The sequence below is a fragment of the Equus przewalskii genome, chromosome 6 (assembly GCF_037783145.1).
Source record: "Equus przewalskii isolate Varuska chromosome 6, EquPr2, whole genome shotgun sequence".
Taxonomy (NCBI): Eukaryota; Metazoa; Chordata; class Mammalia; order Perissodactyla; family Equidae; genus Equus; species Equus przewalskii.
Genome location: NC_091836.1, coordinates 25,117 through 93,005, shown reverse-complemented (window position 1 = coordinate 93,005; position 67,889 = coordinate 25,117). Strand labels below are relative to the sequence as shown.

General features: G+C 59.0%; 2 protein-coding genes across 9 annotated transcripts; both read left to right on the top strand.

The window, feature by feature from the left end:
* Positions 1 to 7,985: 7,985 nt before the first annotated feature.
* On the top strand, positions 7,986 to 23,140 carry SPMAP2 (sperm microtubule associated protein 2). Of its 2 annotated transcripts, XM_070622187.1 has the most exons (8): positions 7,986 to 8,363; positions 9,183 to 9,299; positions 9,552 to 9,623; positions 10,007 to 10,068; positions 10,846 to 10,915; positions 11,803 to 11,920; positions 17,544 to 17,703; positions 18,797 to 23,140. In XM_070622187.1, exons 1-8 carry the CDS (start codon positions 7,999 to 8,001, stop codon positions 19,033 to 19,035), a joined length of 1,203 nt encoding a protein of 400 aa, XP_070478288.1. In that variant the 5' UTR covers positions 7,986 to 7,998; the 3' UTR covers positions 19,036 to 23,140. The 2 variants fall into 2 exon arrangements, with proteins under 2 accessions (XP_070478288.1, XP_070478289.1); XM_070622188.1 differs by lacking the exon at positions 9,552 to 9,623 and having other exon boundaries at positions 18,797 to 23,067.
* An 8,197-nt stretch (positions 23,141 to 31,337) lies between these two features.
* On the top strand, positions 31,338 to 63,162 carry MIER2 (MIER family member 2). Of its 7 annotated transcripts, none has more exons than XM_070622180.1 (14): positions 31,338 to 31,424; positions 40,174 to 40,264; positions 41,755 to 41,897; positions 45,676 to 45,796; positions 46,361 to 46,484; positions 47,020 to 47,111; positions 47,564 to 47,633; positions 55,244 to 55,395; positions 56,263 to 56,344; positions 56,427 to 56,521; positions 60,153 to 60,277; positions 60,381 to 60,508; positions 61,382 to 61,811; positions 62,205 to 63,162. In XM_070622180.1, the coding sequence occupies exons 1-14, from the start codon at positions 31,354 to 31,356 to the stop codon at positions 62,224 to 62,226; spliced, it is 1,746 nt and encodes a 581-aa protein (XP_070478281.1). In that variant the 5' UTR covers positions 31,338 to 31,353; the 3' UTR covers positions 62,227 to 63,162. The 7 variants fall into 7 exon arrangements, with proteins under 7 accessions (XP_070478281.1, XP_070478283.1, XP_070478282.1 ...); XM_070622182.1 differs by having other exon boundaries at positions 31,355 to 31,424; positions 45,671 to 45,796; XM_070622181.1 differs by lacking the exon at positions 31,338 to 31,424 and adding an exon at positions 31,879 to 32,042 and having other exon boundaries at positions 45,671 to 45,796.
* Positions 63,163 to 67,889: the final 4,727 nt, after the last annotated feature.

Sequence of the window (67,889 nt, the reverse complement as noted above, 5' to 3'; positions counted from 1 at the left end):
AGCAGCTGCAGCCATATTGGTGTGCATCTGAGGCAAGTACAAGGCAGGAGGAGGCAGAACTGAGAGAATCACACAGCAGACGGGAGTCCAGCAGGTTTTCTTTGGAGGAGAGAACTTGTCGCCTCGTTGCTGAGGCAGGATTTTCGGTTCTTACTGCTGAAGGCATCTCGAGGGAGAATGCCAGCTGCCGTCAGACACCCTGGAAGCAGAACCCCAGCCTTCATCTGAGTGCGTCTCAGAGGGGTTACGTTTCCCAGCCTTCCTTGCAGCCAAGTGTGGCGTGCGACTAAGTCCCCGCCAGCGGGAGGTGAGCAAGACCGGGCAGCTGCCCATGTCCATGGACAGTCGGATGGACAAGCGAATCCTGGTATGTCCGCTCAGGGGAACTCGCCCCAGCGATGAGAACGGACACGGATGAATCTCACAAACGTGGTTTGAGCTTCACAAGCCAGACGGGAAAGATCACAAATACCGAAAAATTCTGTTTACATAAAGTCTGAAACCAGCCAGAAGGAGCCTGTGCTGCTGGAAGCCAGGATGCTGGTTATTCTCGGAGGACGAGGGGAGTCGGAAACAGAGAGCAGATGGAGGGGCCGAGGGGGCTCGGGGGGCTGCGACGTGGGTGTGGTCCGTGCTGCACTAAAGATAGAAGCTATTTGACATGAAACGTCAAAAAAACATCGAGAGGGAGGGGCCCGGCCGCCTCTTCCCCGCTGTCTGGAGCTGGGCATGGACTGCAGGACCCGGACTCCTCCGAGGCGGAGAAAGACGTCCCCTTTCCTAAGCCCCGGCCTTCTGGGTCTTTGCGGAAGCCGGGAAGCCCAAGCTCAAGTGCCCAGCCCGTGGCGTCTGGCTCGTGCCTGCCGACTGCAGGCCCTTCCTGGATCGCAGGAAGCCCGTCTCCCCCAACGCTGCCGTGCGGGGGGTCTGGGCACCCTTTGAGCTTCCCGCCCCGACCTCGGCCGCACCTCTTTCTGGGGTCTCACTTCTCCTCCTGGGGTCGGAGAAACCAAACCCGCGGGGAGCATCCTGTTCAGGGTCGAAGTTTCTCGAATGTGAGTGGAGGACGTTGCTGTTTCAGACAAGAGCAGATGGCGCCGTTTCATCCCACCGACCCGCCACCTGGACGGCCCACCCCTGGCCCCACCGACACGTCCGCCTGCCCCTCGGGGGCCGTCTGCGCCAGGGACGCCAGCTGACTTGTGGGGACGTCCGTGGTGTCCCACGGGGGAGCTGTGCATTGAGTGGGTGGGGCTGGGGGTGCTGCTCGACCCCCAGCGCCCAGGACGGCCCCAGAGAGTGACCCGCCCCACAGGACAGTCCAGATGTCCACAGAGTCAGGACAGAGGGGCCCCCACACCGCCGCCTCTGAGCAGCAGGACGTCCGTCCCCCCCTCAGCCCCGCAGGCCGTGCCGAGTCTTTGCCCCGAGTGGGGCAGGTGGGCAGGCCCCTGTGGACTCACCCCATTTCGGAAGAACTTAACCAGATCTCGGAAGGGCGGCGTCCACTCCTTGCCTCGCCGGGGGCCTGGCTGGGCCCAGGGGTTCAGAGTCGGGGGTTTGGCCCCCAGAAGCCGGGTTTCCGCGTCCTCTGAACAGCCTTTCCCCGGGGGGACGGGCACTGTGGGCCGGCTGCCCAGGCCAGGAAAGGCCCCAGGTCCCCCAGCTTTGGGCACAAAACTGTGAGGCGGACGCCCCAGGTGCCACATCCGCCACAGGTGCCCACCGCTGGGGTGACTCCACGGTGGCCCCCGTGTCTGTCTCACCCTCTGGGGGGCTCGCTGGGTGTGTTTTCCTGGCGACAGGCGTAGAAACACACACGAGTCAAAACGGGCACAGCCGTCTCTTCTGCCTCAGTGGGTCGTCCGAGGCAGTCCCGGGTGGAGACAGATGCACTGCCCTAGAGAGAGGACGAGGGTGTGCAGATGGGGTCGAGGGACGGGGCCTCCCTGGCACGATGGGGATGAACTCAGTTACCAGAACGAAGGACAACCCAGCCGCGCACGAAGGGATTCAGACCTTTGTGAGGCTCGACGTCCGTTCCACACGAGGGCCTGTGGTCTGGGGGCTGCCGTGCTGGTCAGCTGCCACTGGGCTCCACTGGTTTTGCCCCCACCCGCCCAGCTCAGTTGCCTGGAACCACCTCCCAGGGCCCTTGGGTGCCGCCTCCTCCGGGAGGCCCTCTGAGAGCTGGGGGGGCCGTCATCTTGTTCAGACGGCGTCTCCTCTGTGGCCCCAGCTCCCGCCGTGGCCTCTGGTGACCCCACCCTGCTGGCCCGGGCTCCTCAGTGTGGAGTTGTCTCCTGTCTCCCGTCCATCTTCTTGGGCACGGGGACAGATCCTTCCCTGGCGCCTCTGGAAGGAAGCAGCCCAGCCCACACCCTGATGTCGTTGCCCAGCGATCAAGCCCGACCTCCGACCCCAGAGCTGTAGGGGATCGGAGCTGTGCTGTCAAACCTCGACGTTTGGGCGGTTTGTCAGCAGCCACAGGTGCCGGCTCTGCGGGAAGCCGGGCCCAGCAGACACCTCGTCATCCTAAAGTGACTCACAAACCTCTAAAACTGGAGAAGGCTGGGAATCGCCCCTGGAGGTCCATGGTTGGGGGAGACGCTTCCTCTGAGCCCTCGCGTCACCCCCACCCCGGGCCCCGTCACCACTCCGGCCACATGCGCCCATCCTCCAGGGCTGACATGTTTCTTCAAATTGGCCCGTCGACCCATTTCTTTGACCCGATGAACTGGTGCAGAAAGGGTTGCACCGTCGCTGTGAACGGAAAACTGGTGCAACTCGCCGTGAAAAGAAGGATGTAAAACAAGAAGAGAGAGGGGGAGGCAGAGGGAACCTGGAGCTTGACGGGGAGAAGCCGGGGCAGGCTGCGCAGCCAGGACGCAGGGGACGTCCGCAGACACGTGGCCCCACGGCCCCGGGGACGCCGCCGCCGCGCCGGCCGTAAAGGGCGCTATTGGGACGACCGTGAAGCCCGCGTGAGGATTCTCGATCAGATGGCATTTTGTGTCCAGGCTGTTTTTTCTGGTTTTGACGGTCACGCGGCGGCTTCCTGAGAACGTCCTCGTTCCTAGAAACCCACGCGAGCGGCCGGGGTGAATCGGGCTGGTGTCTGGAGTCGCCTTAAATGTGCAGGAAAATAGAGGAGATGCGGCCGTGTGGGGAGAGCTGGCGGCCGGCGAGCCCGTGGGGGCCCTCGGAGTCCTCGTGGCTCCCGCAGGTTTTCTGGAAAGTTTGCAGTTATTTCAAACAACCGCGAAACAAGCCAGAGGCAAGTGTGCGAGCAGAGGCGACGATGAAAGTCCAGCTCCATGGCCTCAAAGGGCCACCAGACCGGGGCCCGGGGGACGTCGTGAGCCCAGCGAGACCGTCCTCCTGAGACACCGGGACCGGGACAGAGACAGGGGGCAGGTTCTCGTCAGCTCGATGCTCACGCTGGGCTGTTTCCCTCCAGAGGCGCCTCAAAGACGCCTGTGTGCATCCTGCTCCAGGAAACCTCCCGTGGAAGCTGGGAGCCCCAGGAGGCTGCTGAGCGAGGGGAGGGTGTCGCGGGGCCGGCTCCAGGGAGGTCCCTGCAGACCCAGTGAGGCCCTGCGCCCCCGTCCTTGGTCCCAAGGTTTGCAGATGCCGCCCGGCTGGGGGCTGTGGGCTTGGCGGGAGCGGCCTGTGGGAGTCCGGTGCGATCTGGGCGATGGCTGCCCCTCTGAGCCTGCTCCCTCCTGGGTGGAGCAGGGGTGACGCCCCGAAGCTCAGCTCGTCTCGCAGGACGGACTGTGGGGCCGCAGGGGGACGAGGCCCTCGGTCGTGTAGACGCCCCATGGGGAGACCAGCGCGCCCGTGAGCGGGGCGGCACCTCGTGGCCACTGTGCGGTACTGCTGGCTTCCCCAGCGGCCGACAAGAGACCTTCACCCCGGCGTTTACTGAAACCCTGCGGCCCGGCCCTGTCCAGGTGGGACAAGACCCCAGCCCTGCGCTCGCGGGGCCCACAAGACCATCATAAGCGCCATGAAACGACCCTGAAGGCCCCTCTTATTTACGTACAAAAGGAGGCCCCGCCTTAGATGGGGGGTCACGGAAGGCCTCTCGGAGGAGGTGGCTTTTCCACATGAAAAGTGAGGGGTGGCCAGCGCTTGGGCCTGGGACAGCAGGGGCTTGGTGTGTGTGGCAGAAAGGAGGGCTGCAGGGTGACGAGAGGGCGGGGGAGAGGGTGCTGGGGCAGCGGCCGGCAGGAGCCAGTCGGGGACCCTGCAGACCCGCCGGGCGCTTTGACAGGATGGGGTGGGGCTCAGTCACGAGTCGTTGCGGGACAGGCAGCCCCCAGTTGGCGGCTTCACGCCGTGAGGATTTACCCCCTGCCGTGGCTCTGCACCCCGCGGGCTCGGTGGGGCTCTTGGGTCCAGGCGGCGTCTGCTGGGGCCGGGACGTCGAGCTGGCGTCCTCCTCCGGGCTGCTCTCCTCCTCCAGCCTGTCTCGTGCACACGTGGACTTCGTTTTCCCGGTTATTCGTGACACCAAGCATCCGCTCACGTCTCCACGTGGACTTCCCTCTGTGGTGTGGCCTCTTCATGGCTTTTCCCTGTTTTTCACTTGATTTATCTGTTTTCTCACGGATTCACAGACGTTCTCTGTCTGTGTGGTGCTAATGCGTCATGTCTGTGGCGCGTGTCTCTGTGTCTGGTGTCACGTCCTTCAGAGCCCTCGATGGTCGGAAATACTGAAGTTTTGATGGCTGAATTTCTTGGTCGTTTATGATCAGCGCTTTCTGTGTCTTGTTAAGAAAAAGTCCTTCTCTGGCTCGACGGCCGCCTTCTCCTCCTCTCGTGAGTTTACGGGTCTGTTTGGACTCTCTCGTCTGGAATTCATTCACAGCTGGTTTCTGTGTGTGGTGTGAGGTGGGCGTGGGAGGAAGAAGGACGACCCCAAAGTTCCACGTCCGAACCCTGGGCCTGGGAACCTGTCAGCTCTCGTGGCCGAGGGACGTGCCGGCGTGGTCATGGTCACGTCCTGGAGGATCCCGGCGGCCGGGCCTAATCGTGTGGGCCCTTCCCCAGCGGCGGTCGCGCAGAGGGAGACGGGAGGCTGGCCTCGCCCTGGAGATGCAGAGGGGCCGTGGGCCGGGGCGCGAGCACAGCCCTTGGGCGGCACCGGCGAGGACGCAGACCCATGCCGGCACCGCACGGACCTGAGTGCTGCCAGTGCCGAGCGAGCGCGGAACAGACCCTGTGGAGGAACCAGCCGGCCCCCGTCCCGATCGGAGCCCAGTGACGACCACCGCGGGCTGCCGACCCCCGAGCTGTCGGATGATGAATTCCTGCTGTTTAAGCCTCGAGGTTTGTGGCGGTTTCTTTAGGCAGCAGCAGAAAGACAGTCCAGTAGGGACTCAGTTTTATTTCCACCCTGAGTGAACCCCGGGGGCCAGCGCTACACGATGGACGTCCCTCCCCTCCCGCCACTGCCGTCCCCTCTCTGTCCCCTTCGAGGTGCCGTCCACCCCCAGCCTCTCCTGATGCCCCTTTACTTTCTGCTCAAAATGACGCCACACGTCCGGGAGTCGGCACCCGGCTTCGGCTCCTCGGCCACGGACGTTCCAGTTCTCCACGTGTCTGAGCAGGAGGAATGGACCCTCCGCTCCCCCTTCGATGGCTCCGGGGCCCCGACCCCTCAGCGCCTCCTCCTGGACCTCGGGTAGTGGCCTGGCGGGAGGGGCAACGCTCCGGAGACCGGGCCACACGCTGCTCCTCCCCTGGGACCCGGAGCCCAGTGCCCACCTCGGCGCGGCCGGCTGGGACCCTCCTCCCTCGTGGGGTCGTCACGGGAGCGGAGCCCAGAGCCAGGCCGAGTTGGCAAACGCTCTTGGCCGCTGGGTGTGGCCGATCCGGACTTGCCCTCGTTTGAGTCTCAACGAGCGTCTTCGAGCAAAGTGGACTCGTCTTTGAACAAAGATTTCTTTTTTTGTTTTTAAAGATCCGCCCTGAGCTAACATGTGTTGCCAATCTTCTTCTTTGTTTTTTTTTCTGCTTCTTCTCCCCAAAGACCCCCGGTACATAGTTGTGTATTTTAGTTGTGGGTCCTTCTAGTTGTGGCATGTGGGACGCTGCCTCAATGTGGCCTGACGAGCGGTGCCATGTCCGTGCCAAGATCTGAACTGGTGAAACCCTGGGCTGCCGAAGCGGAGCGCGAACTTAACCACTCGGCCGTGGGGCCAGCCCCCAGAACAAAGATTTCTTAATTTTTTTTTTTAGTGAGGAAGATTGGCCCTGAGCTAACATCTGTGCTCATCTTCCTCTATTTTCTATGTGGGACGCCACCACAGCGTGGCTTGATAAGCGGTGTGCGGGTCCACAACCGGGATCCAAACGCGTGAACCCCAGGCCGCTGAAGTGGAGCGTGGGCGCTTAACCACTGCACCCCCGGGCCCGGCCTTGAACCAAGATTTCTTATAGAACTTGCAGCAACGACAGAGCCCTCTGGTGGCAACAATGCGGCATTTCTCTCTCTGGGGAAGACGCCTGCAGATGAGTCAGTGCGTGTGGTGAGGGTCTAGGACCCTTCAGGCCAACGGGATTTTCCGGGGTCTCCCTGTTCGGACCAGATGCTCAGGGGCCTTTCTGCCTGGAGCCCTCCCAGGGCCCCTCCCCTCCCCCCGTTTCCTGACGGAGGGGGCGGCGAGGCCCCACCCAGAAGCGAAGCGTCAGAGGGACGGGCCGAGGAGCTGGAAGGGGCTTTGCCGAGTGTGGGGGATGGACTGGCTCCTTCACACAGCGAGGGTTCGCCCGGGCCCTGGGGTCGGCCAGCCTGTGCGGCGATGCTGTGTCAGGTAGGGGCAAGGCCCTGGGGAGCTGCTGTGCGGGCAGCGGAGCGGGACCTGGGGCAGGGCTGGGAGGAGGGTCGGGACGCTCCCTACGTCGGGGAACTTGAATCTTGACTGTGAGCAGGACACAGCCAGGCACAGAGGGCAGTCCTGCTGGGCAGGGGACGTGGCTCCTGGGACGTCCTGCAAGGGATCCGCCGAGGCTGGGGCCTGGCGCGTGGGCCCTGACGGTACTTGGTAACCGTCACTTTGCTTGGACGACGTAAGACAGCCAACTCCGAACACCAGCTGCAGCTGAAGATTTTTCTCATGAGACGTGGGGCTGGAAGGGTGAGTACCGGTTGGGGGGCTTTTGGCTGCAAGGAACAGAAAACCCGCTACAAGAGCTTAGTCCTAAGGGGTTAATTGTGTCGGGTAACAGGAAGCCTGGACACAGAGAAGCCTCCAGGGTTGCCAGGTTCAGAGGCTCAGCAGTGACACCGAAGATGTGTCCCTCAGCTCACTGTCCTCCAGCTGGCAGGCCTCACGGTCACAATATGGCTGCCTGAGCTCAGCCATCACAGACAGTCTCAGAAATAACCAAGAAGAAAGGACAGCGTCTCCTTCCTGTGTCTTCTTTCGAGAGAGAGGACGCCGCCCCAGAAGCCTCTGCAGGTGCCCCTCAGGCCTCATTCCTGAGCCATCCTGGTGAGCTGGGAGACCAGCACCAGCCCCTCCACCTGGGCACAGGTGGGGTCTCTTATAGGAAAACGTGGGTGGAGTCGGGTACGCTCCAGCACTGACTCTGCTCCAGGTCTACCGTTCATTCAACGATCTTCCCCAAGAGCCTGCTGTGGGCTGGGCACGGTTCTGGGCACCTGGACACACAAGGCGTGGATGCCCTCGGCCCCCGGTCTGGGAGGCGACTCTCACGAGGCAAAGACAGATGCTGAAGGGGAGAGCAAGTCAGTCAGTGTCGTCGCAGGTGGTGCCAGATGCACAGAGAAACCAAACGGGCCTGGGATGCAGAGGAACCGGGAGCGGGGCCGCCCTCCTGAGGACCCACAAGTGCAAAGGCCCCGAGGTGGGTCTGGGCTGGCAGGAGGTGGCAGAGTGAGCGCCCCGGGAGCAGCTTCTGCGTCGTCGGGTGAGGGGCAGCTGTGGATGTGGGGGAGTGGGGGTGGCGGAATGCGGCCCGAGAATGCGGACGGCCCTTCTCCTGTTGCCGGGCGACCACGGACACACTTGGTGTTGGGGAGCAAGGCTGCAGGGCCGGGAGGCCCAGTCCATGGGGGACCACTGGCTGAGTTCACTCAACAACCGCCACGGCTCAGAGGCCAAGGGCAGGTCAGAAAGGGGGCAGGACGATGACACCCCCAGCCCCCTCGGCGCCATGTACCAGCACCGAGGCTCCAAGCACATGGACGCCGGGGAGCTGGGGTCCCACGACCAAGAGGAGGAGACTCCCCCCGAGGAGGTGTCCGGAGAGGAGTTCCTGGACACCCGGGGCCCGGGAGAGGCGCTGCCCGGGCTGGAGAAGGATGAGGAGGCTGTGTCCGAGATGAGGTGGGTGGCGGAGTGGGCTGGGCCGGGCGGGGTGGTGGGCAGGGAGCCTAGTCCCCGCCGTGGCTCCAGGTGTGCGGGCTGAGATGGGGTGGGCAGCAGGCACGGCCCCATCTGGGTGGGGGCCACCCAGAAGCGCAGGTCTGGACTCGCACAGAGTTGAGAGGCCAAGCTGGAAACTCTCCCGGGTCAAAAGCCGAAACCACTCCGAGTGCCACAGGCTGCCAGACACTTCAGCGTGGCCGGGGTGGGGGTGGGGGGCGAGTGCCTGCTGGACTGAGCACCTTTGGGGCGTGACCTCTGGCAGTGGTGGCATCCCAGGGAGAGCCAGGCGCTCCCTCTTGGCTGCGTCCCTCTGTCTGTCCCTCCATCTGTCCTTCCGTCTGTCCCTCTGCCTGCCCGCGGGGCAGCTGCTCTGGCTGGACGCAGGAAGGAGCTCCATGCCTCTCCCTCGCTCCGTCTTGGCGTCTTGTGTCCTCTCCACACCCAGCGGGACGCCCGCCCTCTGTGCACAAGTGACGTCCTGCTCTTGTGAGCTTGTGCGCTGTGGTGGCCCTGGCAGGTGGCGCGGGCCGTGCAGGGACAGGCGGTGTCGGGTGGGCTTCCCGGGTGTGGCACACAGTCGGCACGTCACACACGCTTGTGATGAGAAGTGCCCCTGAGGTGGGAGCCGTTGGTCCCGTCTGAAGACAAGGGCACTGGGGGTGCCGGTTGGGTCCGAGTCGGGCTGGCCGTGGAGCCGGGGTCCGTCCAGGGGCCGGGCAGGGGCCGAGGAAGGAGGGGCAGCGAGCGGCTCTGACCTCATGGCCGACCCCCCCGCAGCCGGCTGTCGGTGTCCCAGAGGCTCCCGGGCGCGGCCGCCATGCGAGGCAGGAAGAAGAGAAGGCGGCTCCTGGAGCTGGCGAAACCCAAGACCAACTGGCAAGTGCTGAGGGACAGGTGAGGCTGCCGCGGCGTCGCGGGAGCCCGATGAGGGGGGGCGGGCGCCGCGAGGAGGTGCAGCCCCGGGTCCCCTCCGCCTTCTGCCCCGGGCCGCCCGCCCCTCCGAGCTCGGTCCCCCCTCCCGTCATCCCCGCACGGTACACTTGGGCAGGTGCAGAGGGAGGCGAGAAGCCAGGGGGCGCTGGTGGGCGGTGCGGGCGGTGCGGGCGGGCGGGCGCTGGAGCCAAGGCGCCGGCCTGTCTCACCCAGCACGGCCCGCCGCTGCCAGGGCTTTGCCTGGATCTCCCCGCGCTTGTGGAGCCTGCAGGTCTGTGTCTACTGGTGAGTCCAGGGCGCCGCCCCCACCTCGGCCCGGCAGGCGGCCAGGCGCCGGGCTCCCCTCGCTCCACAGCCTCTCGTGCCCTTGGGGCCAAGGATGGGGCGCCCACCCCAGGGCCTCTCCTGACCCACCGGGTGTGTGGGCCCTGTCGTCCCGCCACGCGGCCCGGGCTCCGCTCCTGGTGTTGCCTTTCTTTCCAGCTCCCCGTTCTCCGAATGTCAGCTGAGAATATTCTCCATCCCTCGTCATGGCTGCTCCTCCGCGTCCCCTCGCTCTCCCTCCCCCTCCTGCCGCCCGCCCTGCTGTCTCCCGTCGGTGTGGCCGGCGCCTGAGTTCTGTTTCAGGGCAGCCCCCTCACTCTGAGCCGCGCCGGGCTGTGTTCCAGGCCATCCACGTACTGGACGGAGAGGTTTCTCGAGGACACCACCCTCACCGTCACCGTGCCCGGTAGGTCGAGCCGCCGCCTCCCCCTCTCCCTCGGGGGCCGCTGGCTCAGGGGCTGTCCTGAGGGGCTCTTGTCCCGCCCTGGAGCCAGGCCACCCGTCTGACTCGCTGCCCCCAGTCTCCTGGGTGGGTCACCCCACCGCCCCCTGACCTGTGACTCGCTCCGACTGGGGGGACCTCCCCAGCCCCAACCTCCCAGGAGTCCCTGCGGCCCCCCAGCCCCCAGGCCATCGTCTCTGGCTCTGTCCCCTGAGGAGCTGCAGCCAGCTGGACGCTGTCGTGGGGGAGACGGGTGGGGCGGACGCTCTGGGGAAATCCCAATTTGTGCCCAAAAGGGGGTCAGTGTCAACGTCACAAAGGACCCTTTGCCCTCCTTTCCACGACGGTGTCTGTACTTTCTGAGGGCAGCGCGTCCCTTTAAACAAAAGACTGGAGGAGGCTGGAGGCTGGCGGGCAGCAGGGTGGGTCCCGGGGTTCGATCTCCCCGCAGTGGACACTCTGGGCCTCCACCAGCTCCAGCCCCAAGTCCACTTTCCCAACCGGCGGGTCTTCGGGGCCGCACTGAGCTCCGGTCCACCCCCCGCTCCCACCCCGTGTGCCCCGACCTCTGAGCCCTTGTCCCCAAGATGGGGACAGCAAGTCACCCTCTGCCAGGACGGCCGCCGAGCTTTTGGCCCGCAGCCCCTGGCTGAGCCTGGCGCCTGAGCCGTGCAAAGCCGCGATCAGGAGGAGGGGAGCCTGGGCGGCAGGCGTCGGCTGGAGCTGTGTCCCGTTGCGCAGTGGTGTCCCGCCGGGTGGAGGAGCTGGCCCGACCGAAGAGGTTCTACTCGGAGTATTACAACAGCAGCAGGTGAGGCCCGGCCACGGCCCACCGCTGGGGGGGGCGGCGGGGGAGGACACGTGACGTGGTCCGAGCTCCACGCATGGCGCTCATCACCGCGGTGGATCCAAAGAGCCAGCAGTTGTAGGACGTGGTCGTTTTATGTGCCACGTGGGACCCGGTTCTTTGTCACTTAGTTTCATGTTCATTGAAAGTGACCTTCAGAGGTAAGCAGACAGATTTCGATGGCCCGTCTTCAAGCGCACGAGAAAGAAAAAGACAACCGGACTGAATTACTCGTGTTTGGAGTCACCTTTCCGCTCAGAGAGGGTGACGTTCCACACGCGGCTTTGCTGCCCGTCTCTGTGACGACTTCTCGGTTAATGCCGAGTTGTGTGTGACCTGAAGACGGTTTAAGTGCGTTTAGACGTGGCTTCTGTAGAACCAGGGAGGCAGGGGGCTCGGCGGAGGTGATCTCAGCACACGAGGGGGCAGCGAGGCCGTTCTGGAGCTGCTTCCCGGCCCGAGTGGTGGAAGGTGCTGCATCACTGAGACCCGATGTTGGGGGCCCGGGCCCAGCGAGCTCAGGGGGAGCTCACTCCCCAGATTCTGTGGTGGCTGCAGGACCCACGTGGCGTCCAGCCCCGATGACCGGGTGGGGAGAAGGCCTGGGGTCTGTCACCACGGGGTGGGCGGAGAAGCACGGAGCCTGAAGACGCCATTGCAGGGTGAGGGGCGACCTCAGGACAAGGTCGCTCCGTCCTTGAGAACACTTGGGGCCTCTGTCGGGGGTCCTCTCATGAATCCCCCCCTGGGGGGCGTTTTCCGAGCCCCAGAATCAGAGGGGAGCTTCTGGAACGCACAGAAGCACAGCCGTGCCTGGGCTGAGCGGGGTCTCCGGCGTCGCTGTCCCCTAGGACCACCCCCATCTGGCCCATTTCCAAGGCCACCCTGGAGTGCCAGCCGTCCAGCCGCCTGCGGGAGCTGGCCACCCCGAAGGTCCGGAACAACATCTGGAGCCTCAACATGTCCGAGGTGGGTGCCGCGCCCTCGGGAGCCCCAGCAGACGAGAGGGAACACATGCAGCGCACGGCCGTGCAGCCACCCTGTTGAACCCTCGGGCTCACGGGGGTTTGCCCAGGAAAAGCTCCCTCTTCCTCTCGCCTGAGCTCTCTGCCACATGTGGGCGCCATGCGGCCCCGTCCGGCCGCCCTGCGCCAGCCTCCTCTCTCGCCCCGGGAGGGCCCCTCCTCCCGGCTCCCGTTCTGCCCCCGCGGCGGTGCGTCTGAGGCCCTGGCGGGGGTCGCAGCTCAGGCCCCCGAGGTGCCGAGTCCTGTCCTGTTGTCCGGATGGACCACACTCGCCCGCTCGATGGCGTTCCTGGTTTTCGCCCGTTGCAGACACAGCAGCTGCGGACATTCGCGCAGTTTTGGGGGTGTCTCCACGCTCCAGGGCGACGGCTGGGTCTAGGGTGCGACCCGCCCCCCAGAGTGGCCGTCCCGTGTGCTCCACACTGGCGTCTGTCCGCTTGTCTGTCTGCTCCCTCGTTTCTGTTGGGCGGTTCTCGCAGACGCGCCGTCCCGCTGTGGTTTGAAGCTGCGCTGAGTGACGCGCGGTGCGTCTCCCCGTGGGGTTATCTGCAGATGCCCACCGAAAAGATTCAAGCAAATCCAGACGTCAAGCTATTTCTCTGTTCAACACTTCAGTGCGTTTCTGACAGACAAGGACGTGTTGTGGTGGTTGTTTTGGGTTTTTTTGTAGTTGAAAGTAACACGTTTCTATAATGTGATACTTTTTTTTTTACTTTTATCCTCTTTTGCAATTTTGACAATTTATAGTGACTTCATAGTTTTGTACTTCTATCCTTTTTAAAAAAATTTCTTTTTCATTGCAGTAACATTGGTTTATAACATTATATAATTTCAGGTGTACATCATTATATTTCAATTTCTGTGTAGATCACGTCATGTTCGGCAGCCAGACTAATTCTAGCCCCTCCCCCACATGAGCCTAATCACTCCTTTCACCCCCCCGCCCCGACCCCATGGTGACCACCAGTCCAATCTCTGTTGCTGTGTGTTTGTCTGCTGTTGTTTTATCTTCTACTTATGAGTGAGATCATGTGGTATTTGACCTTCTCTCTCTGACTTATTTCACTCAGCATAATACCCTCAAGGTCCATCCACGTTGTCACAAATGGCCAGATTTCGTCATTTTTTATGGCTGAGTAGTATTCCATCCCGTATAAATACCACATCTTCTTTATCCATTCGTCCCTTGATGGGATTGTGTATAATGCTGCAGTGAACACAGGGGTGCAGGTATCTTTATGCCTTTGCGTTTTCAAGTTCTTTGGATAAATACCCAGCAGTGGGATACCTGGATCATATGGTAGATCTATTCTTAATTTTCTGAGGATACTCCAAACTGCTTTCCACAGTGGCTGCACCAGTTTGCACTGCCACCAGCAGTGAACAAGGATTCCCATCTCTCCACACTCTCTCCCCCATGTGTTGTTTCCTGTCTTGTTGATTATAGCCATCCTGACCGGAGTGAGGTGATACCTCATTGTAGTTTTGATTTGCATTTCCCTGATAGCTAATGACGTTGAGCATGTTTTCATACGCCTGTTGGCCATCTGTATATCTTCTTTGGAGAAATCTCGGTTCAGATCTTTTGCCCATTTTCTAATTGGGTTGTTGGCTTTTTTGGTGTTGAGCTGTGTGAATTCTTTGTATATTTTGGATATTAACCTCTTATCTGATATGTGGTTTGCAAATATCTTCTTCCAGTTGTTAGGTTGTCTTTTCGTTTTCTTGATGGCTTCCTTTGCTGTGCAGAAGCTTTTTAGTTCGCTGTAGTCCCATTTGTTCATTTTTTCTACTGTTTCTCTTGCCGGTCAGACACGGGACTTGAAAATATGCTGCTAAGACCGATGTCAAAGAGCGTACTGCTTATGTTTTCTTCTAGAAGTTTAACGGTTTCAGGTCTTACCTTCAAGTCTTTAATCCATTTTGAGTTGATTTTTGTGGTGGTGTAAGATAAGGGTCTATTCTCATTCTTTTGCATGTGGCTGACCAGTTTTCCTAACACCATGTGTTGAAGAGACTGTCCTTTCTCCATGTATGTTCTTGGCTCCTTTGTCGAAAATTAGCTGTTCATAAACGTGTGGGGGTGAGGACGTTTTAAAAACAGCCATAATAACAATGATCATCGTGAGGAAATTTAACAGTAACATCTTAATATCAAATACTCACTCCGAGTTCAGTTTTACCAGTTGAGTCAAAACAGGCTTTCTGTGGCCACTTTGGCGAATCAGGATCCGAAGGAGGGCGCTGGCCTTTTCACTGTCCCTCCAGCCGTCCCTCCTCCAGCCCGTCCCTCCTCCAACCCGTCCCTCCTCCAGCCCGTCCCTCCTCTAACCCGTCCCTCCTCTAACCCGTCCCTCCTCCAGCCCATCCCTCCTCCAGCCCGTCCCCCCTCTAACCCGTCCCTCCTCCAACCCGTCCCTCCTCCAGCCCGTCCCTCCTCCAGCCCGTCCCTCCTCTAACCCGTCCCTCCTCTAACCCGTCCCTCCTCCAGCCCATCCCTCCTCCAGCCCGTCCCTCCTCCAGCCCGTCCCCCCTCTAACCCGTCCCTCCTCCAACCCGTCCCTCCTCCAGCCCGTCCCTCCTCCAGCCCGTCCCTCCTCTAACCCGTCCCTCCTCTAACCCGTCCCTCCTCCAGCCCATCCCTCCTCCAGCCCGTCCCCCCTCTAACCCGTCCCTCCTCCGACCCGTCCCTCCTCCAGCCCGTCCCTCCTCCGACCCGTCCCTCCTCCAACCCGTCTCCTCCGACCCGTCCCTCCTCCAACCCGTCCCTCCTCCAGCCCGTCCCTCCTCCAGCCCGTCCCCCCTCTAACCCGTCCCTCCTCCAGCCCGTCCCTCCTCCAGCCCGTCCCCCCTCTAACCCGTCCCTCCTCCAGCCCGTCCCTCCTCCAACCCGTCCCTCCGACCCGTCCCTCCTCCAGCCCGTCCCTCCTCCAACCCGTCCCTCCGACCCGTCCCTCCTCCAACCCGTCCCTCCTCCGAGCCCGTCCCTCCTCCAACCCGTCCCTCCCGACCCGTCCCTCCTCCAACCCGTCCCTCCTCCAGCCCGTCCCTCCTCCAGCCCGTCCCCCCTCTAACCCGTCCCTCCTCCAGCCCGTCCCTCCTCCAACCCGTCCCGCCCGTCCCTCCTCCAACCCGTCCCTCCTCCAGCCCGTCCCTCCTCTAGCCCGTCCCTCCTCTAACCCGTCCCTCCTCCAGCCCGTCCCTCCTCCAACCCGTCCCTCCGACCCGTCCCTCCTCCAACCCGTCCCACCGGCCCATCCTCCTCCAGCCCGTCCCTCCTCCGACCCGTCCCTCCTCCAGCCCGTCCCTCCTCCGACCCGTCCCTCCTCCAGCCCGTCCCTCCTCCCAGCCGTCCCTCCTCCAACCCGTCCCTCCTCCAGCCCGTCCCTCCTCCACCCGTCCCCCCTCTAACCCGTCCCTCCTCCAACCCGTCCCTCCTCCAGCCCGTCCCTCCTCCAGCCCGTCCCCCCTCTAACCCGTCCTTCCTCCAACCCGTCCCTCCTCCAGCCCGTCCCTCCTCCAGCCCGTCCCCCCTCTAACCCGTCCCTCCTCCAACCCGTCCCTCCTCCAGCCCGTCCCTCCTCCAGCCCGTCCCCCCTCTAACCCGTCCCTCCTCCAGCCCGTCCCTCCTCCAGCCCGTCCCCCCTCTAACCCGTCCCTCCTCCAGCCCGTCCCTCCTCCAACCCGTCCCTCCGACCCGTCCCTCCTCCAACCCGTCCCACCGGCCCATCCTCCTCCAGCCCGTCCCTCCTCCGACCCGTCCCTCCTCCAGCCCGTCCCTCCTCCGACCCGTCCCTCCTCCAGCCCGTCCCTCCTCCCACCCGTCCCTCCTCCAACCCGTCCCTCCTCCGACCCGTCCCTCCGGCCCTTCCCTCCTCCAACCCGTCCCTCCGGCCCGTCCCTCCTCCAACCCGTCCCTCCTCCAACCCGTCCCTCCTCCGACCCGTCCCTCCGGCCCGTCCCTCCTCCGACCCGTCCCTCCGGCCCGTCCCTCCTCCGACCCGTCCCTCCTCCAACCCGTCCCTCCGACCCGTCCCTCCTCCAACCCGTCCCTCCTCCAGCCCGTCCCTCCTCCGGCCCGTCCCTCCTTCAGCCTGTCCCTCCTCCAGCCCGTCCCTCCTCCGGCCCGTCCCTCCTTCAGCCTGTCCCTCCTCCGGCCGTCCCCCAAGACTGGAGACGCACCGTGTGCGCATCAGACCCCAGGATGTCCTTGATTAGAGCAGTGACTGTCCTCTTTATGGAGGACAATTTCAACAGGAAAAGGACGCAGAAAGAGGGAAAGAGGAAAGTTCTGGGTGACCTTAGAGGTCATTTCAGCGGATGCCCTGCCTCCACGCCGGCTCCTGCCAGCCCTGTACTGAGCATTTGGGAACATTAAATACACGCACACGGGCACCGACCAGCATTTGGCAGGTCTGGGAGGAGCCCATCTCCTCCTCTTTAAGGGATAGTTCACTTCACCAGCTGCCCCGTGCCCCCTCCGTCTCCAGGGCCTCTGGAGCGCCCGTCGCTTTCCACTCGTCAGTGCTGTCTCCTCACTGTGCAGTGGGCAGACGACTTCACACACAGAGGAGCCCGAGGTGCACTGGGCCAGGAACGAGGGTCAGCGGGCCGTGGGGGGCAGCCTGGGAAGAGCGGTCTGGTCTGTGCTGTTCTGGGGCCGGGAGCCGGTGACCAGCAGCCCCCAGAGCTCAGGCCGGGTGCCACCCCGAGCAGCTGCACCAGGGCCGACCGTCTCCGTGGGGCGTGGATTCCCCAGGAAACGCTGCGAGGTCATCTCTGGGGCCAGCGGGTCCCGCTTCTCAGGGAAACGTCTGCAGAGTTTCCCACCGTCACCCCCACTTGTCGCCATGAGCTCAGCCTCGTTTCCATCATTTTATGCTTTATTGCACGTGTGGACCCGGGAGCCATAATCGCCACATCTCGTGTTTTTAACGTGCTCCTCCGGCAGCTTGGCTTTCTCGCTTTTCCCCTCGATCTGTGCTGCCTGGAGCCCTGCCCACTGATGGTACCGAAGCAATGCTTTTGCTGCTGGACTGTGTCCTCTCGTTCAGACATACTGCAGCCAGCTCGCGCAGCCCCCAGCGATGGCAGCCAGGAGTGTGCTGTGAAAACGCCACAGCGCTCACGTCCCTGTACTCGGCCGCCGGGGTTTCCATTCGCAGTGTCATCCTGTGAGCACGCACAGCTTTATGAGGTGGACAGGTTGCTGTCCACAGAAGTGTGTGTGAGGGTTTCTTTCTGCCCGTGTTCCTGCCGGGGCTTCCTAGTGTCAGACTTTCTCAGTTTTGCCACATTTTTTGGCAGGCAGGGACATTTTATTTTTTAATTTACGTTTCCCTGGTCCACAGGGAGGAGTGTTGACCATTTAGCTTCCTCTCCTGTATGATTAGCCCAATCCTACTGGTTCTTTGGGTTGTTGATTTAGAGTAGCTCTTTACATATGATGGCTACCACTCTTTTGCTGAGCACATTAGTCTTTTTGTGTTATTTTTGGGGTCTTTTTGATCCAGTGGCCTGTGGGGAATTGTAGACTGCGCTGCTCTTCCCTCTAACTCTTTTTCCAGGTGTCCCAGGTGTCCCGGGCCACCCAGATGGCCATCCCCAGTCCCAGGATCCTCCAGCTGGCTAAGCCCAGGGCTCCAGCCACCCTGCTGGGAGAGTGGGACCCCGTGCTGAAGCCCAAGCCCCACGTGTCAGACTACAACCGCCTCCTCCACTTGGCCAGTAAGTCGGTCCATGGGGCTTGGTTCCTAGGAGGCCCTGTGTCCCTTCCCCTGGACACGGGCCGGGGTGGGGGGGCTGCTTCTGCCAGATTCCTGCTCCCTCCTCCTTCAGCTCCTCCTGAAACTGCAGACCCGCCCGCCTCCCTGGGGTCCACTCCTGCCGCAGCCTGCGGGCTCCCGGGGCTGGCAGAGGGGCTGCTCCACAGGGAGAGAGGCGCAAGGGAGAGGCTCGTGGTCCTGATGCAGGGGGTGCTGGCTGAGAGAGCCGCCCATCAGGGCGAGTGGGTGCAGAGAGAAAGTTGGGTTGCACGGCTGGGGGCCCGAGAGCCAAGCTGGGGTGCGAGGGCAGCTTTAAATCCGTGTGGGCCCAAACCCCTTCCTGCCTCCAAGCGAAGGGTCCTCATGCGGAGGTTGCATGCTTGTCGTAGGGGATTCAGAAAATGCGGGAGGACATGCAAGGAGGAGTCCTGCCACCAGGGACAGTGCTGTTTGCAGGTTTCCTTCTGGACACATGCGGCCTGGACACGCAGACCCGGGTCGCAGAAGGGGGACAGGGAGGGCACAGTAGGTCCCCGTGTCTTCCCTCGGGGGCTGGAGACGGTCCGTGTGGCAGATGACCTCACTGGCATCCAGTTGTGGCCACATTCCCAGGAGGTCAAAGCTGCGGCCAGGTCAGGCATGAAGTCTTGGTTTGCTGACGTGGAACTTAGTGCAAGCGACTCCATTTTAGGCCTGTTGTCTCTTTTTTAACAATTCCCACCCCTCCCCAGCCCCTGGCCCCCACGAGCCCACTCTCTGTCTGTGGATCTGCCTGTTCTGGATGTTTCCTGTCAATGGGGTCACACGCCGTGTGTCCTTCTGTGTCTGCGTCTCTCCCTGAGCGTCGTGTGTTCAGGTCCGTCCACGTGCAGCTGTGTCAGGGCCTCGCTCCTCTTCACGGCTGCGTCATATTCCAGTGTGTGGGGGGACACGTTCTCTTTGTCCATCTTCCATTGCCAGATGGGCCACTGGCCTCGGGAGCTTTGACCCGCAGGTTGATCTCGCAGGGGGAGTGGCCTGGCGCCTGACGCTGTCCTTCTCTCCTGCCCCCTCAGCGCCCAAGGCCCAGTCGGACCAGTGTGTTCCTGACCGAGACCCACGCTGGGAGGTGCTGGAGGTCACCAAGAGGGCAGTGGCCAGTCCTCGTGTCGTCTCCCTGGCGAAGCCCAAGGTGCGCAGGGGCCTGAGCGAGGGCTACGACCCCTACCGCATCTCCCCGGCCTCCCTGGTGGCCCAGGCGTCCCCTCGCCTCTACGAGCTCGCCACCCCCAAGAGCATCACCAAAAAAGTGTGAGTGACCCAGGCCCGGCCTCTGAGGCCCGTTCCCAGTAAACACCAAGTGCATCTGAACCCTGTGTGTGGCTGCTCCGAGTGCTCCAGCCTGGAGGGAGGCGGCAGGACCTCGAGAGGAGGGATAATAATAATATTTATGTTGGGACCCAACCTGCGGTCTGTCCAGCCCTTTTATTTTCCAAGTCACTTTCACCTGCGCCTCAGGTTCTCTGAGGTCGGACTTCGGCCTTGTCCACGTCAGAGCCGCCCTCGGAACCTCTCACATCCAGCTGCGTTCTGGGGTCCACACACACCGCAGACTCGGAGAGAACAAGCTGATGCTGACTGCACGGCTCGTTGATCTTTATGGTGACCCAACGATGGGGCTATAATTGTCCCCATTCATGAGATGGAAACTGAGGCTCAGAGAGACTGGGAAGGACCCACAGGCCCTGTGTGGGTCTCCTGTGGCTGCTGTAACAGACCACCATGAACACTGGCTTCAAACAACACATACTTATCGCCTCACGTCCTGGGCTCAGGAGTCCGACAGGGTCCCACGGGGCTAAACCCAGGGTGGGCAGGGCGGGTCCCCCCAGAGGCCCCAGGGGAGGAGCGCGTCCCGCCTCCTCCAGCTTCCAGAGGCGCCGCGTCCTGGGCTCGGGGCCCCTTCCTCCGTCCGCACGGCCAGCAGTGCAGCGTCCCCATCTCGGCCTCTGACCCTCCCGCCTCCCTCTGCTCAGGACCCTGGGATGACCCTGGGCCCCGGGAATCCAGGGTCACCCCCATCCCAGGGGCCTTTACTCAGTACCACCTTCAAAGTTACCATGTGAGGTGACACACCTGCAGGTCCTGGGATGAGGACGGGGACGTCTTTGGGGCCGTCATTCAGCCCACCACAGTGGAGAGAGAACTTTTCTGTCTCTAAAACCCTAGACAAAGTCTTGTACTTCACTGGCTCTGACTGGGCCACCTGGGGACCAGTCTCTGGGTCCTGAAGGTGACATCTGACTGGCGTAGGCCAGCCCCTGACAAGCGTTCTCTCAGAGCCCAGCGAGTGTCCGGTCCTGAGCCATGAGCCTGAGAATCCAAAGTCATTACCAGACTCTGAGTTCTTCGAGGACATCAGTTCATTCAACAGTTTAAAGAGCATTTATTGAACACTTACAGGTGCAGACTAGACAGGTGTTCAGAAGAAAAGGGTTAAAAACCCTCATCCTCTTCAGTGATATGAAGATGCAAATCGGTGACTAAGTGACGTTCACAGAGGCCGGGCAACTCGCTATGACAACGTGGCGATTGCTGAGTAAATGGCTCCTGAAGATGGGGTGGGAGAGGTCCTGGTGCGTTTGTTGAGTGAATGGCTGAAATCGCTGACCCCTTCTGTGTCGCTCTGGTGGTGCAACGGGAAGAGGAGGGGGAGCTTTGGAGGACGCAGTCGTAAGGAGGAGCGTGAGTGGACCGACTGGACCCCAGCCCTCTGAGGTCGTGAGCTCCCATCCCGGAAGCAGGGCGTCCTCTGTCCACAGCCTGGACTGTGTGGTCAGCTGAATACGGCTCCAGAGATGGCCAGGTCCTAACCCCGAAATCCGGGAAGACGTTACTTTAAGTGGCACAGGGGCCGTGGGGGCCATAATGGGATCATATAAAGGACAGATGGAGTGAAGGCTGTGAGATAAGATTATCCTGGTCACCTCGTGGGTCCAGCATGATCGCTCGTCCTTATGAGAGGGAGGCAGGGGGAGATGGGACCTCAGAGAACCAAGGTGCTGTCGCCCCAAAGCAGGATGGTCCGCTTTGGCCGTGGAGACGGGGAACCAGTCCCAGAAAAAGCATGTTCTCCCCCGGACCCCAGAGGGAGCACGGCCCGCTGACACCTGGACCTCTGCCCAGTGAGAGCTCTGACCTGCGGGTAACAGACGCGTGCTGTTGTCAGCTACTGAACCCGTGGTAATTTGTCACAGCAGCAAGAGGAAACTCAAGCAGATCACAAGTCACGGAGGCAGCGTTTGAAGACCCTGTACGGTGACCGCAGTGGGGCTGGCGACCCACAGGTGCCTTGAACGACTCCCACCAACACGGGGCCTCGAACTGGGTTCTCAACCGTAGCAACCTGCACAGCAGAGCAAAACGAAACTGCGAGCCACGTGAAAGTCCAAAGTGACGCGCGTGTCCTCTTGCCAAAGGCGCCTCGCACCTCGCATTTAGCGTTCTCACCGAGGCCAAGGTGGAAGCCTCGGGCTTTCGGAGCTTCCAAAACGGAATTTAACTGTCGAGGGTCACGTCAGCCTCGTGGCGAGTCCTTCCCTTGTCCCTCCTCTCAGTCACGACTAGACGACGTCCACTGACCAGCAGAGGATCCACGCGCAGCGGGTGAAGCCTGAGGGCCAGGCAGCTGCACCCCTGCAGGCAGGCGGGCTGGACCCCAGGAAGCAGTGGAACCAGGGGAGCGCCCCCTACCTCGGGCAGTGGTCCAGGCCGAGGACGCGCACGTGGGAGTGAGTGTGACTGAGCGGAGCCAGGGGCGGCCGGGCCTGTGCAAACGCACCCCACCAAGTGGCGGCAGCCCGGCCCATGCAAACACAGAGCAGCCCAGCTGGCACAACTGCGAGTAGCTGGGGCAGGAATGGAAAGAACAGCCCCTGCCCCCAGTGGGGGATCCGCCCCCAAAGCATGAGGAACCACAGCAGAACTGGCGGCCCAGCCCCCAGTGGTGGCAGCCCTGGCACCAGCTCCACCAGCAGCAGGGGCTGCGTCCAAGCCCCCGGGGCCCTGGGCCCCCGCCAGTGACAGCAGCACCTGTGAACCCAGCACCCACGGCAGTGGCACCACCAGCACCCAAGATCCCACCTGGGAGCAGCAGCACAGGTGGTGCACGGACAGCAGGGCCTGCACCCAGAGGAGCACGACACCCAGGTGATCGGAGACAAAGCGACCAAAGCCGTACCCACATAAGAAAAGGTGGCGACTGCCACAGATGCGCTGGCAGAGGGTCAGTTCATGGACACCGTGAGGAACCGTGGCAGCAACGCGGCATCGCAGAAGGAAATGCAGCTCTCCAGAAGCAAACCTGAAGTCACAGGGGATTGCAATCTGGCAGAGAATGCAAAACAGCTGTCATAAGGGAACTCAGTGAGTTACAGCAGACTCAGAAAGCGCAGTGAGCTCGGGGATAAAATCAGTGAACAGAAGGAACACCTCACCAAAGAGATTGAAGTGTAATAGGAAACAAAACAGAAATTCTGGATGTGAAGAACATAGTTAATGAGATTAGAAAAAAATGTAGAAAGCATAAAAAATAGAGCTGACGTTTTAGAGGACAGAATTACTGATTTAGAGGCTAGAAACCTAGAAATTCTTCAGGTGGAGGAGGAGGAGAGAGAATTAAGATGTTTAAAAAATGAAAAACTTCTTCGAAAAGTATCCGACTCAATTAGGAAAAGTAACATAGGCATTATAGGTCTCCCGGGGGGGCGGGAAGGGAGGGAGAAAGGAGCAGAGAGCTTGTTCAAAGAAATAATAGCTGAGAACTTCCCAAACCTGGGCAGGAGCTGGTCATGCAAGTACAGGAAGAAAATAGAACTCCTAATTACGTCAATGCAAAAAGACTTTCTCCAAGGCGTACAATATTGAAACTGTCGACAGTTGATGACAAAGAAAAGTACTAAGAGCAACAAGAGAGAAGAAATGACCCACAAAGGAGCCTCCATCAGGCTTTCAGCGGATTTCTCAGCAGAAACCTTACAGGCTAGGAGAGAGCGGAAGGATGTATTCCAAATACGGAAAGACAAAAATTATCAGCCAAGGATACTCTACCCGGTGAAATTATCCTGCGGTTATGACGGAGAAATAAAAGCTTTCCCAGATAAGCAAAAGCTGAGGGAGTTCCTTGCCAGTAGACCTCCCTACAAGAAATGACAAGGATGCCCTCGCACTGAAACAAAAAGGCAAAGGCCTACAAAGCCTTGAGCAAGGAGACAAATAGTCAGACATGATCAGAAAATTGCAGCTCTATATCAGAGTAGGTTGGCAGACACTTAATTATAACATAAAAGATAAAGGGAGAGAAAGCATCAAAAATAACTATAAACACTTCCATTTAGTCACAAACTTACAACACAAAAAAAGAATAACTTGTGACAACAAAAACATAGAAAGGGAAGGAACCTGCTTAGGCTAATGGAGATAAGAGGCTGTCAGGAAATGGACTATCTCATCTACGAGATCTTTTATACAAACCCCATGGTAACCACTAAACAAAAAATCAGAGCAGAGCCACAAGTCATAAATAAAGAGAAAACTGAGAAAACCATCACAGAAAACCCCCAAACTAAAATGGCAGGGAAAAGAAACAATGGAAATATAGAACAACCAGAAAACAAGTGATAAAATGGCAGCATTAATATGTCAATAATCACTCTAAATGTAAATGGATAGAGTTCTTCAATCAAAAGACACAGAGTAGCTGGATGGGTTAAAAAATGAGACCCAACAATGTGCTGCCTCCGGGAAACACGTCTCAGCTCTAAAGACAAACACGGGCTCAGAGTGAAGGGATGGAAGGTGATACTCCAAGCAAATGGCAAACAAAAGAAAGCGGGTGTCGCCATGCTTGTATCAGACAAAGTAGATTTCAAGATAAACAAGGCAGAGAGAGACAAGAGGGACAGGACACAAAGATAAAAGGGACACTCCATCGAGAGGACGTGGCACTTGAATATCTATGCACCTAACACAGGAGCACAAAAGTACACAAAGCAACTACTAACAGACCTAAAGGGAGCAATTCACAGCAACACAGTCATAGTAGGGGCCTCAACACCCCCCTTACATCATCCAGACAGAAAGTCAGCAAGGAAGTAGTGGAATTAAATGAAAAACCAGATGGACTTAATAGACATTTATAGAACACGCCATCCCAAATCAGCAGAATACTCCTTCTTCTCAAGAGCACATGGAACGTTCTCAAAGTTAGACCATATGTTGGGAAACAAGGCAAGCCGCAATAAATTTAAGAAGACTGAAATCATATCAAGCATCTTTTCCAACCATAATTTAATGAAACTAGAAATGAACCACAAGAAAAAAGCTGGAAAAATAACAAATATGTGGAGACTAGACAACATGCTACTGAACAGCTATCAGATCAATGAAGAAATCAAAGGATAAATAAAAAATACGTGGAGACAAATGAAAATGAAACACATCCTATGAACTCTTACGGCATCCAGCAAAAGTGGTTCTAAGAGGGACATTTATAGCAATACGGGCCTTCCTCAACAAACACGAAAATCTCAAATAAACAAACTCACACTATACCTAAAAGAACTAGAAAAAGGACAAACACAGCCCAAAGTCAGTAGAAGGAGGGAAATAATAAAAATTAGAGCAGAATAAACAAAATAGAGACTAAAAAAACAGTAGAAAGGATCAATGAAACTAAGAGCTGGTTCTTTGAGAAGACAAACAAAATTGACAAACCCTCAGCCAGCTCACTAAGGAAACAGAGATAAGCCTCAAACAAATAAAAGCAGAGGCAGCCCTTACGGCCTGGTGGTCACAGCTTGCTGCTCACCATGTTGGCAGCCCAGGTTCGCTTCCCAGTTGCGGCACCGCGGCACCGTCTGTGAGCAGTGGTGACTCACACAGAAGAACTTTAATGACTCACAACTAGGATCTACAACCACCCACTCGGGGTTTGGGGAGGAAAAATAAGGATTGGCAACAGATGTGAGCTCAGGGTGACTCTTTCCCTGCAAAAGTAAATAAATAAACTAAAAGAAATCAGAAATGAAAGAGGAGCAATTACCACAGACACCACAGAAATACAAAGGTTTATAAGACAGCACTATGAAGAGCTATACACCAACAAACTAGCGATAACCTAGACGGAACGGATAAATTCTTGGAACCATATAACCTCCCAAAACTGAATCAAGAAGAAATAGAGAATCTGAATAGACCAAACACGAGAAAAGAGATTGAAACAGTAATCAAAACCATCCCCCAAAATGAAAGTCCAGGACCAGACGGCTTTCCTGGTGAATTCTACCAAACACTCAAAGAAGACTTAGTACCCATCCCTCTCAAACTCTTCCAAAAAACTGAAGAGGAATGGAAGCTTCCTAACTCCTTCTACAAGGCCGACATCACCCTGATACCAAAACCAGACAAGGACAACACAAAAAAGAACATTACAGGCCGATGTTGCTAATGAACATTGATGCAAAAATCCTCAACAAAATACTAGCAAATTGAATACAGCAATACATTAAAAGGATCGTACACCATGATCAAGTGGGATTTATTCCATGGATGCAGAGATGGTTCAACATCCACAAATGAATCAATGTGCACACACCACATTAACAAAATGAAGCATAAAAACCACATGATCATTTGAACAGATGCAGAGAAAGTATTTGACAAGATCCAACAGCCACTTATGATAGCAAAAAACTCTCAGTAAAATGGGGATAGAAGGAAAGTGCCTCGACATAATAAAGGCCATATAGACAAACCCACAGCCCACATCACACTCACTGTGGAAAAACTGAAGGCCATCCCTCTGAGAAGAGGAATGAGACAGGGGTGCCCACTCTCACCACTCGTATTCAACGCAGTACTGGAGGTTTTGGCCAGAGAAAGGAATAAAAGGGATCCAAACAGGTGATGAAGAAGTGAAACTCTCGCTATTTGTGGGTGACATGGTTCTATATACAGAAAACCCTAAAGAATCCATCAGAAAACTATTAGAAATAACAACTACAGCAAAGTTACAGGGCACAAAATCAACATACAAAAATCAGCGCGTTTCTGTATACTAATAACAAAGTAGCCGAAAGTGAAGTGGAGAGTACAGTGTGATTTGCAACAAAAAGGACAAGATACAAAGGAACAAATTTAACCAAGGAGATGAAGGACCTACACACTGAAAACTGTAAGACATTATTGAAGGAAATCAAAGAAGACATCAAGAAATGGAAAGATATTTCGTGTACATGGACTGGAAGAATAAACATAGTTAAAATGTCTACACTACCCAAAGCAACCTACAGATCCACTGCAGTCCCAGTCAGAATCCCAATGACAGTCTTCACAGAAATAGAACAAAGAACCCTAAAATTCATATGGCGCAACGAAAGATGAAGAGCCAAAACAATCCCGAGAACAAAGAAGAAAGCTGGAGGCAGCACAGTCCCTGACTTCGAAATATGCCACAAAGCTACAGGGGTCAAAACTGCACGGTACTGGCAGAAAAACAGACACAGAGACCAACAGAACAGAATCAAGAGGCCAGAAACAAACCCACACATCTACCCACAGCTGATTGTTGACAAAGGAGCCAAGAACACACCATGGAGAAAGGAGTCTCTTCAATAAATGGTTTTAGGAAGACTGGACGGCCACAGGCAAAAGAATGAAAGCAGACCATTATCTTACACCACACACAAAAGTTAACTTAAAATGGATTAAAGACTCGAGTGTAAGCCCTGAAACCATAAAACTCTCAGAAGAAAATACAGGCAGTACACTCCTGGACATCGGTCTTAGCAGTAGCTTTTTGAATACCATGTCTACTCGGGCAAGGGAAACAAAAGAAAAAATAAACAAATGGACTACATCAGGTTTAAAAATTTCTGCACAGCAAAGGAAACCATCAACAAAATGAAAACACAACCCATCAACTGGGAGAAAATATTTGCAAATCATATATCCACCCAGGGGTTAATTTCCAAAATATATAAAGAACTCATACAACAAAAAAATGAACAAGCTGATCAAAAAATGGACAGAGGATATGAACAGACATTTTTCCAAAGAAGACATACAGATGGACAACAGGCACATGAACAGACATTCAATATCACTAATTACTAGGGAAATGCCAACTAAAAATGCAGTGAGATATCACCTCACACCCGTCAGAAGGGCTACAATTCATAAGACAAGAAACAACAAGTGTTGGAGAGGATGTGGGGAGAAGGGAACCCCCGTACATGGCTGGTGGGAGTGAAAATTGGTGCAGCCACTGTGAAAAACAGTATGGAGCTTTCTCAAAACAATTAAAAATAGAAATATCGTATGACCCAGCTATCCTACTACTGGGTATTTATCCAAAGAACACGGAATTAACAATTCAGAGAGATTTATGCTCCTCTGTGTTCACTGCAGCACTATTCACAACAGCCAAGATGTGGAAGCAAGTGCATCGACTGATGACCGGATAAAGGAGATGTGGGGCATATATACAATGGAGTACCACTCAGCCACAAAAAAGACAAATTTATGCCATTTGCAACAGCATGGATGGACCTTGAGGGTCTTGTGTCAAGCAAAATAAGCCAGGCAGGGAAAGACAAACACCGCGTGATTTCACTCATATGTGGAAGATGAGCACACAGCTGAGGAGAACAGCTCAGCGGTGACCAGAGGGGAAGGGGACTGGGGTGGGCCAAAGGGGTAACGGGCACATACGTATGCCGACAGATAAAAATTAGACTACTGGTGGTGAACGCGACGCAGTCTACACAGAAACTGAAATATAATAATGCACACCTGAAATTTAATTTACACAATGTTATAAGCCAATATGACCGCAATACAAAACTTCAACTTTAGTCTATGTTTAATTATTATCTCGTGACTAAAGGAGTTAATAAAGAAGTGTGTGCACCGCGTGGCACAAGTGCTGTTGTGGCAGGCTTTATTGAGATACAACACGGAGAATTTACGCTTTTTCTGGTGTGACTCTGCAGCACGGACACAGGCGCGGGTGTGTAACCAGCACCACAACACAGACACACGAGTCCTTGCTCCCAACCCCCAGCGGCTCTGCCGTCAGCCGGTGCTCCATCCCCAGCCCTGGCACCGCGGCTCTGTCTCTGCCATAGGCTGAACTTTCCAGAACACTGGTAGACGGGAAGGTGTCTGGGCGGAGGGCTCCGCGTCCTTCGCTCTGCCTTCGCTGGTCCCTCGTGCACAGTGCGTGGTTGGCGTTCGCCCTGCGGTCCGCTCTGAGAGTCCCTCTGAGTTTTGCCTTTCTGCATCTCCTGATCGCACAAATATTTGGTCTTAGTTCATCATATTTGTTACACTTTCAACTTGTATTCCTTCTTCTGCCTGCTTTTTGAACCTTTCAAAATATGACTCATGCTTTGTGTCAGAGGTGGCATCCCCGGCAAACAGAGTCTGGGACAGAGGTTACGGGGCAGGAGGATTTCTGGGGATCCCCTTGCGGTCAGCCCCGCGGGCCGTGAAGGAAGTGGGACCGGACGGAGGGAAAGTGAGTTGTGACCGCCGTCTCGGCTGATCCCGTGGGGAGCTCTGGAGCCTGACCATCGTCCCCTGTGGTCACAGGTGCTGGGTGTTCACACATCTGCACGACCACCCCCGGGTGCTCGCAGCCTCCGTGAGGGAGGGCGACACTGGGCGAGGCGGACCTCTGCAGCAAAAGGCAGACGGGGCTGAGAGCCACCGGCCAACGAGGTTCCCAGCAGCTGGGCAGCCACTACGGTCCACCCCTGACCCGCTCGCCTCCATGGTGTGCTCTGGAAACACGTCCTCGGGGGGAACGCGCAAGGAGAAGCTGAGCGGGATGAACTACAGCCCCCCACTGCTGCCTAGGAGCTGAGGCCACCATCCTGGGCTCCGCCACACCCTCTCAGACACCCTCGAGGCTGGTCTCCAAGCTCCCCTGGTGGGTGACTCAGGCCCCCACGCTGAGGGGTTGATGCTCTGTCAGCCCACCGGTGCTGTTGGCTTCCTGTCAAAACTGGGCTCAGAGAGCCCGATGGGGGGACTGGCTCCGTCGCGGTCCCACGAACACCGTGCTCCCCGGAGTCTCCGCGCCCCCTCGCTGCCCCTGCTGCAGCCCCTCCTTTCCTCCTACGGCTCAGTGCAGACACTGCTTTTTATTTTCTTAGCTTTCTTTCTTTTACTTTTTATTTGAAAATCATTCAGGTTTACAGAATAATTGCAAGAATACGTATAGTAAAAAAAGTATCCACACTCTCCCCCAGATTCAGCTATTAACATTTCACCGCACGGCTTATCATTGCACCCTCTCTCTCTGTCTCTCTCTGTGTCTGTGTTTCTCTCTCTCTCCCCGTGGACTCTATAGATATAAAATACACTCTTCTGAACTACCTAAGGGTAAGTTGCACACTTCATGGCACTTACTCTGTCTCAGTTCGTTTAGGCTGCTTTAACAAACTGCCATAGACCATGTGGCTTATAAACAACAGAAATGTATTTCTTAGTCTGGAGGCTGGAAGTCCAGATTGAGGTCCTGGCGGATTTGGAGTCTGGTGACTTGGGGCCGCTTGCTGGTTCCCAGTCGGCACCTTCTAGCTGTCCTCACGTGGCAGAAGGGGCAGGGCGCTCTCTGGGGCCCCTGCCATGAGGGTACTGATCCCATTCATGAGGCCTCTTCCCCCGCATCCTAATCACCTCCCACAGTCCCACCTCCTGATACCATCACGTTGGGACCATTAGGTTTCAATAAATGGATTTTCGGGGTACACATACATTCAGCCTATAGTAACCCCTAAATACTTCGGTGTGAATTTTCTGAGAATAAGAATCTTCTCTTACATAACCACAGAACAGTTACTGACTTCAGTAAACTTCACATTGATGTAATAGTTTACAGCTGAATTTCAATTTTCTCGGCTGAGCCTCGGATCCAGCCCAGGACCAGGTCTCACGTTTAGCTGTTGTGTCTGGAAGGTGTCCACGGGTCAGTCTTTTATGGCATCAACAGTTTTGAAGAGCACAATCCTTTCTTTTGGTTTGTCTAAGAGAGTATTCCTTCTCTGAGGCTTGTCTGAAGTTTCCTCAGATGCAGGTTGTGCATTTCCGGCCAGATTAGGTGACGCAGTGTCCTCCTCAGGGCACCGCCCCTCACTAGTGACGTTAATTTTTGACACTTGGCTGAAAGGCTGCTTCGTTTCTCCTCTCTAACTGAGGATCAGTCTGTGAGGAGAGACCTTCAGACCTTGGATACATCCTTCTCCTCGTCGGAATCCCCTTCTCCCCGCATTTCACATGCATTGGGAGGTTCTTGTCAAACTTCTCTCCCAGGAGGCTTTCTGGCTCCCCAGGACTCAGGCCCTTTTGCTCAGTTGCTGCCACTTGTTAGGACACAGAGCCCCCCTCTCTTCATAGCTGCTCATGCATCTCTTAGCCTCCCTGGACCCCTGGCTGCCCAGCACCCAGGAAGGGCTGTGGCGACATTGATTGATTAATTGAATGAATGAATGACCAACTGTTCCCTATGTCAGTGAGGACTCTGCCACAAGGGCCTGAACCCCCAATTGAAACGGTGTAAGCCAACACCAGGAGTGGGGGCTCACTGACTGATGTGACCATGGAGGGCAGGGGTGCGGCTCCATCCCGCTGGCAGGTCTCAGGAGCTGGGGCAACACTTTCCTACCGACCGTGAAACATGGTGCCCTTCTCAGCATCCGGGTGGCTGCCAGCCAGTAAAGGAAAGGGGCCGGGAGTCCCCCGACTCCCCAGATCCATTCCTCCCGGCCTCAGCAGGCACCCCCCCCCCCCACCCGCCCCACCTCCAATTTGTGCAAGCCAGCAATCAGGGCCGACGCTCTCCCCGCCCTCAATCCCTCAGGGATGCTGGTGGCGTCTCCGTCCCAACTCGTTCCCAGCCGCCGCCTTAGTCCTGCTGGGCCGCGCTGCCTCCTGCTCGCTCTCTGCACCTTCTGCCCCGCGCTCCTAGCACTTGTGAGCCTGAAACTTAAAATGTGGCGAATCCCCGTTGGGACTGTTGTTCAAATCGTCCTCCAGCGCCCGCACTGGTTCAGAACAGCACCGGTCCATACACACTTAACTGACTAACAACAACGACCCTGAGAGCCAAGCGGCCTGGGTTCGCGCCCACCCTCCTGCCGCCCGGCGGTGGGCAGCCCCGAGTCCAGGGCGGCCGCGTGTCTCAAGGCGCATTGTCCAAGCGCCCCAGCCCACTCCTGGGCCCCCTACATCCATCGTCACTGGTGAAGTGCAGAAAGTTCCAGAACCACGCTTTAGTTCCGGAACCTTCGATCGCGGCTCTATCACTTATGTCCGTCGGGCCTCAGTTTCCTCATCTGTAACAGGGGGTACTAATGCCATCGGCCACGGGACTGAGAGGAGGAACCGGACCGGCGTACCCCGCGCAGGGGCGGCTACCAGGCGCCGGATTCCCACCGACCGCAGCCGCCCCCTGGGCAGTGGTCCGCGGTGGCGCCTCCATCCCCGCCCGCCCGCGCACCTACTACGCGCCCGCCGGCCCCGCCCCCCGAGGCCCCGCCCCCACCCCCCGCCCCCGGCGCCGCAGCCAATGAGCGCGCGGCCCCGCATCCGGGCTCCCGGCCGGCCGCCACCTCCCGCGCACACACGGCCATGGCGGAGGTGAGTGAGCGGGCCGGGGGAGCCGGCGTCCGCCCCGCCCGCGCCCCCGCCCGCCCGGCCGTGTCGGCCCGCGATGTGGCGGCGGGAGAGGCCGGGCCGGCGCCGCGCCGGGGGAGCTGAGGCGCGGGCTCCGCGGCGGCCCCCGGCCCTCCCGCCGCCACATCGCGGGCCGCGGCGCGCATGCGCGGGCGGACGGGCGCGGGCGGGGGCCTGGGGGCGGGCGGGGTGAGGGCGCCCCGACCCCGGCCCCGGCGCCGGCCACCCGGTCCCGCAACTTCGCCCGGCGCCTCTCCGGCCGGCCGCCCCTCCTCCGGCCCCCCGGTGGACCCCGCGGCCCGCGCGCGCCCCGTGCAGCGGGGTCGGCCCCCGGCGGATTCGAACTCGGACCCGGCGGCGCGGGGCTCTGGGCCCGGGGAGGCGGACCGGCCTTCGCGGCGCTGGAAGTGACTTCTCCGTCTGCGATCGCGCCCAAGGCCCCTTACCCGAAACCCCGGGGCCGCTGAGTTCTGGGAGTCGGAGTTTTCCCAGCGGAGGACCCGCGGGTTTGGGGCTACGATGCCCGATCCCACGCGCCCGGGACCGTCCGGGGCAGACAGGCGCCGAGTAGCTTCACGCCAGGTCCGGCCGGGGGGTGAAAGTTTTCACTTCGAGGGCTTTCTGACTTTGGGACGTTGGATCAGAGCGCGGACCTGCTTTCACCTCCAGGGCCCAGTGGGGGTGAGGCAGGCGATGCACGTGCCAGGGGCTCTGTGAACCGGCTCTTAGTGCCCACCGTTCAGTCTGGGGTCGCCAAACCGGTCCCCGGGCTCAGTGAGTGATCCTCGTCCAGTGGGTGAGGCCCCTGAGGCCACAGGAGAAGGTCCCCACCCAGGGAGGCGCAGCAGGTTCCCGCGATATTTGGCCTCGTCGCGGGCTGCGTCCAGAGTTTGGGCCTGAGCATAGCATGGGTAGGTGTGTGCAGGGCGGCCCTGCCCCTCTCTCCCACCAGTCACCTCCTTGGGGGCAGCAGCGGGCCCTGCACGGGCGCCACAGGGGGTGTGGGCCCCTGGGTGCGAGGCCAGACCTCACCAGCCAGTTCCCGCCTTACGCTGGGTGGCTGGATCCAGAGGCTTCTCCTAGAGTTGGCCCTGCTCTTTTAGGGGACATTGAGGGAAACTGAGGCTTCAGTGGTGGTTGGCTTCGGGGGTGGGAGGCAGGACCCAGGTCTCCTGATGGCCCAGCAGGGCGTGACGGTCAGTGTGTGTGTCAGTGTGTGCTCCTGGCTCAGGGCACAGGTGCCTTCTTGGGCGCTTGGTGGCCTCTGGGCAGCACTCAGCCTGGCAGGGAGCTGTGTGTCACAGATGGACGGGTGGACGCCTCACCCAGCCTCCCTGAGGGCTGCCAGGCTTGTCTGTTGACCCTGTCTTGCGTGGCGCTGAGCCCCTAGAACCCCCGCGGCAGCCAGGCACGGGGTGCCCTGGTCACCCCTGTTGAGGGTTTGGGGTTGGGTCCTGGGAGTAAATCCAGTTGATTTCCTGAGAGAGAGCCTGTGGGCCACGCTCCCTTCGAGGCCCCGAGGGTCTCACGGGGAGCAGAGACCTGGCCATGCCTGTCCTAAGGGCTCTGAGAGGCTGGTCAGTGACGGACCAACGCGTGCGCAGAGGCCAGATGCGAGGCCGCCGCCAGCCTCTGCCCGCAGACCTGTTGCGGCTCTGGAGCCATCACTCTGCGTGACCTTGGGCAGGTCGCTGGACGTTTCCGAGCGTGGTGTCCTCGTCTCTGAATAGGAAGAGCTGCGAGGCTTCGTGAAATCTTGGTTGTGACTTCACGGAGAAGCTGAGCCTTGTAAGATCGCTGATGACCAGCGGGCTCAGCTTAAAGGGCGCTTCTAAGCTGGCATTGCGCGTTCGGTGTCATCTGCGTGCTGTTTGTCGTCGCCAAAATAGCCATCAGCACCCGAGAGAAGACGGACGCCAGGTCAGTCTTTGGAAAAGCTGGGCACTCTGTCTGTCTGCTCAGAAGACGTGGCTCTCCGCTGTCCTTAGGATAAAGCGCATCTCCTTGCCGTGACCCCCTGCCGGTGGTGTGGTCCCGAGGGTCTCCCCCTGCCCGCCCCAGCCCCCCGGGCCCCTGCTGCTTCCTGGTGCCCTCTGCACCCTTGGGGGGACTGGGCTGCTCCCCATCTCACCTTGTCCGCTCAGTACCGTCCGTGTCCACTTGTTGTTGTCTGCGTCCCCAGCCAGACTGGTGACTCGTGTGGGTGGAGACAGGCGGAACCTGTTTCTCGATTGACCTGCCGCCTCGCCTGGCCCAGAGCAGGTTCGCGGTCGACGTTAGTCGCGTGGAGGAGGGAAGTGCTGGGCCGTCCAGCAGGGCCACGCGCCTCAGCTGGGTGTGGCGGAGATGCCGCTGCATCGGGAGTCACTGTGAAACTCGGCGTCTTGAAACAGCAGCCGTTTCTTTCTTCTCTGCTGGTTCTTGGGTTGACTGTGCTCAGCCGGGCAGTTTTCTCTTGGGGTCCTCATGTGGTCACCTAGTGGCAGGGGCTGGGGCCACCGGGGAGAAGCGCCTCCTGGCCCAGGTGTGGCTGTTGATGCTGGCTGGGACACCTGCACAGGCTTCTCCCTGTGGCTTGGGCTTCCTCGCAGCATGGCAGCTGGGTTCCGGGAGTGACAGTCCCAGCAGACCCCAGGGGGATGCTGAGCTGCACTTTGTGACAGCCCTGGGCATCACGTGGAGTCCCTCCCACTAGTCACAGGTCCAGCTGGATGCCAGGGAGGGGGTGCAGGACCCCGCCTCTTGAAAGTAGGCCTGTCTGCTCACCCAGAGCCTGGGGTTGGGTTATGGGTGCGGGCATCTGGACAGTGGAACTGCCTGGCGTCCTTAGGGGCTGAGCTCGGGAGGCTGGTGGGCAGGAGTCCGACGCTGCCCCCGGGTGAGGACTCCTGCCTCTGTGTTCATCTGGGGGCGACCTCTGCGCCTGAGAGGTGAGGCCCACCCGAGATAGGACGGGCAGCTCCCACTGAGGAGCTTGCTGCCGCCGCCACTCGCAAGGCCTGACTGGACCCCAAGCCTGGGCCTGTCTGCTGGGACCTGGTCTCCAGAACATTGCTTTCTTTCCTTTGACTCCTGCCCTGACTCGTCTTCCCAGGATGCCCTCAGCCAGCTCCCCATTTCTCCTTTGTCCCCTCTGCACAACGGAGGGCTCTGACTGATGGAAACATCTGAGTGTTCTGAACAAGTGGAAGGAGAACCCCTGGGAAGCCCACGCTGAGAGTGGGCTCGCTCCTGGAAGTCAATGTTCGGGCTGGGGAGGGGGAATCTGTGAAGTCTGTTCCCGGGTCGGTGTTGAGGAACTCAGAGTCGCCTGGAAATGAACTTGGGGGTCCTAGGCCCCGTGGGAGCAGGCTGCTCGGAGCCTCCTGGGAGATGCTGCCCTGTCGCTGCCCTTTGTGCCGTACCCCGCTGCTCTCCGCTCATCTGCACACCTCCTGTTCAGACAGCAGGGCAGGCGAGGGCCCCAGCCAGAGACCCTGCCAGGCCGCAGACCGCCTCCCCAAGGCCGCGCTGACAGACAAGCTCCCGAGTCTGGCTCGCTTGGTTTCCCCACGGATTGCAGGAGACGGAAAGCCGGTTGGGGTGGGAGAGGGAGCCCAGAGAGGGTCCTGGAGGGCCACGCGATTTCAGAGGAGTTTTGGGGCACTGGCCCTGGGGCCGCACTCGTGGTGGCTCTGCAGGGCTGCCTGCGTGCTGATGGCAGCCTCCTGTTTCCTGGAAGGAGGTAAGGGCACCTCTGCTGGGCCACGGGCTGACCCCAAGCACGGGGCGCGAGATGCTCCACGGCCACCAGGTGCCCTGCACTCCTTGCCCGCTTCCAGGCCCTGCTGCCCCGGCCCCACCTGGCTGCTGGCCCCTTTTCTGTCTCTGCGTTCCTAGCCTCCTGCCTCACGGGGCTCAGCTGCCTAAAGCTGTGGGGTGGTGACACTCCCCACTTGGCGAGGCCACCCACCCAGTGCCTCCTCCCCCGTCAGGCTTGGTCCTCGTCTCTCCACCTGGTCCTTGCCAGCCTCCGCCCGCGCACTGCAGTGCCCAGGTTCAGCTTCGCCTCCCAGCTCTCTGGCAGCTTTGCTTTCTGTGCGTGTACTTTCACTTATGCTCCACGTGGGCTCATGGGCTGTGAAGGGTTTTGGAGCCACAGAGCCTGAGTTTGCGTCTATAGTTGTGCTGCTTACTTGCTGTGTGAGCTTGGGTGAGTGACTTGACTTCTCTGAGGTTCGATTCCCTTGTTCCTCTTATGAAGAAAATGATTATACAACCTTTTGAGGTTTTCCTGAGGACCCAGTGAGGAAGAACTTTACTTTCTAAATTTTTAAACTTTATTGTATTAAATAGTCTAATTTGTTTTTTGGGAAACAGCTTTACTGAGGTATCATTCACATAGCGTACGATTCTGTCATTTTAATGTGTACAATTCAATGGTTTTTACTATATTCACAGAGTGTACCCCCATCACCAGTCAATTTCAGAACATTCACTGCCCCAAAAGAAACCTTGCATCCTTAGTCATCACCCCCCCCCCCACCCCGCCCCCAGCCCCTGGCCCCCACGAGCCTGCTCTCTGTCTGTGGATCTGCCTGTTCTGGACGTTTCACGTCAATGGCATCACACACTGTGTGTCCTTCTGTGTCTGTTTCTTTCCCTGAGCGTCATGTGTTCAGGTCCGTCCACGTGTAGCTGTGTCCGTGCCCCGCTCCTTTTCATGCTGTCAGTCCGTGTCTTGGTTCGTCTTTTCGCAGCTGGTGGACGTGAGGGTTCTTCCCACCTTGGCTTTGGCGAGTGATCCTGCTGTGAACCCTCGTGTGCAGCTTTCAGTGTGGACGTGTGTGTTCTTCCCTCCGAGTGTTGGAGGGGAGGAGAAGCTCGCTTTTCCCTCTTCCCTCCTGGGTTCTCTGGCTCTGGCCCTGTGGTTTAGACGGACGAAAGACAGATTCACGAGTGCGAAACACGCTGAGTTTATGAGCTCAGCGATGAGTAAGCCGAAGGGCAGGTGGAACTGGGGCTTCTCCAGAGTCCTGATAAGAGGGTGCTAGGCCTGCAGAGGAGGACGCGGCAGAGGATGAGGGCCGAGTTTCCAGGAGGCGGGCGTGGGCAGGTCGGCATGGGGGCTGGCTAGCAGGGCCTGTTTGTGCCGGCTGGTCCCCGGGGTGAGGTGGTGCCGCTTTCCTCTGTGGGAACGGGGCCCCCTCGTGAGTTTGCGGTTGGCTTTCATGCGGATGGGGGCCCAGGGGGCTCATCCAGTGTCTGCTTTTCTCAGATGCCTTCGGCTCAAAACAGTGCTTGTGCTGGAGCGGCGTATTTTGGGGTGGCTTACTCTGGGCCCCTTCGGTGTCTGCCGAGGAGGGAAATTGCTGGGTGGGACGGGAATGCTGCGTGTGGCTTTTGGAGGAATTGCTGGACCATTTTCCACAGTGGCTGCTCCATTGTACGTGCCCGGGGCGCCCGCGTCTGCCCAGCCCTTGCTATGGGCTGCTCCATTGTACGTGCCTCCCGGGGCGCCCGCGTCTGCCCAGCCCTTGCTATGGGCTGCTCCATTGTACGTGCCTCCCGGGGCGCCCGCGTCTGCCCAGCCCTTGCTATGGGCTGCTCCATTGTACGTGCCTCCCGGGGCGCCCGCGTCTGCCCAGCCCTTGCTGTGGGCTGCTCCATTGTACGTGCCCGGGGCGCCCGCGTCTGCCCAGCCCTTGCTATGGTCTGGGAGGCCGTTCTGTGAGGGTGAAGTGCCGTCTCCTTGTGCCTCCTGGACGTTGAGCAGTTTATCACATGCTGTGTTTGTGCGTCTCTTTGGAGGAATGTCTATTCAGATGCTTTGCCCGTTTTTACGTTGGGTTACCTTTTTATCAGTGAGTTGTAAGAGCTCTTTCTTCTAAGGAGGAGACCCTTTCCAGCCCTGTGATTTGCAAATGTCTTCTTCCATTCTGTGAGTTGTCTTTTCACTTTCTTGATAGTGTTCTTTCAAAACTGTTTTATTTTGCTGAAGTGTAGTTTATCTATATTTTATTGCTATGTTTTTGGTGTCTAATCTAGGAAACTTGCCTCGTCCACCGTAACAAAGATCTATTGCTGTGTTTTTTTCTAAGAGATTTATAGTTTTATAGCTTTAGCTCTTATGTGTCAGGTCTTTGGTCCGTTTTGGGTTGATTTTAGCATATGGTGTGAGGTAGGTCTCCAGTTCTCCCAGCACCACTCGTTGAAAAGATGGGTCATTCCCCACTGGGTTGTCTGTCACCTTTGTTGAAATTCACTAGACTGTAAAGGTGTGGGTTTTTCCCCTGGACTTTCAGTTCTGTTCTTTGCTGTAAATGTTTAGCTTTATGTCAGTGCCACACTGTTTGGATTACTGTGGCTTTGCAGTAGTTTTTTTCTTCCCTAAAGCCCCAGTGCGTGGTTGCATATGCCACTTGTGAGTCCTGCCAGTCCCGCGTGAGCCCCCGCCCCAGCAGGCTGCTGACGGACGAGTGGTCTGGTTCCACGACCAGGCAGCGCACTCGGGCCACCGAAGCGGTGAGAGCGCCGAACCTTAACCACTAGGCCGTCAGGGCTGGCTCTGTGGTAATTTCGAGGTCTGGTGGTGGTCTTCTGTGTTTCTGCGTGGTTTTGGTGGTTCTCAGTGCCTTGAGTTTCCCTGGGATTTGTGGAAACGGTTTGTCAGTTTCTGCGTAGAAGCCGACCGGGCTTCTGAGGGGCGTGCGTTGAGTCTGTGGATTGCTGGGGAGTGTTGACGTCTTTCTGCCGTCTTCTCAGCTCTCATTGTAGGATGTCTTTCCATTTACTTAGGTCTTTAATTTCTTTCAACATGTTTTGTATCTTTCAGAGTGTAAGTTTTGAACTTTTGCTGAATTTATTCCTAAGTACTTTATTCTTTTTGATGCTGTTGTAAATGGATGTGTGTATGTTTCATAATCTCCTTCCTGGATTGTTCCTTCTTGGTGCGTGAGAGTAAAATTGATTTTTATGTGTTGATATTGTGTCCTGCAGCCTTGCTGGGCTCATTTATTCGTTCAGATGGCTTTTAGTGGGTTCTTTGCTGTCTTCTATGCCAGGATCATCTCATCTGGAGAAAGAGGCCACTTTACTCCTCCTTTCCCTGTTTGTGTTCCTGTTGCTTCCCTTCCCGCCCTGACTGGAGCCCCCAGGACTGTGCCGAGGAGAGATGGTGAGAGGGGCGTCGCTGTCCTGTTCTGCTCTGGGGAACGTCCAGCCCCTCCCCGTAGGGACCGCGTTGGCTTGGGTTTGGGGACATGCCCTCTGTCTGTGAGGAAGTTCCCTCCAGTCCTTAGTTTATGGGGTGTTTTTGTCTTGAAAGGGGGCTGGTTTTGATAAGTGCTTTTTCCTCATTTACAGAGATGACCGTGTGGTTTTGTTTGTCACTCTGTTGATGTGATGTGTCACCTTGACTGCAGGATGTTAGATGGGCTTGCGTCCCTACAGTGGGTCCCTGCAGTGCATCCCTGGTGGCTGCAGTGTCCCGTCTTCTCCGTGCGGCGCTGGACTCAGTTTGCTAGTGTTCTGCTGAGGAGGCTGTGCTTAGGTTTGTGGGAGACATCAGTCTAGTATCTTTATCTTATAAACTTTTGAACATCGTGATAATGGGAGCAGGTATAATGCTTTGTTTGCCTTTTTGAAAAATTCGAGGTATGTTTATATAGCACAAAATATACCCATTTGAGGTGTTTAATTCAGTGGTTTTTAGCATGTTTACAAAGTTTTGAAACTATTACCACTATCTGGTTGTAGAACATTCCATCCCCAGAAGCAGCCCTGTCCCCGTCAGCATCACCCCTCGTCCCCTTCCCGGCCCCTGCACCCCCGAGCGCGCTCTCTGTCTGTGGATCTGCCTGTTCTGGACGTTTCCCGTCAATGGGGTCACACCCCGCGTGTCCTTCTGTGTCTGCTTCTCTCCCTGAGCGTCGTGTGTTCAGCTCCGTCCACGTGCAGCCGTGTCAGGGCCTCACTCCTCTTCATGGCTGCGTCGTGCTCCAGCGTGTGGGTGGACATGTGTGTGGCTCTGTCACCCGTTGATGGGCGTTGGGTGTTTCCACCTTTGGCCGTTGTGAATCGTGCTGCTGTGGACGTGCGTGTTCAGTGTGGACGTATGTTTTCGGTTCTCTCAGGTATATGCCTTGGAGTAGAATTAATTGCTGGATCATTTGGTAGCTCTGTGGTTACTTTTGGAGGGATCACCAGATTCCTCCAGGATCTGTTTGCCTTTTGAAGACTAAGTTCCTAGAGGCCGGGACCCTGTTAAGTGGCTGTGGTGTCAGGCATGGCTGTCGGTGAATGCTGGTTGGGCGTGTGCCGGAGAGCTGTGTGTGGGCCTGGGGCCCTCTGTCCCGGGCCAGCGAGAACCGCGGCTGGTCGCCGGCTGTGCCAGCTCGTCACAGTCCCCCTGGGTCCCCCACCTGGAGATGAGGGCACGCGGTTCCAGAGCTGCGCGTGAGCCACGTCGCTGCACCCTCAGTCCGCGTTCCCCCAGGGTGCCTTCTCTCCACGCATTTGCTCCAGAATGCTTAGATTTAGGAGCAGAAGAGGAGTTGCTCAGTGACCGCATGCTGGTCACACTCGATGACCCCTCTATAGCCCTTGGGGGCAGCTCATGATACCCCATTTCCTGAGGTCACTCTGGAGCCAGGCTATGACCCGTGCTTGGTGGTAGGCGCCCTGCTGTGGTGTCCACAGCGGGTTCTGAGCTCTCTCCTCTGTTCCTCCACAGGCCTCCTCGCTGGAGAGGCAGAGCCCTCGTGTGGCCTCCTGCCTCGCTCACAGCCTGTGTCCTGGGGAGCCGGGCTTGCAGACAACAGCAGGTACCTTTCTCAGACCTGCTTCCTCCTGCCCAGGCCCGCAGGCTGCTGCGGTTGTAAGAGACAGAATCTCACTTGGCCTGGTGGCACCAGAGATGGCGCACTGGCCCCCAGAATCCAGGGACGGCATGCAGGCAGAGCCCAGGGCCAGGGCGTGCGGGCAGAGTCCAGGCAGAGTCTAGGGCCGGGGTGTGTGGGCAGAGTCCAGGGCCGGGGTGTGCGCAGGGCCGGGGCGTGCGGGCAGAGTCCAGGCAGAGTCTAGGGCTGGGGTGTTTGGGCAAAGTCCAGGGACCGAGCGTGCGGGCAGAGTCCAGGGCCAGGGTGTGTGAGCGCAGTGGCTGGGACTTGTCTCCCTGTTCTCCAGCAGGCCTGGTAGGCACCTGCACTGAGACTGAGGGCTGGGGTGGCTCTGAGGGAGGTGGCCTGGGTCTCAGTGGGCCCCATCCTTGGCTGCCCTGCCGTTCCTGGGCTGGCTGCCTGCAGCTGCCCCTCCCCTGCCCTGTGCCTTAGACCCACGGGAGGTCCAGCCTTGGCCTTCATGGCTCTCGCCTGGGGTGGTTTGAGCCCCGATGGTTTCCTTTTTTGTTGTTTCTTTTAAAATTCGAGTTACTGAAGACCGCTTGAGAGAGTCGTGAACATATCCTGGTTCTGTTGGGAGAACCCCAAATCTAGCAGCATCTCCTGCCCACTGGGCTGTGCCCGGGGCTGAGGAGGGGCTGACACTAGTCAGGCTGACTGCATGCCGCCTGTTGGCGTCCCTTGTGCTGTGCCTGTCCCTGCAGGGACTCTCAGGGGTGTGCAGCACCCACTGCCTCGCCCAGCCCTGCAGGCACCAGGGGCCAGGCGTGGAGCCGGCTGTCTCGGGCCTCGTGCTCTTTCCACCCCGCTGGACTGGTGCTCACCTCTGTAGTCCACTCGCTGTCTCCCAAAACCCTGCAGGCGTCTGTGGGCAGGGATCCCAAGCATCCCAGCAGACACATCCCCAACCCTTCCCAGCACCCGTGTGCCTCAGCCAGGTGTGCTCTTCCGTCAGTCACTGCCAGGAGTGCCCGTGTGGTGGATGGAGCATGCTGGCCACTCTTCATGCACGGACCACTGCATGCTTGTGCGCACATGGTCTCGTGCACACACACAAGCCTCACACGCACACACGTGCATGCACACACGGCCTCACACATGCACACAGCCAGACAGTCCCATATACAAGTGTACAAACAGCCTCATGTGCTTGCATGGCCGCACACATGTGCATAATACACATGTGTACACACACGCACAGGCATGCAGGCACACACAGCCACACACATGTATGCCTGTACAGCCTCTCGCACATGTATGCATGTACACCTGTGCACACTTGGCCACACAGTGGGGGCTTCGTCCCTGGTGACAGCTGGCCCACCATGGCTTCCTCTGCCCCAGCCGTCCTCAGTCTCCGCACGGTGTTTGGGCTGCAGCTAAGGTGCTCACACAGGCTGGGGTCTCCTCCGCAGTGGTGTCCATGGGCTCTGCAGACCATCAGTTCAGCCTCGCAGAGATCCTGTCCCAGAACTACGGCCTCCAGGAGGAGTGCACAGAGGCCGCGAGCGACCCAGAGAAGCCGGAGGAGGAGCTGGAGAAGGACTTCATCTCCCAGGTATCTAACCCTGGTGGGCGGAGCCATCCTGGCAAGTTCATGGTTTCTTCATTTGGCCAGATTTGTCTCTGGGCGAGTCAGATTCCACAGTGACAGGTGCTGCCTGCACGTGTCGCAGAGCCCAGCACTGTGCTTGGAGCTGAGGCCACGGGTGACGGGCCAGACCTGGTCCTGGGCCTTCTCAGGGCGTGGGGGCTCCAGACCAGTTGGGGCTAGATGTTAAACCACTGGTCTCAAGCTTTGCGGCCTCAGCACCCTCTTCATGCTCTTGAAGATTGTTGAAGGTCTCAAGAAGCTTTGTTTACGTAGGTTATATAGTGAACCCATTGTGAATAGAAATAAGATATTTATATGAAAATGAAAAAATAACTTTTCCAAAAAAAGAAGGACGAGTGGAATCGTTTTATGTTTTGTAAACGTCTGAATGCAGAAGCGGATTCGAGAGCCCCGCTGCCGTCCTTGGAGGCAGCTGTCAGTGTGTTGCGGGGTTCTTGTGGTTGAAGCACAAGTCCCGCCTCACGGGGCTGTTCTTGGAGAAGGAAGGGCTTAGCCGCCTGCAGAGAGTTGTGGCTGTTCTTTGATGCTGCACTGCTACTCGGCAGGTGGGTGTTTGTGGAGGGTCGGTGCAGGGCGGCTTCTGCGGCCGTGTCCAGTAAGCTGTCTATGCTTTCTGGCTTGTTCGCATCCGCTGGTCCTGAGCTGGGAGTGCGGTCCCCTTCCGCACCCGTGAGATGTGTGCAGAGCTGGCTCCCTCAGCCGGGGGCCTTCCAGTGTCGATGGAGGTCACAGTATAACATCTGAAAGACACGTTTACTGAGACCACGAACAACAGAAATGTATTTTCTCCCAGTTCTGGGGCTGGAAGTCGCAGATCAGGGTCCACAGGGATGTTCTGGTGAGGGCCGCCTTCCGGGCTTACGGCGGCGTCTCCTCGCCATGTCCTCACGTGGAGGAGTGAGTGAGCTCTCTGGTGTCCCTTCTTGTCAGGACGCTGATCCTGTGGGACCACGGCCCCGTCCTCAGGCCCCGGTTAACTTTGGCTGTTTCCACAAAGGCCTCGTCTCCAAGTACAGTCCTTCCACAGTGGACTTCCGGGGGTCACAGATGTTCAGTCCTTCCCAGCGTCAACATGGGTCTCAGCAGACGTCTTCGGAGTATCAGAGTTTTTTTAAGGAGTAATCACAGCCCGTTTATTTCGCTTAGTGCCGATTTGGTCTCATAACCAAAAACTCTCGTCTTCAAAAAGGAAAAAAAATTTAAAGAAGTTCAGCTTGAATTTACAACTTCTCAAAAGTAACCAAAGAGAGCATTAGCTGTTGTTTTTCTTCAGGTCTAACTTTTGAAACCGGGTAAGAAGGAGGAGGCATGTGACGTCCGAGGCGAAGGCAGAAGCGCTCGCCGTCTTGTTGCCTCCAGAGGGTGTTGGGAGTTTATCAGTTTCATGCTGTCAGCTCCAGGTTTTACAAAATTAAATTTTTTGCCCCAAAGCTGGAGCTGTGCTCTGGACGCAAGCCCAGTTAGTTGTTTCTTTTGAAGTAACTGCCCACGTGGTCCACGTCCGAGGCCCGTCGCTTGGTGCCTGGCCGAGTGACTGGGTGTCTGTGGCCGCTCTGCAGATGAGGCTGTGGCCGCGCTCCCCTCGCGGCTCCGCTTGGCGCACGGCGCCTCCTGGACCAGCGCCTCGCCGTGGGTGCTTCCTGCTGCCTCACGCAGAAAGCTGAAGCGGCGTCTGCTCGGGGAGATGCAGCAGCATATATCAGTTCATGCAGCACGTTCTCGAGTGAATTGACGCCTGTGAAACCGCGAGTTGCTGTGGCGAGGAGCAGCCTGAGGACGCGCACGCGGCGCTTCTGCTTCGACTGGCCCTCGGTTCTGTCCTGTCAGCGCAGGCGCCAGTGCGGCGGGAGACAGAAGTAGCGTGGCGTCACTATGAAAGTTGCCCCGCCGCGAGTGCCCTGAGCTCTCCCGGGCACCCAGGGGGTCTTTGGGTCACTGTTAGCGTCCAGCGGATGCATATTGGAGAGCGTGTAGGGGTGCTGAGCATGCTCCATCGGGGTCCTGTGAGCAGGGAGCTTGGTGTGGAGGGAGGGGTAGGGATGCTGCCTGAGTGGAGGCCGGTGAATGGACTGGTGGTCTGCGCATGGCCTTGAAGCCCCCAGGAGAGAGCAGGCAGGAGTGGGGGCGGCAGGTGCTGGCATCAGAGGAATGGGAGGGAATGCCAGGGAGCTGGAAGTGGACAGTGACCACGGGGTCAGGCTGGAGCGTGGCTGGTGGCCCTGGGGTAGAGGCCGCGGTGCCCCTGACGGTGACAGGCTCGCTCACCAGTGAGGGCCGGCAGTGTCTCCATCGCGGGATGAAATGGCGTCTCTTGAAGGCTCTTTGAAACCAGAGGTGCTTGCAGGATGTGATTGGATCCCTTTTCTGCCTTTATCATTTTGGTCACATTTTTCCTTCTGATTTGTGATGTTGCGAGTTGTGGTGGTAGATGTCCAGATACCAGGCATCCGTCCTGGAGTGAACTCAGCACAGGCTGGGCAGGGAAGCATTGCTGGACTGTGTGGTGTCGGCTGGGAGGCTGGTCCAGGCTCCACCCTTCAAGGGCTGAGGACCTTGAGCCAGTGACTGACCTCTCTGGGCTCAGGGGTCTCCTGTGTGCCTCGTTGAGGCTTCTGAGGGGTCCCTGGAGGGAGGACTGGGCCCGAGGTCTGCTGGCGAGAGTGGCTGGAGCATGATGAAGGCACTGGTGGTGGTAGCTGATGGGTTCAGGAAGGAGGAGGAGTGAGAGCACCCGGCAGCCCTCCTCACGGAGCCCTGTCCCCAGACCAGCACCCCTCATGGAGCTCTGTCCCCCAAGAACAGACCCCTCACAGAGCCCTGTCCCCCAAGAACAGCCCCCTCACGGAGCCCTGTCCCCCAAGAACAGCCCCCTCACGGAGCCCTGTCCCCCAAGAACAGCCCCCTCACGGAGCTCTGTCCCCAGACCAGCACCCCTCACGGAGCCCTGTCCCCCAAGAACAGCCCCCTCACGGAGCCCTGTCCCCCAAGAACAGCCCCCTCACGGAGCCCTGTCCCCAGACCAGCACCCCTCACGGAGCCCTGTCCCCCAAGAACAGACCCCTCACGGAGCCCTGTCCCCCAAGAACAGACCCCTCACGGAGCCCTGTCCCCAGACCAGCACCCCTCACGGAGCCCTGTCCCCAGACCAGCACCCCTCACAGAGCCCTGTCCCCCAAGAACAGCCCCCTCATGGAGCCCTGTCCCCCAAGAACAGACCCCTCACGGAGCCCTGTCCCCAGACCAGCACCCCTCACGGAGCCCTGTCCCCCAAGAACAGACCCCTCATGGAGCCCTGTCCCCCAAGAACAGCCCCCTCACGGAGCCCTGTCCCCAGACCAGCACCCCTCACGGAGCCCTGTCCCCCAAGAACAGCCCTCTCACGGAGCCCTGTCCCCCAAGAACAGACCCCTCACGGAGCCCTGTCCCCCAAGAACAGCCCCCTCACGGAGCCCTGTCCCCAGACCAGCACCCCTCACAGAGCCCTGTCCCCCAAGAACAGCCCCCTCATGGAGCCCTGTCCCCCAAGAACAGACCCCTCACGGAGCCCTGTCCCCAGACCAGCACCCCTCACGGAGCCCTGTCCCCCAAGAACAGACCCCTCACGGAGCCCTGTCCCCAGACCAGCACCCCTCATGGAGCTCTGTCCCCCAAGAACAGCCCCCTCACGGAGCCCTGTCCCCCAAGAACAGACCCCTCACGGAGCCCTGTCCCCGCAGAGCAGTGACATGCCGCTGGACGAGCTGCTCGCCCTCTATGGTTACGAGGCGTCAGACCCCATCTCGGAGCAGGAGAGCGAGGGCAGCGACGCCACAGCCCACCTCCCGGACATGACCCTGGACAAGGTGAGGGGTCCCTCCCGAGACCGGCGAGGGGATCCTGGAGGACAGGACTGGTGGGAGTGCCGTCTGTGGTGTGAGGCCGCGGCTGCCTCGTAGCGCCTGTTCCCACTCCTGGAGTCACAGGCGGTGCGGCAGGCCCTGGCCACCCACCCGGGGAGGGTGGGACTGAGACCCTGACCCCCGACCGGAGCTGGGGCAGAGTGGAGAGCTGCCCAGGGCAACACTGCTGGCGAGGAGACGGACCTGTGAGCCGGTTCCCTGTCGGCCCTCCGGTCCTGGTCGCTGTTGGGAGGGGGCCTTGCGCCAAAGCTGCACACTGCGCACCCGGCAGAGGAGGCGGCCACGGGGGCTCCACCTGTCCTGGCACAGGCGCTGTCCCTCCGTGGAGCGCAGTGGTGTGGACTGAGGTGGCCATGGTCAATGTGCGGCCTGGTCTCTGCATCCCTAGAGTGGGTAGGACAGCCCTGCCCGAGCCCTCAGCACTCTGAGGGAGGCCCTGAGCGTCTGTGCCGTCACCGTGATGGTTATTGTGTGCTCTAAACGTGTCTTTTCTTCTCTTGTTAAAAGGAACAGATAGCGAAGGATTTGCTTTCAGGGGAAGAAGAGGAAGAGACGCAGTCTTCAGCTGATGACCTCACTCCATCAGTGACCTCCCACGATGCCTCCGACCTTTTCCCTGACCAGAGTGGGTGTAGGTGTCCTGTGTGCTCCTTCGCTTGGGCCGCCCAGCAGGCCTCTAGTGGTGCCCACCGCGGCTGGGGGAGGACTCCTGCACGGGTGTCGGGTGCCCCTGGGCGTGCCTTGCTCCATCTGAGCTCTGTTGGGGTTCCCGTCTCCCCTGCCCTGCCTGTGATCTGAGACTGGGGGGCTTTGGTTTGCCCGAGGGGGGAATGTGTTGGTTCCTGTAGCTGAAAGTCGGTCAGACCCGGGGCAGCGTCCTGAGACCATCCTCCTCGGCTCTGCGGCCTCTGCGGCCTGGCAGCGGGAGGGCCTGGAGGCTCGGGCCAGCGGTTTAGTGACTGAGGCAGAAGGAGACCTCTGAGTCCCTGCTCCTGTGTCCATCTTGCACCCGTCGTCTGGCCAGGGCTTGGGTCATGCCACTTCTCAGGAAGGGTATAGCGTTGGGGTCAGGTGGGTGGAGAGTGGGCTGGAGACCCAGGGGGTCCACTGGCCTGGAGGGCCTCCTGGTGCCCAGACAGGCCTCACCTGCTCCGTCTTCCCCAAAGCTGGCTTCCTGGCTGCTGCAGACAAAGAGCCTGGCTCCTCCACCTCGTCCGACGCCGAGGAGGACCCTCTTCCTGCCAACAAATGTAAGAAGGTGCGTGGCTCTGACCCCCAGTGCCCTCAACGTGGGCCTCCGCCCCATCCTGTGGCAGGGTGAGTGCACTGCTCTCGAGAGGTGGGCTGGGCTTGGGCTCGACCTCGGTATTGGCCCCTGTAGTCCGCGCTGTTGCTGGCCCGGTCGTGTGTCCCCAGGCGCCATCCTGGGGGCTCTGGGCCAGGTGCCAGGACACCTGGGTCCTCAGGCCCCACCCCCCCTGCCACGTGACTGGCTGTACCAGACAGATGGACACATGGATGGAGATACAGTCACTCACAGGCCCACACACACCAAGGCCTCTGACCCCCCCGTCCTTAAGACCACTGGGCTCTCTCTGTGGATGGAGTTCACAGGCTGCCCCCACACTGTGCTCAGACAGCGGCCGGCGGCCTCTCAGCGCTTGCAGCTGGGCCCCGGTCGACACTGACTCCTGGCCTGTGCCTTTGCAGGAGATCATGGTTGGGCCTCAGTTCCAAGCCGACCTCAGCAGCCTGCACTTGAACCGCCACGGAGAGAAGAGTGAGTGGGGCCCGGGGGATGGGGAGCAGGAGAGATGAAAACCCCACTCCCGTGGGAAGGGCCTTGCTGCACGTCCAGCCAGAGCCAGTTTCTAGATCCTCGGAGGGGATCCCAAGGGCCCAGCCCAGGTCAGGTGCCCGCCTGTGCTTCCCTGAGCTCGCAGGGCACCCAGTGGGCCGAGGCTGGTGTGGGAGGAAGTGGGGAAACTCGTGCCCTTCTTGCCTGTGGACCCAGTGGTGCCCCTCCCTGCTCACTGTCCCTCAGCTCGGTGGTCTGCTCCCGCCACCCTGTGCAGCTGTCACTCCTCCCCTCTCCTTGGCTCTGGCGCCCCTCTCCGGCTCCCTCCCTCCGTCCCTCCCAGGGCTGCTGCCTTCTCTCTGGGGTGCTCGCTCTTCCCCACTTGGCCCACCGGTCGCTCCTTTATCTGGTTCAGGGCTGGTCCCAGACGTCCTCCGGAGACCTGTGTCCTCTGCCCTGCTCTGTTCTTTAGGGCACTCCGTCCTGGACTCGATGTCTGTCTGTCAGTCCCGCCAGAATGCATAGCGGGCCTCTGTTCTTTGAGATGGGAGTTGTTGCCTCCATTTACAGGTGAAGAGAATGGGATGTGAGGTCACCTGCCTCAGAGCCCCTGCAGGTCCTGGGCTGGCACTCCTGGCTCAGGGGGTTTTCCAGGATGGTTCAGCAGCTGGATCAGGGGTGGGATGGGACAAGGGAGTCAGGGACCCTCAGAGAGAGTCAGGCCCCCTGGGGCCAGAGATGGACGTGGGCTGGGGGATGTGCTTGCTCGGTTGTAGGCAGTTTGGGGAAAGGATGGGAGGCAAGAAGTTCAGCTAAGCTGGGTCACAGGACAGGGGACATGAATCTCTGAGTGTGACGACACACAGGGCCCTCCCCGAGTCAGAGGCGCCGGTGCACACGCCTGGGCTGCAGCCTCAGGGGCCCACGCCTGTGCGGTCCGTGATGCCGTGGGGAGGGGAGCTGGTCTCCGTGCCCCTCCTGAGAGATGAGGTGTGTCACGTGGCAGTGTGTCCTGTGTGTCGTTGTGTCCTGTTCCCTCGTGTAGATGTGCCACGTTGGCTCGTCCCTTCTGCTGAGTCGATGGGACGGTGGCTTGCAGTCGTGGTTGTGAACGTCCTTGTCTGTCTCAGTGGACACACGCACTGGTTCCTGGAGGGACGGCTGGGAGTGGGGGTCAGGCCTGTGCAGGTCCGTAGACGCTGCTGGGTGATCCCACCAGTGGAGTGTGGGAGCTCTGGCTGCTCTTCATCCTCCTCAGCGTGTGATGCGTCTGTCCTGGTGACTTTAGCCCTTAGTGGGTGTGGAGTGGTGTCTGTTGTGGCTCAACTTGGCGTTTCTGTGATAGTCATGTGTTGACTGGCTGCTGGACGGGTCTGGTGACGTGCCTGCCCAGGCATCTTCTTGTTGTCCCAGTGTGTCTCTCCTGCTGACCTGTGGGAGTCCTTTCTGTGTCTGGTCCGGGTCCTTTGTGGGCTCCGTGCGCGGCCGATGCTCGCTCCCCATCTGTGTGTCTGACGTCATCGAGTCCAGCTTGTCAGTCTTCATTCCCGCTGCTCGTTGAGGACTTCTTGCAGGTCTCAGAGACACTGTCCCTTGTGTCCTTGCTGCCCTGATGCTCTGCTCTGACCTGAGTTGATTTTATTGTGTGGTTGGAGGTATGCGTCAGGGTTCGTGTCTTTCCCCATGTGGACTGCCGGTGCCTCAGCGCTGTGTGTGGAGAAGCCCATTCTCCCCACTGATTCATGGTGGTGCTTTGTCAGAAATCGTGTGTCGGGAACACCTGCGGCTGCCTGAGCCTCTGTCAGCTCTGGTCATTGTCACACTGCCTTATAGTTGCAGCTGTGCGGTACGTCCGAGATGGTGCAAGTGCTCCAACTTGGTTCCTGTCCTGTGTGTCCGTAGAAGTGTTGAAGTTCGCTTGTCGGTTGCCTTGGAAGTGCCTGCAGGGTTTTGATTAGAGTTGCATCGAATCTTTGGATTGATTTGGGGAGAATCGGTATGTTAACGGTGTGGACACTTCCAGTCTGTGGATTGGTGTGTTGACTTGCGTGGATTGTATAGATGCTTCCGTCTTCCAGTGGAGCCGCCTCGTAGGGTTTCCAGTGTGGCAGCCTCATGCGTGCTGGATTACACCTGTTGGTGCTGTTATGAAAAATATGTTTTAAAATTTCATTTTTTACTCGATTCTTGCTGGTAGAAATGTCATTTATTATTTTAATTGATTTCGTACACAGTGACTTTGGTAAATTCAATTATTGGTTTTAATATTTGTGAGTTCTTTTGTATTTTTATGTACGCAGTCGTGTCATTTGTGAAGGATAGCTTTACTTTCTTTGTAATCTTTGTGTCCTTCCTTCCTTTCTCCTGCCCTGTTGTCCTGGCTAGACCCGCAGTACAGAAGTGCAAGAAGTGGTGATCAAGGGTGTCTTTGTCTTGTTCCAAAACTCGGGGAGAACGTTCAGTTCTTCCCCATTGTGAACGGGTTGTAAGAGTTTTGTGGATGGCCTTTATCAGATGAGGAGGTTCCCTCTGTGCTTAGTGGCTGACAGTTTTTGCCATGAATGAGTGTTGAATTTTGTCAAATACTTTTTCTGCGTCTATTGAGATGGTTATTTTTTCTTTCAGTCTGCTAATATAGCTCATTATATTGATGGGTTTTAGGCATTAAAACCAGCCTTGCTTTCTGGAATGGACGCCACCAGGTCATGAAATACGCTCTGTGCCGTGGGAGTGCAGCCAGCCCTCACCGTTTGTGGGTTCTGTGGATTTGTAGCTCCACAGTGAGAACCTGTGGCACTCTCACGGTCGTTGGCAGACACGCACGTGTGCAGAGCAGTGACGAGGCTGAGTCGCCCACTGCGCACGTTCCCAGCTGGGGTCAAACAAGTAGACGCTCTGCCTTTTCAGCTCTCAGGCTGTAAACGTGTGTTTTTTTTTAATATTTCATGCCTTTTTTCACATTTTTGTATTGTTTGTGGCTGATCTTCCTCTTTAAAATGGCCCCCAGGTGTACTGCTGAGGTGCTGTCCGTGTTCCTGAGTGTGAGAAGGCTGCCGTGTGCCTTTGGAGGAGATGGTGTGTGAGATGTGCTCCATCAGGTGTGAGTTATAGCTGATGTGAGTTACAGTAGGTGTGAGCTACAGCAGGTGTGTGCTACAGCAGGTGTGAGCTACAGCAGGTGTGAGTGAGGTACAGCAGGTGTGAGCTACAGCAGGTGTGAGGTACAGCAGGTGTGAGCTACAGCAGGTGTGAGGTACAGCAGGTGTGAGGTACAGCAGGTGTGAGCTACAGCAGGTGTGAGGTACAGCAGGTGTGAGCTACAGCAGGTGTGAGGTACAGCTGGTGTGAGCTACAGTATTGCTGGCTGTGAGCTCTTGTCCATGAGTCAACGATGTGCATGAAACAAGATGTCTGTAAACAGAGACCCACGTGAGGAAGGCTGTGTGTGGTCGGCTGATGCACGTGCTCTGGCCTGAGGCTCTCAGGAACCTGCTTCTGTGTTTCCTCCAGGACAGTGTGACCCTGCCCCTTGACCTTTGACCCTTGAGGGTTCGCAGGGACTTCACAGAGCGTTGCCACAGCGAATAGCAAGGATGCACATGTAGCAGTCTTCCTTCCTTCATGTGAGTCGCTGATGTGTAGGATTTGGGCGTGTATGTCTGTGGAGACACCGCCTATCATTTTACTTCGTTTTTGTCCTTCTCGGGCCTCGGGATCAGGGTTCTGCTGCTCCCGTGAAGTGTGTTGGGGAGTGCTTTTTTCTGCCTTCTGGAGGAACGTGTGTAAGATCGTTACTGTTTCCTCTTTAGATGTTGGGAAGCTTCTTCAGTGAAGCTGTCTGGACTTGGGGTTTAGTTTTGTTTTCGTGGAAGGTTTTTAATTCAGTTTGTTTGGCATATGCAGTTCTATTTAGTTTCTGTTTGTTTTGATAAGTGGTGTTTTTGAGGAGTTTATCACATTTGCCTAAATTGTTAACTTTGTTGGCAGGAAGTTCACAACATGCTCCTCGTGCCTTCTAACTGTGCGTGGCATCGCCGTGGTGGCCCCTTCGAGTCCCGATGCTGGTAGTTTGCCTTTTCCCCCTCCTTCCGTTGGTTTGTCCCGTTAGGGGTTTATTAATGATATTACCCTTGACTGGGAGCCACCTTTGGTTGAATGATTTTTCTCTGTTGACTGATTTCTATTTAATTTTCACCTTTATCTTTCTTTCTTTCCTTCTGTTTTATTTCATTTTGATTTGTGATTCTCCAGCTCATTGCAACGTCTTCTCTGACCCGTGGTGATTCAGAAGCGTTCTGTTTAATTTCCAGGTGTTGGGGATTTTCCAGTCGTCCTCTGTTACTGGTGTTTTGTTGAATTCCACTGTGGTCAGAACACACTCTGATTTCATCTGTGGAACTTAGTTGAGCCCTGCTTGTCGCCCGTATGCAGTCTGTGTTGGTAAATGCTCTGTGTGCTGTTGCTAGTTTAGTGTTTGCGTGGTTTATTTTTTCTGCCTTTTCGTGTTCTTCTGTTTTGGGTGTATTTTCGGTAAATGGCACACTTTTGCACCTAATTTTTTATCCAGTCAGATAGTCTTTTTGTCTTCTTCTTCTTCTTCTTTGTTTTTTTGCTAAGGAAGATTAGCCCTGATCTAACGTCTGTCAGCAATCTTCCTCTTTTTGCTGAGGAAGACTGGCCCTGAGCGAGCATCTGTGCCTCTATGTTATATGTGGGACACGTGCCACAGTGTGGCTTTGTAAGCGGTGCGTGGGCCTGTGCTCGGGATCTGAACTGGCGAACCCCGGACTGCCGAAGCAGGGTGTGTGAACTTCACTGCTACACCACCAGGCCGGCCCCTAGTCTTTTGTGTTTTGATCGAGCATTTAGTCCACGCATGTCTTGGACTGCTTGCTTTTCATGTGATTGTGGAAACAGCTGGGTTCGAGTCTGCTTTCTCGCTGTTCTCACCTGTTCCCTCTCTTCTCTGTTCCTCTGCTTTTGCTTGTTTTCTTTTTGATTCATCGAATAGTCTTATTCTGTTTTTTCCTTCTCTTTGAGCTCATAATGAAGTTTTAATTTTCATGTTACTTTTTAGCAATTACGCTGGTTTTCTTTCAATAAGCACGGTGTGCGTCCCCTTCAGTTCAAGAACCCTGAACCGTGTAACTCGCCCCTCCCGCCTCTGCCCGTCACTCCTGGCGCCTCACACATCACAGCGCACGGCGCGTGGGGTAGGCAGGGAGCGTTCTTTGTGTTTATCCTCAGCTCCCTTCACGGGCTGGTCGCTCCTCCAGCTTCCGTTGGGGATCATGTCCTTGAGCCTGAAGAGTTCCTTTTTGATGTTCCTCGTGCCGGCCTGACGGTGATGAATTCCTGCAGGTCTTGTTTGTCCGGAAAGTCTTAACTTTGCTTTAATGTTGCGGACAGTGTCTTCACGGTGTAGGTTTCTAGATTCTTTCAGCACTTGGACGGTTTCCTTCTGGTGTCTTTGGCGCCCGTTGTTGCTGTGAAAATTCAGGTGTCAGTCTTAGGGTTTCCTTTGAAATCACCGTTTGCTTTTTCCCTGTATGCTTGTAACACTTTTCTTTTCTCTCGTAGCATTTTGATGATGATATGCGTAGGTGTGGTTTTCTCTGTATTTATCCTGAATTTCCTGGACCTGTGGGTTGATGTCATTCATTGGTTTTGGAGAATTCTTGACCATTCTTTCTTCGGACTTGCCTGGGCCTCATTCTCTGCCCGCTTCCTTTGGGACTCACGTCCACGTTTCTCAGGCACTCGACTCTTTTTTTTTTTTTTAAATAATTTGATATATTTTTTATCAGGGTGGCAGTTTAACGTTATGAATATTACTTCACTCTTGTATAACATGTGAAGTTTCTCATGACCTACCACGTTCAAATGTTTCACCTTGGTTTCAGCATTATACATGGACAAAATTAAAAATTGTTTACCCCTAAATTCTTTTTATCAATTGTTCATGAAATTACATCTTTAGAATGCTGCGTATGTCAGAGTCATTTTAAAATTGCTAGAAGTAAAAATTACCACGATAATAAAGGACCAAGTAAATGCATTCTAACATCTGAGGAAATATTATTTAGCTATTAAAATTTATGTTTGCAAAGAATTTTGATCTTATGAAAGTAGGATACCAAAATGTCTGTCAGGGCTCGACTCGTAAACGTCTCCTCAGCTGTCTTCTCCCCAAGCTTCGGTGTGATTTCCTCTTGTGGTTGTTGAAGTCTCTGATTTCACTCGGCACCCCTTCCGCTCTGTCCAGGCTGTAGTGAAAGCTCTCTAGGGGGCTCGTAAGTCCACGTGTCGTGTTCTCCAGTCCTAGGACATCCCTGTGATTCTTTTGTGTGGATTTCAGTTCTTGGCTGAAGTTCTCCAGCCTTCCGTCTGTTTTGTCCTTTTCCTAACACGTTAGTCATAGTTATTTTAAAGTCAAGTCTCTGCTCTGATGCCCCGCTCTCTGTGGTCCTCCTCCCGTGTTCCAGGCCAGGTAGACACAGTGCTGAGGGCGCAGGGGGTGCCGTTTCACTCCGGAGAGGGGCCTGCTCTCCTTCCGGCTGACCACCCCGGTCCCGTCTGGGACTTGGCGTCGACTGTGGAGATGGGGGAGCTGGCCGCACGCCCCACAGGGGCTGTGGGCACTGGGAGAGGCTGCTGCTCCTGTGGTCACGGCCATCCCAGGAGTTGTGGGCTCCCGGTCAGTTCCCCAATAGGAGAGAGATTGCAACATGGGGCCATTTTCCTGAGTGTGTTTTTCACTTTTCGGCCATCACGCTGGGTTTCTTGTTCATTTGTTTTGTTTAGTTTTGGGTCCCTGTGACTCTTCCTGCGTAAGTGAGAGGTGCTGCCACTCGGGCCTTCCCAGACCTGCCCCTGCACTCTCTCTTCTGCCTCTTCCCCACCATGTCCCTCCCCCCGCTGGAGGCTGCCCCTGAAAGCTGACCATGGCCAAAGTCCACTTCTCAGCCTCCCTTCTGCGTCTGCCCCCACTCCCTGCGGTGGCAGGACCTGCCTCCCCTCCGCAAAGCACCCTCACGTGGCTGTGTGAGGCCGCGCTTGGAGCAGGCATGGCAACAGTAGGAGCTCTTGCCTGAACCAGACTCCTGGGACCTGGTCTCACTGCCGTTATCAAGTCTGGGCTCCCCGTGCTGCTCCCTTAGGCCTCTGCTCTCCATTGCTCGCCTCACTCAAGCCGGTTCACCTCTCTGAACTTGTTACCTACAACCCTCTCCCCAGTGGCCACGCTCAGAAGTCTAGGCTACTTGCTGCTTCCTCCAGGAGGCTGCCTTGATTCCCTGGCGGGTCAGTGCCCCACTGACTTCCCCTGGCTTCTTGCCTGTGACATTACCCCACCACCCTGGGCCTAGTGACCTCCTGGCCTCCGTCTGGGTTCCCAGAGCCAGCCCTGGAGGGACACAGAGGGGATGGGCCCAGGCCACAAGAACCGGGACCAACAAATTAGCATCTGTCCTCTGGAGGTGTTGGACAGCCTGCCCTGGAGGGTGCTTTCAAAGAAACAGGAGGGAACTTGTGCTTCGGGAGGTGTGGGTGGGGCCTGCGTGCCTGCGACGTGACCCTGCTCTTCTGCACAGTCTATGAGAATGAAGACCAGCTGCTCTGGGACCCCAATGTCCTCCCCGAGAGAGAGGTGGAGGAGTTCCTGTACCGGGCGGTGAAACGGAGGTGGCACGAGATGGCGGGGTCTCAGCTCCCGGAGGGAGAAGCCGTGAAAGACAGCGAGCAGGTGGGGCTGCCATGTTGGGGGTGCTGGGGTCTTGGCACTGTACTGCTCTGAGCCAGAGGTTGACACCTCACACGCTTCCAGGGACCAGGCAGGGGCAGGATTGGGGGTTGTCAGGCAGGAGCGGTGTGGAGAGTGAAGAGGCCACAGTGGGTGGAGGGGCAGGGGACCTGCCATGAGGCTCCAGCCCAGTCGGGGCTAATGTGGTCGTGTAGCAGCCCATGTGAAGGAAGCCACTGTCACTGGGGAAATGATGGTGATAGGGTCCTGCTTCTCATGACGTGTAAACACCCCCAGTATCCTGGCCCTGATGGTGGTGTGAACACCCCGATATCCCTGCTTAGATGGTGTGGACACTCCTGATATCCCCACCCTGATGGTGGTGTGGACACCCCCGATATCCCTGCCCTGATGGTGGTGTAAACACCCCTGATATCCCTGCCCTGATGGTGGTGTGGACACCCCTGATATCCCTGCCCTGATGGTGGTGTGGACACCCCCGATATCCCTGCCCTGATGGTGGTGTGGACACCCCTGATATCCCTGCCCTGATGGTGGTGTGGACACCCCCGATATCCCTGCCCTGATGGTGGTGTAAACACCCCTGATATCCCTGCCCTGATGGTGGTGTGGACACCCCTGATATCCCTGCCCTGATGGTGGTGTGGACACCCCCGATATCCCTGCCCTGATGGTGGTGTAAACACCCCTGATATCCCTGCCCTGATGGTGGTGTGGACACTCCCGATATCCCTGCCCTGATGGTGGTGTGGACACCCCTGATATCCCTGCCCTGATGGTGGTTTAACTGCCCCCTGCTCTTGCTCCTGGACTGAGCTGGTGGGAAGAGTCAGTGTGGCTTCCCCGCAGGCACTGTATGAGCTGGTGAAATGCAATTTTAACATCGAGGAGGCCCTACGGAGGCTGCGGTTCAATGTGAAGGTGATCCGAGGTGAGCACGTGGTCTGGCTCCCCCCCTTCCTTCTGCCCTGTCCTGGGCACTGCTGACGCCACTGCCCTTCCTCCTGATGCAGATGGGTTCTGTGCGTGGAGCGAGGAGGAGTGCAGGAACTTTGAGCACGGCTTCCGAGTGCACGGGAAGAACTTCCACCTGATCCAGGCCAACAAGGTGAGGACAGTGCCGCCCGTTCCCGCTGGGCCCCACCAGGGACTCCTTGGGGCTGGGGGTACTTGGGAGCCCAGGCTCACATCCCCTCTCCCTGCTGTGGGAGGTTGGACTCGCCTCGCCAGGCTCGCGGTAGGCTCGTCAGAGATGGGGCCCAAGCCCTAGCTCCTGCCTCGGGCTTGTCCCAGGCCTGTTGACGTCTAATTCTAGTGTGCTCTGCTGATGGCTGCTTGCCTACTTACTGGTCCCCTGAAGAACGCTCTGCTTTCAGGAATTAATTTGCCGGAAAGTGAATTTTAGTAGTCAGTGCCTGTTTTTGTGATCGCCCTTGTGGTCGTTGGCAATGCCTTGCCGTCTCCTTGGAGCAGAGCCTGTTGGATCCCTGTCCAGTGCTGATCCCACAACCCTGACCAGCAGCATGGACTCCAGCCTCAGTCTGTTGCCGGGAGACCTCGGGTGTCCTAGTTCTTAAACCGAGGACACGGATCCTTCTGCCACGGATGGCAATGCTCGTGACCAGAGGGGCGTTAGAGCGCCAGGTCCCCCTCCTCCTCAGACCTCAGTCCCCCTCCTCCTTAGACCTCAGTCCCCCTCCTCCCTACACCTCAGTCCCCCTCCTCCCTAGACCTCAGTCCCCCTCATCCCTAGACCTCAGTCCCCCTCCTCCTCAGACCTCAGTCCCCCGTCCTCCTCAGACCTCAGTCCCCCTCCTCCCTAGACCTCAGTCCCCCTCCTCCTTAGACCTCAGTCCCCCTCCTCCTCAGACCTCAGTCCCCCTCCTCCCTAGACCTCAGTCCCCCTCCTCCTTAGAGCTCAGCCCCCCTCCTCCGTAGACCTCAGTCCCCCGTCCTCCTCAGACCTCAGTCCCCTCCTCCTCAGACCTCAGTCTCCCTCCTCCTCAGACCTCAGTCCCCCTCCTCCTTAGACCTCAGTCCCCCTCCTCCTCAGACCTCAGTCCCCCTCCTCCCTAGACCTCAGTCCCCCTCCTCCCTAGACCTCAGTCCCCCTCCTCCTCAGACCTCAGTCCCCCTCCTCCTCAGACCTCAGTCCCCCTCCTCCCTAGACCTCAGTCCCCCTCCTCCTCAGACCTCAGTCCCCCTCCTCCTCAGACCTCAGTCCCCCTCCTCCTCAGACCTCAGTCCCCCTCCTCCTTAGACCTCAGTCCCCCTCCTCCCTAGACCTCAGTCTCCGTCCTCCCTAGACCTCAGTCCCCCTCCTCCCTAGACCTCAGTCCCCCTCCTCCTCAGACCTCAGTCCCCCTCCTCCTCAGACCTCAGTCCCCCTCCTCCTCAGACCTCAGTCCCCCTCCTCCTTAGACCTCAGTCCCCCTCCTCCCTAGACCTCAGTCCCCGTCCTCCCTAGATCTCAGTCCCCCTCCTCCCTAGACCTCAGTCCCCCTCCTCCCTAGACCTCAGTCCCCCTCCTCCCTAGACCTCAGTCCTCCTCCTCCCTAGACCTCAGTCCCCGTTCTCCCTAGACCTCAGTCCCCCTCCTCCCTAGACCTCAGTCCCCCTCCTCCTCAGACCTCAGTCCCCCTCCTCCTCAGACCTCAGTCCCCCTCCTCCCTAGACCTCAGTCCCCCTCCTCCTTAGACCTCAGTCCCCGTCCTCCCTAGACCTCAGTCCCCCTCCTCCTTAGACCTCAGTCCCCCTCCTCCCTAGACCTCAGTCCTCCTCCTCCCTAGACCTCAGTCCCCGTCCTCCCTAGACCTCAGTCCCCCTCCTCCTCAGACCTCAGTCCCCCTCCCTAGACCTCAGTCCCCTCCTCCCTAGACCTCAGTCCCCCTCCTCCCTAGACCTCAGTCCCCCTCCTCCCTAGACCTCAGTCCCCGTCCTCCCTAGACCTCAGTCCCCCTCCTCCCTAGACCTCAGTCCCCCTCCTCCTCAGACCTCAGTCCCCCTCCTCCCTAGACCTCAGTCCCCCTCCTCCCTAGACCTCAGTCCCCGTCCTCCCTAGACCTCAGTCCCCCTCCCTACACCTCAGTCCCCCTCCTCCCTAGACCTCAGTCCCCGTCCTCCCTAGACCTCAGTCCCCCTCCCTACACCTCAGTCCCCCTCCTCCTCAGACCTCAGTCCCCCTCCTCCCTAGACCTCAGTCCCCCTCCTCCTCAGACCTCAGTCCCCCTCCCTAGACCTCAGTCCCCCTCCTCCCTAGACCTCAGTCCCCCTCCTCCCTAGACCTCAGCCCCCGTCCTCCCTTCCCTCAGTCCCCTGTTCTTCCCTCGCCCTTGCTTCCTCCTGCCAAACTGGGTCACTCCTGGTCTCTGTGGGCCCTTGTTGCTATCTTCTGTCCATGGCTTCGCCCCTGACGACTCCAGGCTGACCCCTCGGCAGAGCCCTGGTGCATCTGGCCTGTAGTCCCGGACGTCTGCTGGACGTGCCCCTGGGGCTCTGTCTCAGACCTTGGTTTCCCTGTCTGTCCCGTGTGGCTCCCCTCCCCACCCCCGTCCCCAGTCTCTTGTGCCCTGGACCACTGTGCCAGTGCTCACGGGCCAGTCGGAGGAGAAGCAGGCCTGGCTGTCGCTGGGCTCCTGTCCAGCCTCACTGCCTCTCCTGGGAGGTTGTGATGCGGGAGCCCCGTGCAGGGCTGGTGTCGGGACAGGGATGGTGCCCGCACCCAGTGCCACTCCAGGCTGCACTCGATCGTCCTGTTGCAGCAGCGCCTCGCGGCTGGCGCAGCACCTGCTCGCTGCATTTCCACCGTGGGCGAGGCCGCTGCTGAGCACAGCGTCGTCAGCTCGCTGCCTGTTTCCTGTGCAGTCCGCCACGTGTGCCTCTGGGTGTTTCTTTTGTGCCGTGCAGCTGGCCCAGGGGCCTGGGCTCTTCCTTCCAGGCCAGCTGACACACGAGGGGCTCGTTGAGAAGACGGGCGCGTCTGCCTGTGCCATGCCCCCGACTTGTCCCCAGACCCTCCCTGGGCCACAATTTTGGGTCCCTCATTCTGGTGAATGGCAGTGGGGTTCTCCCACCGTTGCCAGCTCTAGCCGCAGCCCCTGGCTTGCTGTGGGTGATCCTCTAAAGTGGGAGATGCCCCAAATCACTACAAGGGGTTTTCCAGGTGGCGTGTGGCTCCCTGCCGGACGCATGTTCTTCCTTTTAGGATGTTCTGTGTGGAGGCCTTTTTGTGCCATGTTTTAAGTATGACCAAAGTCTGGGGTCATGGAACCATGGTGTGTTGTTCACCAGCATCTTGTGTGCTCACGATGTCAGTGGTGCTCTGCACTCTGCAGGAGAAGTGGGCTCAGCTGGTTCTCATGCTGTTCCCTCTGGGCTTGGGCTCCGTCCTGGTCCTCACTGCCCTGACTCTGCTGGGCCTGTGAGGAGCAGGGACGAGGCGGGCGCCACCGTCCTTGGGGAAGGGAGGTGGGCGCTGGACATGTGGACCTGGAGTGGAGAAGGGTGGGCTCCCATGCAGCGAGTGGTGGCTCTCTGAGATGGGGCCGCCGTCACCCTCGGGGCGAGGGGTCGAGCCTCAGATGGGCTGGAGCTTGGCGCAGAGAGCGCGGGGGCCTCGGGCAGGGTCTGTGTCTGAGTGGTGGGTGCCGTGGCTCGTCCAGTTGTCCTGGGAGGCGGGGGGGCTGACAAGCAGGGACCGTGGGGCCTGGGGGCTGGGGTGACCCTGGGCTGTCTTGCAGGTGCGCACGCGGTCTGTGGGCGAGTGCGTGGAGTACTACTACCTGTGGAAGAAGTCAGAGCGCTACGATTGCTTCTCCCAGCAGACGCGGCTGGGCCGCAGGAAGTACGGCCCGGCAGGAACCACGTGCGTGCTGCGGGCCCGCAGGGACTGGGGGCGGATGGGGCCGGGGAGGCCTCCCACCCCGGTGGCGACCCCTGCAGCCCCTCACAGTGCCCTCTCCCCACAGGGATGCAGACCAGGACCTGGACGGTGGTGACCCTGATGGCCCTGGCCGCCCCCGCTCTTCGCTGCCCCTGCCTCCCGCTGCTGACGGCCTGGGCCCCGAGCCAGACCCCCTGGCACAGATGCAGACGGGTGAGAGCATGGGGCGCCCTGCCTGGGGGGCGCCCCTCCTCATGGCACCCCACCCGGGCTGCTGGGCACTGAGGAGCGGGCGTCTGGGAGCTGCTGCCACTCCTCCCCACAAGGGGTCTCATGGGGTTTCACACGGGATCGCACATGGGGTGTGACAGGTGTGTCACACGGGGTGTCACGTGAGGTATCACATGCCAGGCGTGTTACGAGCTTGTGGGCTGTCCATGTGGAGTGAACCATATGTGCCGCTTAGCCCAAAGTGGGGCACTCCTCTTTGGCCCCAAGGGAGTGCTCAGTCCTAGCCTCCACGTGGGAGACCAAGCAGGTGTCAGAGCTGTCCCCACGTCCCAGCCCAGGCCCTGCAGAGGCAGACGAGGCCTGGGCCATGACTGCAGTTTCTGAGGTGACCGTGGAGACGACCGGGATTGGACTCTGGGCTTTAGCGTCCCCAGGTCCAGCATCGCTGGTTCTCTGGTTCTCCCAGAACGCGTCGGCATCCTCCACGCCCCTGGACGGAAGCCCCACAGACCCCCAGGGACCCGGCTGCTCAGTGCAGCTGTACCTTTTTAGTTCTTTGAACCTGCTGCGTTCTGTCCTGTTTTTGAAGATGGGGATCAGAACCTCCCCTGGCTGGGCTGTCAGCCCAGGGGCCGTGTCCATGTGGCTGGATCCTCTGTCTGTGCGTGTCACGTGTCTGTGGGAGCACTCATGAGGGACCCATGGGCTCTGCTGCCCCCAGGGGTCGGGCAGGGTCCTGCGGTCGCAGCCTGTGGCACGTGGTATTCCGCGAGGGTGCCTTGTGGGGTTACTCTGGACCGGAGCAGGCAGGCGCGGGTGCTGTGGGGCCCACCTCAGCTGTGTCCTCCCCCGCAGAGCCGCCGAGCGTGGACGGCGCGGCCAGCAGTGTCGCTGAGCCCGAGGAGGGCTCTGACGGCCTCCCGTCCTCAGAGCCGGGGCCCGGTTCGTTCCAGCAGCTGGACGCGCCCCCGGCGGTGCCCCTGCCCCGGCGGCCACCAGGCCTGGCCGAACCGGCCTTCTACCCACCAACCGTGGCCACTCCAGAGCCCAGCGCCAGCCCGAGACTGGCTGTAGACTTGGCCTTGCCCGGGGCCCTCCCCGAGGAGCTGCCCCTCACCTCCAGCCACACGGACGTGCACGGACAGCCTGAGGAGGCCGTGGCCCCCGCACAGGTGGCCTTGTCAGTCACCGAGTTTGGACTCATCGGCATTGGGGACGTGAACCCCTTCCTGGCCGCCCACCCAGCGTGCCCGGCCCCTGGGCTGCACTCGGAGCCCCTGTCACAGTGAGTGCGGCTCCTGCCCCAGCCCCCCAGCCCCCACGGAGTGAGGTAGCAGGAGGGGCTTCAGGGCCCAGCACGGCCTGGCCACACGGAGTGGGCTGTGTGTTTCTTTGGTTTTATTCTCCTTGTAAGTTGGCTTATTTTTTTGACTACGTAATACATTCATTTGGTTCAAAATCCAAAAACATAGAAACAGGGCCAGTGCTAGGCTCCTCCTGCCCCGCTGGCCACCAGCTGTCCCTAGTGCTGGGACGGCTGCCTCGGGAATCCTGTCGGCACACGTGGGAGCACGGTCTGTGGGGAGGTGGGCGGAAGCCATGTGTCGACACGGCGCCCAAGCCATGCGGTCTGTGGGCCTGGACTGACCCTCTGTCTCTCTCGGTCTCCTTCCCACAGCTGTAACGTGATGACCTGTTGATCCCTGGCCGCAGGTGGGCGTGTGTGGCCTGGACTGGACTTGTGGCCACCGTGGGGCCTGCCTCCGCCGTCTTCCCGACCCTTCCCTCCTTGTGGGCCGTGGGGGACGCCTGCTCTGCTCAGAACACTCCAAGGACTGTGGCAAGTGGTGGCCCGGCCGCCCCTCCCTGCACAGACCGGCACCCCCAGCGCCCGACACTGCCGTGGCCCCGTCGAGCAGCTGGGTCGGAGGGCCCTGCCCGTCTGACCAGCAGAGGCGAGGAAGCCGTCCCTGCCTGTCGGGGAGACGGGGCTGGACGCCGCCCCCACCAGCAGCCTCCGCCCGGGGCGCCCCAGCTCTCTGCGTGGCCCCGTCTCCCTCCTCCTGGCTGGGCCGCGGGCTGCCCCAGCCCAGGGGTCGGTGGGCAGCTGCTACTCGGTGCCAAACCCCGTGGGGCACAGAGCCATATACCTCGATGTCGGCCCGCCCGCGCCCGCGCGCTCTCTCCACTTCAGGAAAAGACGCACTTTATGCTCTCTCTCCTGGGGGCCCCAGCAGCCTTGGGCGTGGGCTCCGGGAGACTGGTGACCACATCCCTCTTGGTACTGAGGCCTGTCACCTGCAACACCGAGGGGCCGGCCTTGAGCCCGTTCCCCTGACCCCGAGGGTCGGATTTCTGCTGACGCTCCCCGGGAGGATGGTTTGGGGTCCTGGTCCTTCTCTTCCTGCCTCCCTCATTTTATTTATGTTTCTGTTTACAAATTGGAGTGGGGTTCTCTGGGGGCAGGGGCAGCACCTCCAGCCACCGGTGTCACCAGGGGAGCGTTTTGGCTCGAGCCCCCTGCTCCAGGAGTCGGACTTGGGCTCCCTCTCGCCCCACAAGGACCACACTGTGAAGTGACAGCTGCCTTGGACCCCTTGCTGTTTTATTTATTAAACTTGAGTTGAAGCCCGGGAGCCTCGTGTGGACAGGTTGTCCTGGTCACTGGGTGCACCGTGCTGGCCATGTCGAAGGATCTGGGTTGCGTCGTGGCCCAGACAGTACGGGGTCGTGGGGGCCATGGGGGCTGTGGTCCGTGTTGGGACGGTGGTGTGAGGGTGGCGGTCAGTTAAGAGGAGGTGACGTTTAAGCTGAAATATGGAGGGGAGGGGCTCGTTGTGGCGAGAGCCAGTGTCAGCAGGCTGACGTCACAGCAGAGGCCGAGGTGGGGAAGGGCCCTGCGTCCCAGGAGGAGGCCCAGATGGCGGGATGGCTGGGCGGCAGGTCTGGTTCTGGGTCTGCAGCCCCTGAGGGTGGCCAGGGCTCCGTGTTCAGGGCCTGTGGTGGCCGCGGACAGGCTGGCGGCGGCCGGGAACTTGGCCGGGAGGGGACAGGCCTGGACCGAGGGAGCAGAGGCCGCGAGGGGAGGATGGCCACGACTGCTGTGTCCAGCAGGTGGGAGAGGCTGGGCGCTCCGACTTGGGGTCTGGTCCCTGCGGAGCTGGTCGTGGGCTGAGGGGTCTGAGAGCCACGAGGTGGAGGTCAGTCCGTGGCCCTTCCCTCTCAGTCCTGCATCTCCTGGTCGCTCTGCCTCTGCTGATGGTCTGCCCTCATCCCGTCTGTGCCTGCTCACCCTGGCGGTTCTGGGGTCTCATCTCGTGCTGGTCGCGTGCGCTGTGATCAGGATGTGCCTGCGTGCCGTGTGCCCTCGGCGTGCGGCCTCCTTTGCTCCCTCCTGTGCACTTAAGGCTCCTCCATGTCCTCGTGGCTCGAGGGCTCATTTCTCTTGGTCCCGTTGGGATGGGCAGTCTGTGTGTCCGCTGGCCCCGGGGGCGTCTCGGCTGCTGTAGGCTGGGTGGCTGTGGGTGAAGCAGGTTTGTGTTCAGACACAGGTTTTTGGCTCGTTGGGGTGAATCTCAGGAGCGGCATCATGTCTGAAGCGAGTGTGGCTGAGAAACCACCCCGCTGACTCCAGTGGCTGCACGCGGGCCCCCCGCGGTGGCGCGTCCCCGTTGCTCTGTGACCTCACGGCCTCGGGTGGTCTGTGGGTGGACTCTGGCTGTTCTGACGGGGTTGGGGTCGGCGTGTGTGGAGTTGGGGGTCCGCCCTTTCCGGGCTCGCTCCTCCTGTGCGCCTGCGGGTCTAGGTGGGGCCGCCCCGGGGTTTGTGCGCGTGCGCTTGGCGCTCCTTCTGAGGGGCCATGCTTTGAAGTGCTCCTCAGTGTTGCTGGACGTGGCTTCAGGACGACTTTCTTTTCTTGGCATTTTGAGGATTATCGTGCGCTCCTGGTTTCTCTTGCTTCTGCTGAGAAGTCTGTCCGTCTGGCTCGTGTCTCTGAAAGTACCACGTCCGTCCCCCCTGACGGGCATTCCTCCGGCGCTGGGCCGGGCCCGGCGCAGTTCTGTGCCGGCGCGCCCTGGACCTGAGGGCCGGCCCTTTGCTGTGTGGGCCGCTCCGGCGGTCACTGCTCTCTCCACGGGGGCCCTGGGATTCTGCCCCCGGGCCCGGTGCCCCCTGCCCTCCCTGTTTCAGTCGGGGTTTCCCTGACCTGTCTTGGAGGTCACCATCCTCTTCTCTGGGGTTCCAGACACCGTGTGGCCACGGGGCGTTAGCTCACATGCTTGTCTCGGTTCTGGCATTCGCACGTGATCGTTTCCATTTCTCGGCTGCGATTCTCCGTTTTTTTCCCGTTTTCCTCTGCGCTCTTCATCCTGTTGAGCAGGGTCTGCTTCAGCATCGGGGTTGTTTCTGGACCTTCTCTTGACTGTTTTTCTCCAGATTGTGGGTCACAGTTCCTCCTGTCTCGCCTGTTGTTCTACACGAGTCCTTCGCTTGGTGTTGGATTGTCCGCGTGCTGCGGCCGGGCTGTCCCGTGACCCTGGCCGCTCAGCAGGCCTCTTTGGCGTCTGTCTCCTTGGTCTCGAGAGTGCTGAGGTGACAGGGCCTCAGTGCCTGGGCGGTCCAGGGGCCGGCGGCTTCAGGAGTCAGGATCGTCATGGTCACGATATTTTGCTGCTTCTCTTAGTTTTGCTTCCTTGTCCCTTCGTTCTCGGGTGACTTCCCTTCGTGGTGACCACGACGGCCACCAGGAGCTCCAGGCCCTCGGCCTCAGTCTGTGGTCCCGGCAGAACGCATGTGTCTCCCCAGGAGTTACAGCGAGGGTCCTTGGGTTGGGTGTGTCCTTGTCCCGCCCCCCTCGCTGCACAGTTGCCGCTGCGCAGGAGGCTTACCCATGGCGGTGGGTCGTCTGCCTGGCCCAGGTGTAGCACAGGCTCGCGGGGAGGGCCTGGCGCTCTGGGAGCAGAGAGTGCGTGTGTGGAAGGAGGGGCTGCCGGGTCTGGGGCGGGTGGGCGGTGAGCTCCCGGCGATGGAAGATTCCAGAGGCCTCTCTGGGGGGCTGTGCCGTGGGGAGATGGCTGCAGTGGGGACACCAGCTGGGCCGGGCCGGGAGAGACCGTGCTGACCCCGGCTCACGCTGACAACTAAGTCTCCGTTGTTCCTGGTGGTGCCCGTGGCTTTGACTGGATGCTGGACCTTCGTCGAGTAGATGGATGCAGCTTTACCCCGGGAGCGGCTTCTCGGCGGCCGAGGTGACGTGTGGCCCTCCTCACCACTCAGCTCCGCGGTCTCGCCTCCCCTCTGGCTCAGGTGACTTGGTGGCGGAATCAAGCCCTTCCTGCTGGCTGGCTTCTCCAGTTTCCATCCAGGCCCGACAGGCAGGAGCCTCCGGACTCCTCCAGATTTGGCAGCCATGCTAGCACCTCACCCGCGTCCTCCGCCAGGGATGGGCTCCTCCTCACCACCAGCCCTGGGACAGGTGCCTTACTATGCGCAGCTCTTGGCCGTAAAGAGAAGTTATGTTTTTATTGTTGTTTTAGCTTATCCATTGTTTTCACTTGGGATGGTCTTTGGCGGCCCTCTGTGTTCTAACCAAACGTGGAGACACGAGTGAGGCGCCTGGAGGCACCTCACTCTGGCCGCTCCAGTCCGAGGGAGCCGGGTGCTGCCAGGGCGCATCTGGAGCTGGACTCGCCGAGGCGCCTCTGGGGGCAGGAGAAGGTGGCCAGGAGCTGGCAGCCCTGTGCCGGCACTTTCCCCGAGCCTCAGCCTCCCTGCCAGGCCGTGTGGAGGACGCCAGGCTCTGAATCTGCCCAGACCTGACCCCGCCGTCGAGTCCTTGTTCTCCTGGTGTGTGGCTCCTGGGTGGGACTGCCAGGTAAACAGGACAGCCAGCTCTGATAGCAGGTGGCAGGTGCTTTAGCGTCAGTGCGTCTGTGAGGTTTGGGAGGTACTTGTGCTAAAGAGGATTTGTTGCTTCTCTCGGGTTAAATTTAACTGAGCCTGTATGTTTCTTTGCTGAGTCTGGCAGCCCTGTCCCCAGGCTACTGTAGGGAGGGCGTCCCGATGGTACGTGCCTGGCACGGTGGCACCCGTGAATGTCCTGCGGTCGGGCTGGCTGTGGCTTTGCCTCGTCCGGCAGGGGCTGCTCCTGTCCCACCTGGAGGCCGACTGGAGCCTGCAGCACCTGCTGGTCTGGGCCCAGATGTGGGTGGGGCCTGGCCAAAACCCCCTGGAGTGAGAGCCCCAGCCCGGAGGGGTCAGGGAGGGTGGGGCAGTGGCTCAGGGAGTGGACTCCGGAGGCCCTCGGGGGGCGCAGGCCCCCACTCACACGCAGAGAGCTCCCAAGCCCACCGTCCCTGTGCAGGGGAGACTCAGACACGGGCCCGCAGTGCTCACTCGGGAGGTGGACTCCGCCTCTGCCTTGGAGGGCCGTCCCAGGGGACAGGACACAGGACGGGGGTGGGGTCACTCAGCCTCCAAGGCTCAGAGGGTTCCCGGCCTCCCTTGCCACCCATATCACTTCTCCTCGTCAGCCGTAACCTGGTCCCAGAGCCCCGCGGTCCCTGGCTCTGCAGGTGGGTTCAGGCCTGCTCGTCACACTCCTTGTCGGGGTCCTGGCTTTGAACGCAGGGACAGAAGCTGTGAATCGGGAAGGGGTGTGAACCGTGTGACCAGCCGGTGCCTCAGTGGGGTGGCCTGTTCCACCTCCCCCATTGCCTAAAAGCAGCATGTGGCACCCCCTGCACGAAGGTGGCTCCTGTCAGAGCAAGTCTGGTTGGCGTGGTCCTGGGGCCTGGCACAGACAGGCCCCGAGAGCATCAGACTCCGTTACTCACGGCTCACTCCGCGTTTGTGAGCATTGACTGAGCGCCTGCTCTGCGGGTCCCTGCCCTCTGCGGCTCAGGATGGGGAGGGACGTGGGTGAGCAGACATGCAGACCAAGGGACCGGGCCCGGGGTGGGGCGTCTGCACGAGGTGGTGATTTCACTCAGGACACCTTCCCAGCCGGTGCTCGTGCTAAACCTGGGACAGTCACCGCGTCCTGACGCTGAGGTCTGGCAGCTCTTCAGGATTGCAGAGGCCCAGCAGCTGAAGGCCGTCCTGGGACCCTCGTGCTGGGTTCCCATTTGAAGGTGACCCCAGACTTCCGTCCCACTGTTTCTATCCCGTTAGCCCCCAGGGTGCCTCCTCGTGAGTTCTGCCCATGAGGCCCTTCCCCACACTCGGTGGGCAGTCCTGTGCCCCCTGTGCCAATGGGACACTGAGGCACTTCCTTCCCCACCCAACACGCCCGGCATAGCTGCGGGGTGAGGCTCGACTCCGGGTCCTCAGCGGGGGTCAGGCCCCAGGTTGGGGAGGTGAC

Coding starts and splice junctions, on each gene's coding strand:
- MIER2 (XM_070622179.1), top strand. CDS start 33,261: ATGACCAGCGGGCTCAGCTTAAAGGGCGCTTCTAAGCTGGCATTGCGC. Junction 33,381..40,173: donor CGAGAGAAGACGGACGCCAG/GTCAGTCTTTGG, acceptor GTTCCTCCACAG/GCCTCCTCGCTGGAGAGGCA. Junction 60,509..61,381: donor CCTGGCACAGATGCAGACGG/GTGAGAGCATGG, acceptor CCTCCCCCGCAG/AGCCGCCGAGCGTGGACGGC.
- SPMAP2 (XM_070622187.1), top strand. CDS start 7,999: ATGCGGACGGCCCTTCTCCTGTTGCCGGGCGACCACGGACACACTTGG. Junction 9,300..9,551: donor TGGCAAGTGCTGAGGGACAG/GTGAGGCTGCCG, acceptor TGTCTCACCCAG/CACGGCCCGCCGCTGCCAGG. Junction 9,624..10,006: donor CTGCAGGTCTGTGTCTACTG/GTGAGTCCAGGG, acceptor GCTGTGTTCCAG/GCCATCCACGTACTGGACGG.